Source organism: Pteropus medius, unplaced genomic scaffold, assembly GCF_902729225.1.
Source record: "Pteropus medius unplaced genomic scaffold, Ma_sr-lr_union100, whole genome shotgun sequence".
NCBI lineage: Eukaryota > Metazoa > Chordata > Mammalia > Chiroptera > Pteropodidae > Pteropus > Pteropus medius.
Genome location: NW_024342645.1, coordinates 42,154 through 114,242, shown reverse-complemented (window position 1 = coordinate 114,242; position 72,089 = coordinate 42,154). Strand labels below are relative to the sequence as shown.

General features: G+C 38.1%; 1 long non-coding RNA gene, 1 other non-coding gene and 4 pseudogenes across 2 annotated transcripts; 2 read left to right on the top strand and 4 right to left on the bottom strand.

Moving 5' to 3' along the window:
• The first annotated feature begins 9,382 nt into the window (after positions 1 to 9,382).
• Positions 9,383 to 9,501, top strand: LOC120605729 (uncharacterized; annotated as a pseudogene).
• Positions 9,502 to 26,740: 17,239 nt separating this feature from the next.
• On the bottom strand, positions 26,741 to 30,499 carry LOC120605678 (uncharacterized). The gene is made up of 3 exons (XR_005653681.1): positions 29,220 to 30,499; positions 28,413 to 28,583; positions 26,741 to 28,254 (listed from the first exon to the last, which is right to left on the bottom strand). It is a non-coding gene; the product is annotated as an uncharacterized LOC120605678 (long non-coding RNA).
• Positions 30,500 to 30,550: 51 nt separating this feature from the next.
• Positions 30,551 to 60,877, bottom strand: LOC120605677 (olfactory receptor 149-like; annotated as a pseudogene).
• On the top strand, positions 40,080 to 40,195 carry LOC120605732 (uncharacterized; annotated as a pseudogene).
• LOC120605733 (small nucleolar RNA SNORD127) lies at positions 44,054 to 44,139 on the bottom strand. Its single transcript, XR_005653693.1, has one exon. It is a non-coding gene; the product is annotated as a small nucleolar RNA SNORD127 (small nucleolar RNA).
• A 7,289-nt stretch (positions 60,878 to 68,166) lies between the features above and the next one.
• Positions 68,167 to 68,285, bottom strand: LOC120605735 (uncharacterized; annotated as a pseudogene).
• Between the last annotated feature and the right edge of the window lie 3,804 nt (positions 68,286 to 72,089).

Genomic DNA, 72,089 nt, shown 5'->3' with positions numbered 1-72,089 from the left:
AATGAACATCGCCTCTCAGTATGTTTCATGGCATTTTGAATGGTCATGATGTGTCACTGCTGCCACATCCTTCATTCACAACGTCTTTCCATTAAAGGACTCTGAATGACTCCCCCCCACACACACACCCTTTAGCTGAGTGCTGGGCAGGGCTCCCATCTTTTGCAGGTGGACCGGTGCAGCACCATGCCATACCATGTTCTGGAGGAATCTGAGCCAGGAGCAGCCTCCAAGAATATTTGGGAGCAATTCACTGTGACTTTCTGCAAAGAGGTTTAATATTTATCTTCAGACACTCTTGCTAAGAATACACAGTGTCATTCTCATGTGGAAAATCTGCCTTCATCTCTCGTCCAAGCTATGGACTTTATGTGCTGAGCAAGGAACACGGCGTCCAATGAGAAGAGAACTGAGATTTCTTTTTCAGGACTGAGTGTCAGGGCGGCACTGGGCACCCCTTCTAGCAGGACACAGGGGACATCGTGCATTGCAAGGAGGGACAGAGCAGCTCTGCAGTGAATTAAAATAAAACATCCAATTCGTCGGTCATCTAGGCCCATTTCGAGTATACCTATAACACTTGAAATGTCAGATTGATATTTTAGAGGCAGGAGTGATCATGGAAAAGGAGAAATGAGAAGTTGAAAGGTGATTCCTTCAGCATCTCTCTCATTTGAAGGTTCTCATCTGTGACCAACATCTAGTTTAAGAGTTCTGACCCCAGAGAGCCCAGGGAACCCTGCGAATTAGAGGAAAGTTCAGAGTAATACATTATGACTCACCATAGCCTCCAGGAAACTAGGAGGAAAGGGTGAGCTCCTCTTTCTAATAACTTTATTGCTAATGTCTGTTTCTAAAGATTAGGTGTCGGATAGCTTCTCCGACATCAGCAGCGGGGATGAAAGCTCTTCTTGTAGGTAGCAACACTGAGGTCGAAGCCCAGAGCAGAGGGACCTGGAAATAGTTGCGTGGCCCGTGCTGCTTGGAAGACTGAGGAAGGGGACATGAAATCGGATGGGAAAAAGGAGATGTGCATAGAAGTCAGATTCGTTTGTTTCCCTTTTTAATGATGTCATAGGAAGAGGAATTGTTTCCATAGGCTCTGAGAGTCATCCTCTTTTCTTGCTTTGCTGTTTAAAAATGATCTTTTCCACGAGTCTGCTCTTTCCTCCTACTGCCCCAGTGAAATCTCAGAGCTTGGCATCGATCGGTTAGCACTCCCTGGTATTGTATGTAGGAGATCATAGTTTTGCTTTCATTATTGGCCTGTGATGGACATACTCTAGTGGGACACAAGTACTGCCTCAGAGGCAGTTAAACTGAGAACAAAGCTCTGCTACTGCATGCCAGGTGGTGCATGAGAAGGAAACTCTCTCCTTTTAATGTCAAAGATGTGTAGCAGCACCTCTGTGCTTCTGTGCTCACGGTTCCTCCTCATTTAAAGGGCACTCCCAGAGATGCATGAGGGAAAGAACAATTCCTCTGGCATGACAGCTATTGCTTCAGTATCATTGTGCTCATCTCAGCCTCCACACGTCACCCACGTTTGAGGTGCTGAATGTGCTTCCATGTGAGAGAGGCCTGTGTCCAGTTGCCTCTCCAGACCCTCCATGCCCAGCAGGATTCTAGAGGACACTTTCTCTCCCACAGCATTGCTGACCTGGACACCTGATATTGACCAGACCCAGGACAGAGTTCCAGGCAGCAGGGCCAGGGAGTCACTGGAGGAGGAGTGTAGAGATAAGGACAATAATGGGTCCTGGAATGGGGCCACATTTTCCCAGGAGCAGCAGGACGCGGTGTTCTCACCTCGACTCTAACTCTCCCTTTTCTTTTCCCATGGCCACCCGACATCGTTGCTGCCCCTGTCCACTCGAAGACCACCCTGGGGGTGATGAAGCCTCTAACAGAGTAAGCAAGAGAGCGCTGGAAATTGACTTTCTCTTTCATCTCTTTTCTGTGTTCTCTCTTTCCTATCCATAAGCTCCTCATTGTGTCTCTTCCCCAACCTCTCTTTATATGGTTCTCATCCCAAAGAACCTGATCTTATGCTTGCACTTGAGGTTCTGGTATCATCACTCTGTAATATCTCTCTCCATCCCTTCCCTTCTTCTCTTAGTATCGTGCTGGCTGTAACACTGAATTGTGTCGAGCCCGGGCAGTTAGAAGTGCTGGGCCCACCCTGCTGCAGAGCCCCTGAAGTCTGTTTCTGCCCTCTGCACCCCTCACACAATGATTTTCCTGCAGTGGGTGGCTCTTGACACGCACGTTTCTTCTCTTCCCTGCAGCGCTCACAAAATTCCCTAGGAAGTGTTTTAGGAGAATGAGTTGATGAAAGAATTCAGATAAAAGAAGAATCTGAAGAAGAATTGTGAACTTGGAATGCTTGGGATGAAAAGAGTAAGACAATAAATATGCATGTTTTTCATTGCTTCTTAACTTTTTGGAGGATTTTATTAAACGCAATCAAACTCAGGATTCTTCTGGGATGGCCGCTATTGCATGTGACCACACAAGGGAAACAAGGGGATAGTAAAAATCAGTGAAGGCAAGTGAAGGGTGTCCTGAGAACATCTTTCCTGGAGATGCTTCTTAGGCCATATAAGTTTCTAAGATTGCCAACCAATCCCTCCGCTCCCTCCTTAATCTGGAGGAGAGGGATTGTTGGCCACCACATGCTTAACGTCCTGGTGCACATAGTATTCTTTGTGAAGCCTCCCTTGGATTTATGTACTGTCTTGCCCTGAAGGATCCAGCTGTGCCCTACTAACACCCTGAAGATCATCAGGGAGCATCTCCTAGCTGGAGGTCCAGTGTTGGATCCCTTATCCCTAGGTATGATGAGATGGTGGGGGTCGCCTGACCTCTCCAACTTCAGGCCTCCTGGGAAAAGGGGGAGGAGTATGGAAATGCCCTCAGACTCCTCATGAAAGCAGGGCAGCTCACCTGCCTCAGCTCTTCATCCCTGTGGGCCTTTGGTAGTCCAGCATCAAGTAAGGGACACTGCAAGGTCCAAACCCAGCTTGGAGGTGTCCAACCCTTGGATACCCTCAGCCTCTGTGAAGCCCTCCGGTTGATGTGAGTGACATCATGGCACCATTTTTCAGGCTGAGGTTCTATTGTCTGTTCAAGTATATGTAAAAATCAAACAAACCACACACAGACAAAAATGAAGAAACTCAATGCAATGTCTATTTGGGATACAATAATAAAGGGTAATGTTACAAATTGCTAATGTTTCTTTTCTTTTCCTAATGTGTAAATAAAAGAAATATAATTGGTTTCATTACATTTTAAACAGGAGTGTTTCTTGTAACCTTTCACATTGAAATACATTAAAGCCATAAAACTTTTTAAATTTATTACCACAACATCATGATTTTTCAATTGCAAAGCACAGGCAAAGCATTGGGATGTTAGGAAAAATAAAGATTATTAGGGTTAGAAGGAAGCTTTCCAAGTCTCTGTCCATTTTTACTGTGCTGGTCTCATGATAGGTAGGTCATATTGAGTGCGGGGTAGAGAGGCAGGGTCACCTCTCTTGCCTGTATCATCAGACCTCTTGCACTTCACTAGACTCCAGGGGGCAGGGCTCAGCTTTTTCATCTTGGAGTCCTAGAGCCCCCTTCTCCTCTGTATTGGTTTCACTATCTGGAGGACCAGTTTCCTGAAGCCTACCCTAGCCTAACGCCCGGGTTCAATGGCTCCAGTAGGACATTTATTGATACTCTTAGCTAACAGATAACACACTCAGCCTAGAGCAGAAAAAAGCTCCAGTTTCCTGCGGATCTGACCCCTGGGGGTGTCGGGGTCCAAGGTCACAAGGAACCTCCCTGGCACCTCCTCCATCTGTCTCTGTCTCTGTGCCTCCCCAGTGATTCGAGCACCTGTGTTTGTGTTGTAGGTTCTTGTGACACCTGTGTTGGCCACAACCTGGAGGTCTCAGCCAAGGCCTCCAAGGGGGTGGAGCTTCCTCAGCGTCAGGGACTTTCAGTGAAGACCGAGGACTGAGGACATGAGCCCTTTGTAGGAGTTTAATTTTTTATCGTATAAATCTAGTGCTAGTTCTAGGTACATGTACATTTAATATAGAAGATTTTTATATTAAATAACATTTCTAGTTAATTTTAACATACTTTTTAATTAAAAAAAAACACATAAAAAAGCACCCTTTACAAACGTAGCAGTCAACAAATTATCATGGGCACTACACTCAGTGTAGCAGTGTTTTTCACTCCGTGAAAGCCCAAATGCTTCTGAAAAGCTTTTCTCGGCTTGCTTGCCCTGGCCCCACACTTTCATAAGTCCTCATTGGGTTCCCCCCAGCTCCCTGCCTAGATGTACTACCTTTCAAGGGTGCTGCCACACTAACAATGAGCTAATTAGCTGCAATCATTGTGCTTGGAACATACATGTAGTAACTGATTTCATTTTTGTTACCTAATAAGTCAGGTATTCTTATCTCCTACAGGCGAATACCAGGGTGCTGGAGACATTCTGTATGTTGAATTGGGTGTTGGCAACAGAAGTCTTTATATTTTTAAGAAAACAAAGCTGTACACTTAAGATCTGGGTACTTTACAATATGTGAAGTAAACATCAAATAAAAAACAAGAAATGCAAAAAAATTTTTCCACAAAGCAACCTTCAGTCCCAGGTAGCTTCCTCTGATTTCTACCAAATAGTTCAGAAATAATGCCAGTCTCTTTCACAGTCTTCCAGAGATCACACGCAGAGGAAACCTACCCACACTGCTTTCACCAGAACAGGAGAATCCTGATCCCACCTCAGCAACAGATGCGACAGGCAAGGGGAATTACAGGTCAACCCTCCGGGATGTAGATGTCAAAATCCAAAACCAAACATTTGCGGTCTAAATCCAGTGATTTCAAAAAGGAGAGAAACTGGGATTTCATGGGGCATGTCCATGGGTTGATATGGACAGATCACTGTCCATATCAGTTTCAGTGCCGCCTGGGAGAGCTGTGAGATGGGACAGAGCCTTCAAGTAGGTGGAATGAACACTGGGTGACATAGATTAGGAGGGCTTGGTGGTTTTCTGCGAGAGTTCTGGTATGAGGTCACAGGCTGTCGCTAAGGTGGGGTCCCTTTAAGAGGACATGGGACTCTGTCCCTTGTCACTGCCGGGTCTACGTTGGAAGAAGGCAGTTGTAGAGACTGAATTTTGTTGAAGAAGGACTTGGAAAGGGAAGGTGAACACTCAGAACCGGAGCAGCAGAGTCCGGCCTTAGCTCAGGCTGCTCACAATAGTCGGTAGACAGTGGGCTTGCCAGCTTCATCCACTAAACCGCCAAAGCACTGGCCCAGCAGCTTACTGTCCTCACATATCAGCACTAACTGTTATCGGGGCTGGTCACTGACGGCCAAGCTAACTCGTCAGAGCTGCCATGTGGACTATAGGTTGGGAAAGGCCTGGGCACTCAGCCTCTTGGGAACCACACAGACCTTCCTGGTCAGATCCTTAGGAGGCTCACTTTGAGGTGCTGATACGTGAAGGTGCTGAGGGAGGAGGCACACAATTGGACCCCTTGGTCCTTCAAAGGACTTCCTTTCGAGGAAACGTCATAGCTTTTGGGTCAGGGATTGAAACGTAAGGATAAAGGCTGGGTCCAGCATGTGCCCTTTTCTTGGCTCAGACACCAGTGGTCTGTCCCCCTGCAGCAGGAGGGTGCAGGAGGATTTGGGGAGTGGAAGGAGGGTGGCCCTTCGTCAGGAGGCCAGGGTTTGATCTAGAGGACTTGGGAGTTCAGGGATCTCAGTCTCCAGTGAACTGATGGCATTCCTGTCCCAGGGTCACCTGTCAGCAGTTGCATCTATGGGGAAGTCACTTAAAATCATGAAATTTCAGAGCCCTGAACCATAAAATATGAGTCACAGATCCTTCTTTGCCTACATCCCAGGGCTGACATGGGGATCATAGGAGATGATAACCGATACTCTCCATAAGCTGTAAAACATCACCCCCATGGTAAAGATGAAAGCAACCTGCCATCCTCCCCTGCTTCATAGCCACCCGAGTGACCTCTCTGGAGGCAGCCACTACCACATTTCTTGCTTCTTCTTCCAGACATTTAGTATTTGTCTGGTTATGCAGCACTTATGAAGGACCAGTCGTTTTTCTTCAGGCTCTCTCTGAATTTTTTAATATTTAGCCTCATAATACTAAAAAGTAGGCTCCATATCACAGAACAGAAAACTGAGGACAAAAGAGTTAAGTGACTTTTTCAGGTTCGTGTGGCTTCTAGTGTGATGTGATACAGGTCATCAGACACCAGCTCCCATGCTCAGTCACTGTGCTGTGCTGACGTTCTGTATCGTCTCATTGAAACAAAGTCATGTCCCTACGCAATGGTGTGCTGGGTATTTTAAGAGCACACCACACTACAACACCCCTTCTTTTCTTAAATTATTTTTAAATTTTTATTATTAGTTTCAAGTATACAGTATATTTGTTAGACGTTTATATAGTTTGTAAAATGATCCCCCTGATTGCTCTTTCTCTCCTCTGGCTCTACATCAAGCCATTGCATTACTGCTGACTGCATTCACTAACACCCCCTCCTCTAGGCACAAGTTAGATTCAGCTGGCTCCCCTAGGCAGCTGATGAACAAGGAGAACGGAGGTGGGACCTGAGAATGAATTCCTACTTCCCACTGTTCTCCTGCCAGCAATGTATTGACTCTTCTACTATTTTTAGTGTATTTTACAGGATCATGTCTCAGTTACAAAAAGAAAAGATCATAAAGGATTCAAAGAATTTGCATGAAAATCGTCTACAGTCAAGAGAATCTGCTGCCATCCCCAGCAGTAATTCAGCAGCATGAAAATGGGTGCCCAGCCAAAGGACAGGTAGAAGTACAAATGCCCCCTGCTCTCCACCCGCTCTTGTTGAAGGTGCTGCCGAAATAACACCAGTCAGTAGAGTCCAGTCACTAAACTGTTGTTTGTGCAGCAGAGTCTGGGGTATGGTGAAGAAAGACTTGGGCGGGGAAGAGGCACAACTCAGAGCCAGTACAACCACCACCTGCTCTCAGCCAGACCTGAGTCCAGGCTGCTCAGGTCAATGGCCAGTGAGATCCTGGGTGCTGTGGATTTCAGTCATTAAGCCACCAAATCCCAGCCTAGCAGACTGCTTTCCCAGGTAACTAATTTTAACTGCTCATCCCAGTTTGGTCAGTTCAAGGCGAAGCTAGTTCTTTGAGCAACTGTCAGGTAGGCAGTTGGTTAGAATGTCTTGGGTTCCGAGGCAGTTGGGAGCCAAGCAGACTACTGGTCTCTCAGGATGGTCACCTGACCACCAGGAAGTCTCACTGCAAAGCAGCTGGTAGAATCATGTGCTGGGGCGGGGGGCAAGTGAGGGAGAGGTGGACGCATGTTTGGATCCCCCAGTCCATCCAGTGTGTCTTCATTTGGAGGAAAGGCATTGTATTTTGGGTCAAGTTTTGAAACTTAGAGCCAGGAACAAACATCACCTATGTACTCATTAAATTTGAAATGATCATGAAAAAAAAAAGAAAAAGAAAAAACATAGAGCCAGAAAAAGAAAAAATACAGAGCCATTCTCTTGGGCCAGGCATCTCCTCGGGGCACCAGGTATCTCCCCAGAGCAACCTTGGGACAGCAGGATGTAGAAAGGGAGTGAGGAGAACTCTTGGTTTGGGCATTCAGGACATGATCTCATGTTCAGGTGTTCAGAGATCTTTGTCCCCAGGGAACCATCTATATCCCCTGCCTCAGATCCATCACTCATTGTTGTGACTGCTACTGAGCAAGGACTTAGTGCCCAACACACATAGAAGCCAATGCTATAGCACAAGATTCTGAGAGAAAAAAAAAAAAAGCTTTTATTGTTAAGTTGAACCACAAGGAGACAGGAGGTAAGGCTAAATCTACCACTCCACAGAGGGTTTTCGTGCTACATTTGAAGGAAGAAGCAGGGGAAATTGTGTATATTCTACTAGAATTACATTGTTTCAACATAATAAGAGCCTAGTGTCTAGGTACTTGGGAATCACAACCTTTTATGCATCACATGTTTGAATTGGGGGTGGGGTGTGGTTAGTATGTAGTCCTAGGTGGATTTTGAACTGGCGACATTGAAAGGTTATTCTAGGGTGAATTTCTTCTCTAGTGTGCATGTCTGACTGTCCATCTGCATGATTTGAGGGCTTGTTCTGCTATTTCTGAAAAACAACTTAGGATCAGGACAAGACCATTTTAGATTGGTTCTGTGGTTACAACTCTGGATAAATCATTTAATCTAAGTGTCCTGAACCACAAAATATGAGTCACGACCCCCTACTCTGCCCACCCCACAGGGCTGATGTCAGCATCATAAGAAATAACAGATTCTCTCCACTATTAAAAGTTGAGAAATGAAGCCTCCAACTATTATTGTTGAAGGGTCTGTTTCTTTTTTCAATTCTGTCAGTTTGCTTTGTGTATTTTGGAGATCTCTTGTTAACTGGAAAATGTTTATAATTATCTCCTTGAAGAATGGACCTTTTGTCACCGTGAAATGACGTATATGTCTCTATAATAAAATTGTCATAAAGTTTGTCTTAAGTTAACAATGCCAGACTAGTTCTCTTTTGGCATTTATTTTTCCATCCTTTTACTTTCGACTTTTCTGTGTCTTGAATTTAAAGCGTGGCTCGTAGAAAGCATATAGATCATAGTTTTTATTCACTCTGCCAATATCTGCCTCTTAATTGGTGTGTATAATCCATGTGCATTTAATGACTAATCAAGTAGCACTGAAATCTGTCATTTCATCATTTTTTCTATAAGTTTTACATTTTTATTCTAAAATTTGTCCGTTACTGTATTTTATTATTTTCTTGTGTACAACTTAACTCCCATGTTGTTTCTTTTATTATATATTCTGTAGTATGTTCTTACTAGTTTCTCTGGAGGTTACAATTAACATTTTAATTCATAACATGCTAATTTGGATTACTACCAGATTAATTTCAATAGCATTTTTGCCATTATTGTCACACAGGTTACATCTTCATATACTGTTTTCATGAACATAGACTTATTATATTTATATCATGTAGTGTTCTTTTGAATCAGAGAGAAATATGTTTATATATTTATATATTTTATGAACTTATTTATATTTATCTTTACCTATGTAACTTTATTTCTTCATTTTGATTTTAAGTTACTCAGCCGTCTTCTCATTTCAGCCCGAAGGACTCCACTTAACATTTCTTCTCGGGCTGGAGATAGCAATGGATTCAACTAGATTTTCTTTATCTTTAATTATGTGATAACTTTAGTATTTCTATGATAACTTTAATATTATTTACTAATTACCAGTTTTCTAATCTCCACTCAAGATTTAGATATTGTGTCTATGGCCATGCCACCCTGAACAAGCCCGATCCCATCTGATCTCAGAAGCTAAGCAGTATTGGGCCTGGTTAGTACTTGTATGGGAGACCACTTAGGAAGACCAGATGCCTTAGGTGTAAAAAAAATAATAATAATGGATTGTAAACTGACAAGGTTCTTGCAATCTTTGAGGTCAACCAAGGGTTGCCTCACCTAAAAAAAAAAAAAAGACTTAGGTATTGTGCAATTTAACATAACTAGTTTGCTAGCTTGTTTGTATTTTACATATTCAGCATCGTTAAATCCTTGACTCAATATCAACATGCTTGATTTTCACTTAACAAGTTCTATTTATGTAAAATAGTGAATCTTGGTTGAGTTTTATTTTTGCTTTTGTTTTACTTATGGTCTGTTTTGATAAAATTGTTTGTCTCATTGAGAAAAAGTGGAAGCCAATACATAAAAAATATCTGTGCTATTTAGGAACCTTTGTGGACATTGAAAGGTGCACCCACTTTGTTACATATTTTATCACTATCTGAGGTGGCCAATAGTGTGTTAAACCTGGTCACTAATGTTTTATTTGGGAAGCTTCAAAATACAAATAAAATCATTTTCAATTTCAGAAAAAAATCTTTTAGAAATGATAAAATTTCATTGCAAAAATAAACTTTCTAATTAGGTTCTTTTTTTCAGATTATTTGGTAAAAAGTTAATAAAATGTTATAAAAATTATAAAGAGCGATTTTGTTAAGGATGGTAAAGCTATAGAAGCAATTTAGTGGACAACTTTTTAGTTAGTAACTTAAACAGTACATATGCATTGAAATTTCTTTCAAAAAAAGGGGAACCAAGTCAGGTGTGTTACATGCACAAAGCAGAGTCATCCTTTGTAGTTTTCCTTTTTCGTGTGTTATATGGAGGGCAATAAAAGAAGTTATGAGAGAAAGTATAATTCTACTGAAGTTGTCACATCGAGAAGACAAACAGTGAGCCATGGGATGCGTCTGTGCCTGTGTCCTTGGAAGCAGATGTTTCAAAGTAAGTGTGAAAGCTTGCATTTTCCAGGCTCTATCAGAAAATGGTCCTCTTAGTTAGGGATCTAAAGGAAGCCCCTGATTATATCCTGAATTTGTATAATGTAAACTTTCCTTTTGCTATTGTTGCTTGGGATTAGGTTTAGTATGAACATGGTCAGGGTGTACTACAGTTAAGGGTTGATGAAAGTCAAAAGTAAATAGTATTTTGTTTCCATAGCCTTTTATTTCATCAATTTCTAATCTTTACTGAACCTCATTTACAATGCCTTCCTGGGCTTATATGTGCATGTGGGCGCATGCATACACACACACACACACACACACACACACACACACACAGTGGCTCCTTTTTGTATTTTATGAGATAACTGTATAACCACATTGTAAGCACACACAAACTTCATTTCTTTAATATAAACCCAAGCCCCCAACTCCCTGAGTTTCCATGATGACTAATTTTTCCCTATATAAGCTGTCCTCCCCCAACACCCTGGGGGCCAGGCTATTGAGAGCATTAGCTTGTCTGTGTCTCTAGGACTTGCAACTCACAGAAATACATCCTTACTTTCTTTGCTGCAAACCTGTACATATCTTTCCTTTGACTTTCACAAATGCAGATGGACATCGTTTGTTCCAGTAACAAATGTTGAAAGCCAACTGCATGGAATAAAATCTACTTTTAAACTTTGCAAGCACATTCAGGTAGATGGTCCCTGGTTTCAGCCTAAGAGTGTCAGGACTGAGAAGGAAGTACTTGCTGAATCCATCAAAAGGAAATGATATTGTTTCAATTGCTTCTTTATGTAAACACACGAACACATACATATACATGCACATGTGCATGTGAGACTGGTGGGCTTCCTGGGGGCAAAGATGATCTGTGCTCCGAGCTTGATTAATAAGTCTCTACCCAAAAGGAGAATGGGACACTCTGGTAGGTACAGGAACTCATGTGTCACTAGGTGGCCCCCTAACCAACATGAGCAGGCTTTACAGACCCAGCGGGCAGCTATTTTGGGATGAGTCTCTGTAAATGTCAATTATGACCAGATGGTCTAATGTGTCATTTTAACATGTTATTTCCTTATTGATTTTCTGTTTGGATGATCTGTCCATATCCGACAGTGGGGTATTTAGGCTCCCTATTACGATAGTGTTTTGGTCTGTTTCTCCCTTTAGTTCTGTTACTAATTGCTTCACATATTTCGGGGCTCCCTGATTGGGAGCATAGATATTAACAAGTGTTATGTCTTCTTGGTGCATGATTCCCTTTATCTTTATGAAGTGTCCCTCAGTATCTTTCTTTTTTATTTTGAAGTCTATTTTATCTGATATTAGTACCGCTATTCCCGCTTTTCTCTGAATGCCATTTGCTTGAAATATCATTTTCCACCCTTTCGCTTTAATTCTATATTTGTCTTGGGAGCTGAGGTGTGTTTCCTGGGGGCAGCGTATAGTTTTTTTTTTTACATCCATTCTGCAACTCTATGCCTTTTTATTGGTTCAGTTCAGTCCATTTACATTTAGGGTGATTATTGAAATATGAGGTCTTCTTATAGCCATTTTATCTTAGAAAAACCTTTTTTTAATTAAGGACTCTGTATATAAATTTGTTGTTATCTGCTTTGGTTGCCTGAGATTTGTTTTTAAATTTTGAGAGCTTTTTGTTTAGTTTTTCATCTATCTTATTTTTTTTCTCTTTTTACCTTTTGACCTCCTTTGCCCATTTCTCCCACCTCTCTATTCCCCACCTCCTGCCTCTGGCAACCACCGATCTGTTCTCTGTATCTATGAGTTTGGTTTATTGATTGATCAATTGATTACTTTCACATATAAGAGAGGTCATGTGGTATTTTGTCTTTATCTAATTTACTTCACTTAGCATAATGCCCTCTAGGTTTATTCATATTGTTACAAATGGCAAGGTCTCATTTTTTTTTTATGGCTGAGTAATATTCCATTGTAAATACATACCATATCTTCTTTATCCATTCATCTATCAATTTAAGTTGCTTCTATATATTATAAATTATGATGAAATGAATATAGGGCTGCATATATCTTTTCAAACTAGTATTTTGGATTTCTTTGGATAAATACCCAGAAGTGGAATTGCTGGGTCATATGGTAGTTCTATTTTTAATTTTTGAGGAACCATCATACTGTTTTTCATAATGGCTGCATCAAATTTACAATCTCACCAACAGTGCACAAGTTTTTATTTTTCTCCACATTCTTGCCGACGCTTATTGTTTGTTGACTTATTGATAATAGCCATTCTGACAGGTGTGATGTGATATCTCATTGTGGTTTTGATTTGCATTTCTCTGATGATTAGTGATGTTGAACATATATCATGTGTTTGTCGGCCATCTGTATGTCCTCTTTGGAGAAATATCTATTTAAGTCTTCTGCCTATATTTTAATTGGATTGTTTGTTTTGTTTCATTTTTGGTGTTGAGCTGTATGAGTTCTTCATATATTTTGCATATTAACCCCTTATTGGATATTTCATTTGAAAATATATTCTCCCATTCAGTAGTTTCTCTTTTTGTTTTGTTGATGGTTTCCTTTGCAGTGCAAGAGCGTTTCAGTTTGATGTAGTCCCATTTGTCTACTGCTTCTGTGTCAATGCAGAGTTCTATGTGCTGACAACGATGGCATATGATTGCTCTGTACCCATTTGCAGGCCCCTGCTGTACATGGTCACCATGTCCCTTCAGGTCTATTCTCTGCTGGCTGTGACTGTATATGTGTGGGCATTTCTTGGTGCCTGAGCCCACACAGGATGTATGCTGAGGTTGATGTTCTGTGATGCCAACACTAGAAACCATTGCATGTGTGAGCTCTTCCAACTCCTGGAGCTTTTCTGCGCCAGCATCACATCAATGAACTGATAGTTCTCATTGCTATGAGCTCTGGTGTTGGTGTCTCCAGCCTCATCATCATTGTCTCTTACACTTTCATTCTCTCCAGCATCCCACACATTCATTCCACTGACGGAAGATCCAAAGCTTTCAGCACTTATAGCTCACATATAATGGTTGTTTCTGTTCTCTTTGGGCCAGAGACAGTCATATACCTTTATCCTTTTCCTGTTTTGTCCATGGTCAAGAGTCAAGTGTCTATTGTGTTCTCTACCATTATTGTGCTTATGCTCAATTCACTAATCTATCGCCTCAGGAACAAGGAGGTTAAGGTTGCTCTGGAGAAAAGAAAAAGCATTACATTACTTAATAGGGTTACATTACATTACTTAGGGGAAGAAGTTAATGCAAATGTTGGTTTGTCACATAATATTGGGGGGTCTCATGGTTGTGAAATTTCCTCTCCTCGCTTCCTTCCTCCTTCTTGTGCTTCCTCCCTCTCTTTCTTCCCTCCCAGTGTTTTCCTCATACAATTTAGAAGAAATATTCACACCTTTTAAAAGTAGTTTATAGCAGATAAAACTGTTCTGGTTGTGGAAAAAATTCCTTCATAGAAACTTTAGATACTAGAGTTCACATTTCAACTTCAGACCTATATTTAAATATCTAATATCTTTGTTTGAATACTCCATAGGCACCTACACTTAACATGTGAAAATTAACCTATCAGAGCAATATCTTCAAGCCTACCAAACTCTTTTCTCTTCCTGTGACCTCTGTTATCATGAATGGCACCATCCTCTAACTGCTAAAACCTCAAACTTCTGTTTTTCTTGATTTCTCTCTCTTTACTTGTCCTCCACACACAATTTGTCATGTGCTGAAAATTCTTATTTTCCTCCTGGCACCATCATTTCTCATCTGGACACCAGCCTCCTAACTGGCCTCTCCCTATCTTACCTTTCCCCCCTGAAAATCTATTCTCCACACTGCAAGCAAAGTGCTCTGTCCATGCTTCCAGTAAAACCATGTTTACCTTGGTTTACTCTGTTCACAGCAATAGCCTTCAAGATAAAACCAAAGCTCCACAATATGCTGAACAAGAATCTTAATATTTTGACCCTGTTCACTTTTCTACCCTGATCTTCGGTCACTATCACCCCCTCCTCTATGCCTTCTTCCCAGCACTGTGCTAACGTTATACAAAATTTCTCAAATTTAGTAAGTTTCTATTCCTTTGCAGGATTTCCCACAAGCTCTTCTTCCAGCCTGGAAAACTCTAATGTACCCTCTTCCTTTGCTTTGCTCCGTCTATCTCTCCTTCAGGAGTAGCTTGTCCAGAACCTCTGGAAGTCTTTCCAGAAAAGAAAGACAAGGGAAGATGACCTTCAGATATATGCTCACAGCATTCTGTGCCTACCCTATTGTGATACAGATCCCATTGTACTGAAATTTCTTTACCCCTTAAATGTATACTCTGATTCTATTTATTTAATTATTAAAAAAAAAAACTTTAAGAAACTCATATGCAGGAAAAATTTTTAGTTCAATGCAAGGGATTATGTTGTATAAGAAAGAAATATATTTAACCAACTTGGATTTTCAAAAATGATAAGAGAATAACTTGAGAATTTATAGAGTATATAAGGGGGTTCTCTTGCTTTCTTTTGCCTATCTTTCCTTGAAAATACATTTGCTTATTGAACAATGAGGCTTTCTCCATGTTTACATTCTATTTCCTTTTCTTTTTCTAGCATACTTTTATTACCTGTTTCTAACCCTATTTGTTTTCTGTTAATGCTTCAGATGTCAGCTGAAGGAAAATTTCCATTCAACCCATCGTGCAAAGTTTAGATATTCTTTTTTTTAATGTATTTGTCAGAGTGTAGCAGCCAGGGTTCTGACACAAGAGATGAGAGTAATTTTCACCACCTGCTTTTGTAATTACCTGATTATTTGTTTTCCCTGTGAGGAAAGGCACCATGTGTATCATTCTCTATTATACTTTCAGCAGAGTATCAGACACTCAGCAAAGGCTCACTAAGTATTGGTGGAATATTTGCTTGTCGTAGGAATTTACATTTTAAGTCATAAACAGGAAGTATTTTAGAAGAAAAAGAGCCACTCAGAGAATTACCACTTCTCTCTCCTGGATGATCTTTGTGATTTTCTTTCACAGCGCTTTCTTTTCCATCCTCCCTTGAAGCCCAGTGACGGGAATCAAAGGTTTATTTATTTTTGTCTAGATTGTTGTGTGTGTTCAGGAGGCCTGGGAGGAAAGTAGGAGTTGGGCAGACTCCCAGAAGCAAAGTAGGAATTTCAGCTCCGTCATTTGCTAATTACATCACTCTGAAAAAGTTACTTACATCTCAAGACATCAGTTCCTCATCTCTAAAATAAGAAAAATAATAGTATCTACTTAAAAAGATTTTTGTGAAGATTGTTAATCTTCACAAATAAAAAGAAACCCATTTGTTTGGGATTCAAGGATTGCCACTCCAAGCAGTGTTATTTTATTTTCATCTCAGATTAACAATTTGCAAAATAAGAGGTTTGGCTGGATAATGTCTAGTGTTCCATTCATTTAAAAATTTTTGTGACAACTGTGTGTCAGTTTATTGATTTATACACTAATAGGGTTGAACTGATTAATGATTCACAACTTGAATATGTGTCAAAATCATTCAAGTAACATTTAAAATTATCTTCTGGTTTTATCTCAGACCTACTCAATCAGAATACATGCATGAGCAGGGCTCAGGAATATGCACTTTTAAAATTCTTTTCAAGTGATTACAATACTGTTGTTTGTTTAACTGGTGATTTGAAACTCTTCACTCCTAACATTTTGTGATTCAGAAGCCATCTCTGGACAGGGGAATATGTAAGCCCTTGTTAATTTTACTCAGAGGGAGATTTTATGATGTCAGAAAAGTTGATTAGACACATCAGGAAGGAAAGAGAGGTCAGTAATGTTCAGCACTGTAGAGAGGTCAGGTGAGGCAGGCACCGGATTATGTGCTTTGTACTGGGAATCTGCAAATTTAGCAAGAGAAGTTTATGAACGTGGTAGAAGCAGAAACCTAATTACAATTGATAAAGGAGTGAAAGAGAAAGAGGAAGTAGAAAATTATGCATAGTTTACTCATCTCAAATGTATTAGAATAATAGTCATATCAGTGGAAAAACATAGAAAGCCTAGAAATAATCTCATGTACCTGTGAGTATTTAAAACACAATAAAGGTAGTATTTCAGCCAGTAAAGAAGTGGTCAATTTTTACTAAATACTAGTAAAGCAATGTATTCGTTATTTATAAAAACTAAAATAAAGCTAGATTTTTACGTTAACCACATACCAAAATAAATTCCATGTATATTAAAGAATTAAACATGAATTTTTTAATTATAAAAGAACCAAAGAATATATATGTGAACATTTATCTAATATCAGGGTGAAGGCAGAAGAAACCATACAAAAAAATCTTTTCTTTAACCAGTCATGGAAACTTCTGTAAATATAACAATAACAAATAAAAGGTATTAACTTTTGCCTCCTGCTGTATAGTGAACTAGATATTGTGGTAGGGCCCATTACTACAAAATAACTAGTTTCTGCATAAAATATAATATGTATTGCTTGGTTATGCAAACAGGATATATGGAGAATCCCCAAGGATAACAAAAAGAAAGGAGGGAAGGAAGAAAAGAAAGGAGGAAGGAAGACAAACTTTAAAAAATAAGTTACTGAGATGGGAGGAATAATCTGTGCATATATACACAGGGGATTACATGAGGGTATGGAATGGTATTATTCAATCAGGCCAGCAACTAAGTCAGGGACATAAATCTGGTTCTCCTAAATGAAACCTGGGGAACTAGAAGGAGAGAGGAGCAGTTCTAGAGTGCTAATACTCCTGATTTTTTTTAAACTAACTAACTAAAACTAACTAATTAACTAACTAACTAACTAACTAACTAACTAACTAACTAACGAATGTAAATATTCATTGAAGGGAAACATCATTAGCATCCTCAATTTCAGCTCCTAGGTTTTCCAAAGCCTAATATAAACCAAATATAATTTTATAATTAAAAATCATTAAATTCACAATGGGGAGGAAAAAAGAGAACAACCTCTAGAGAGTCATCAGAAACAATGAATAAAAGACATAAACTCTCACAGATTTTAGATATTTGAACTTTAGATATGTAATTACGAATAATGATATGTGAGATAAATAAAGAACTAGCAGAGTCATAGAAATAAGCAAGCAAAAAGAGATTATGCAAAAATTTAAAAGAGAGCTTTTAGAAATATAATTACTAAAATAACAATAAGCTCAGTTCAGCTTAGACACAGATTTGAAGAAGGATCTGAGGAGATTACTTAAAATGCAGCACAGAAATGTTAGAAGATGAAAAAGGCTAAAGATTATAGAACACGAAACGAGCGTCATAAATGTCTAATTGGAGTCCTAGAAGGAAAAGTAGAGACCAAAATAGAAATAATTTGAAGGGATGAATGCTGAGTACTTTCTAAGACCGATGAAGACATGAATCTGCAGACACAGGATAGCTAGGTTGGGCAAAGTTAATAAGAGGAAGGTAACAAACGAGAAGTCCAAAATCAAAGGAGAGAGGGACAAACCACGCAGGGATACAGGAAGCACTACATGTAAGAATTATGACAAATAAAAAGAAACCCATTCCCAGACACAATATGATACTGCGAAAAAAAAAAAGAAAATAATCTGACTGGATAAAGAGACAAGACGAATCACATTGAAAGGAAGGACAAACCGACAAAGACCCCTAACAACAGTAAACCAGAAGACAGTGAAAGCAGTGAATCCATCTATTCACCCGTATGACAAATATTTATTACTATTCCTTACAGTGTTCCAGGCACTAAAAATATACCAAGAAGTAATATAAACTAAAATCTCTACCTGCATGAAGTTTACCATGAAGAAAATAAGTCAATTATATTGTATAATAGAAGATGGTTAAAATGAAAAAAATAAATCAGAGAAGAGTATAGGGAATTCTGGGAATGGATCTTTAAATTACATGGTTGGGGAAGTTTCACTAAGTGTTATTTGAGTGAAAATTTGTAGATGGTGAGGATTTAAGCCAAGTAGCTATCTGGAGAAGAATATTTTACAAAGAGGAGTAGGCTTGTGCAAATGTCCTGAGGTGGGAAGGTACTTCAGCAATTGAGGAATAACAGCAAAAAGAATGCATCTTTCCTAATAGCAAAAATCTGTAAATATAACAGATGCTCACCAGCAGGAGATAGTCCTACACATTGTGGCATATTTATACACTAGAATATTATTCGGCAGTAAAAATTAATGAGCTACAGAAACATGCAACAAGATGAGTGAATTTTCAAAACAATATTGATTGAAAAAGTAAGTGCAGAAGATATTACAAAATAAAATAGTGATGATGATGAGTATGGCAACAAATGCTTATATAGCCCTTACTATATGTCAGGCATCACATTAACTTATTTACTTCTCACAACTTATGTATGTCGTAGGTACCATTATTATCTTCCTTTAACAAAAAGGGTGGAACAGAGAGCTGCACTAACATGCATGATTAGACAACTAAGAAGGTATGCCCTCAGATTTGAACCCAGGCTATCTGGCCACAAAGCCCCTGATCTATACTACTTTGCTACCTTGACAATTTTTTAAAGCATGAAAGAAAATATACTTCCATGGCTTAAACACATGAAACATAAAACTATTAAAAATGTAAGGATATTTTAAACACAAAATTTTGTGTAGTCCTGACCATCTCTGGACAGAGCAGAGGGATAAGAGAGGGTAAAAGAATGCAACATTTATTAGTATTTGTTAAGATTTTAGTTCTTTATATTGATTTTAGTCTCAAGAGTTTTATTTCATTACTATATAACCTACATGTATCTTATGTATAGGCATTTAAAATGTCTAATATTAAAAAATAATAATAAAACAGGTTTAAACTTAGAATAATATTGCTAAACATGAGCCAACGGTAAACATTCTTTAAAAGTCTTACAAATCAGTAAGAAAGAGATCAATGTTCTCAGTATATAAATAGGCAATTCATAAGAATAGGCAATTGTTTAAGACGAAAATACAAATGACTAGCAAATATACGAAAAACATTCAATCCTAGTACTAACAAAAAAAAGTGAGCTAAAACAACACTGAGAAACCATTTTCTTCTATTAAATTGGCAAAGATCTGAAAAATAATTGCATCCAGTGTCAGCTGAGATCATAAGAAAAGTCATTCTTATACACTGGTGGTAGGAATAAACCATAATTTATTTGGATGACAGTTGCATTTTTAAAAATCTAAGCACGTTATTTCCTTTGACACAGCAGTTGAATATCAGGACTCTCCATCAAGGAGATAACCAGAGATGCACACAGAGAGTCACTTACCAGACGTAGGGGGACTCTGCAGAATGTCACCCTAAAAGCACTGTAAGTGTGTTGCCCAGACTGGGGTCCTGCACTTCATTTGTGTAGGACTTCCAATGACCAGAAGCACAACTATGTGCTCATGAAATTCACTTCAAGTCAACTGATGGTTTTTGTTTATTGATAGACATTTTAATATCTACCTACATAGAACTCATATTTTAACCAGCCTTCTTTTCCTATTGTAGAAGTTTTTTTTAATTTTTCATGGGTCTTAGGATATAGTAACCATTTCATTTTTGGGAAATATGTTATCAAGGGGAAAAATTAAAGGAAGGCATTTTTAATTTAATATTATTTGATAGCTGAAAATTTTATCTCTTTTCCTCCCAATATTTCCTAGGGTTTTTAAGGGTGCAGTTGCAAAATAAATGAAATATAATTAACTTGCAAGCAATTACATTGATTATTTTTTCTTTTATTTCTTAATTATAACAGTTAAGTCTAAAATGTATGAAAGAGATGGTGATGTTAGTTGAGTTATGTTCTGGAACATTAAAACATTTTTAAATTAAACAATTACAAGTTAAGCAGGATTGGGTATGGTTAGTACTTAGATGGAAGACCACTTAGGAAAACCAGGTGCTATAGGCGTAAAAAAAATTACAACACATGTGGGTGTTCATCTCAGTGCTGTTTTAATTGTTAAAAATGAGAAACATTATAAGTGCTCAATAGGCAATTGATTGAACATTGTGGTAGAAGCATTCAGTTAGATACTGTGTAGACCTCATGATTTATGTTGTAGAAAATATTATAATGAAAAATGTTTTTTTATGTATATAGTACATTTGTTAACATGCACAAATATAATTTTTTCAAAATGTATATTATATATGTATGTGAAAGTATGTATATGCACATATTAATGTACACACATACATACACACATATACATATGTGCATTTTTTAAATCTACAGCTTTACACGAGTCTAAAAATACTGAGAATAATTTTTACAGTTTATAGTATTTTTATATTTTCTACAATGGTCATATATTAGTTTTAAAAATAGGAAAAATTTTAAAAAGGAATGCAAATTAAATCTACTATAAGATAATAAAGGAGAAAATTTACATGACCTTGGGTTTGTAGATGATATTTTTATATAAAACATAAAAGGCACAATCTTTAAAAGAAAAGAATTGATATATTAGACCTCATTAATATTAAAAACTTCTCTCTGTGAAAGGGACTGTTAAGAGAATGAGAAGATGAGCCACAGACTGAAAGAAAATATTTGCAAAAGATATATGTGATTAAGGACTGTTATCCAAAATATACAAAAAAATTTTAAAACTTAACAATAAGAAAAAGAACAACTTGATTTAAAAAAAAGAAAAAAGAGGTGGAGATGATCCAAACCGACACCTCACCAGTTGGCAAATAAGCATATGAAAATATACTAAACATATATCAGGGAATTGAGAATTAAAACAAGAAGACACACATCTATTAGAACAGCTAAAATCCAAAACACTGACAACACCAAATGCTGACAAGGGTGCAGAGCAACAAGAACTCTCATTCACAGTTGGTGTGAATACAAAATGGTATATTCACGTTAGAAGACAATTTGGTGGTTTCATACAAAACTGAATGACTCTTACCATATGATTGTTCCCTGGCATTTACCCAAAGAAATTAAACACTTATATCCACACAAGAATCTGTACATAGATGTTTGTAGCAACTTTATTTATAATTGCCAAAACTTGGAAGAAACCCAGATGTCCTTCAATGAGTGAATGGATAAACTGTGATACATCCAAACAATGGAATATTATTCAGCATTACAAATAAATAAGCTATCGTATCATTAAAAGACGCGGAAGAACCTTAAATACTACCGAGTGAAAGCAGCTAATCTGAAAAGGCTGTATACTGTATGATTTCAAATATATGGCAATCTAGAATGGGCAAACTATAGAGACAGGAAAAACATCAGTAGTTGCCAGGGTTTGGGAAGAGGTGGAGATAAATAGGTGGAACACAGATGATTTTTAGGACAATGAAGCTACTTTGTATGATACTGCAATGGTAGATTCACATCATTATAAACTTGTCAAAAACCATAGAATTATAACACATAATTACTCTAATGCAATTATAAATTTGGGGTGATAATGATGTGTCGATCCTGATTCATCAACTGTAACAAATACACCACACTAGTGTGGCACGTTGATGGTGGAGGAGGCTCTGCATTTGTATAGGAGGAGGTGTCGGTTCGCAGTTGAGCTCTACTTTCTACTCAACTTTGCCATGAACCTAAAACTGCTCTTAAAAAAAAGTCTATTTTAAAAAATACAACAACAAAATAAAATAATGCTAAAGGAGAAAGAAAGACACTGGGCAGATCTTTCTTTTTTTGTTTCTTTTGGGCAGATCTTAAAAGATGAACAAGAAGTAGAGCTGTATGAAGGTTCTTTTGAGTGACTATAATTGAGCATATTTATGAGCCAAGAGGAAGTAGCCTGCAGAGAAGGCCAAGCTGAGCCTAGAGAGTGAGGGGAGAATTGACTAACATACCCCGGAGGCAAGGGAAGTCAGAGCCTGGGGGCTGGGTTACCTTTGGACAGGAGGAGGACATCCTTCTTACCACTTTCAGTACCTCCAGATTCTTTTTCTCCATCAAATTAAGATAAAATTGTCATCTGCTAGTAATGGTAATACAGGTGGAAACTCAGGGGGAAGGGGAAGGTTTAAAATAATTCATAGTAGATACTGAAGCTGAGCGAGGGTTAGAAGGAACACTTAGCTGGGGTCAGAGGCTTCCTGAGCACAGAGTTGTAATGCTCAGCAGTTGGGATGAATGACTAGAAAAGTTAGAGGTGCAGTCAGCTTCACTTTTGTTGCATGAAAATAGCAAAATGAAAAGGAACAAGGGGCTTTTAGAGGAATTAGGAGAGGAAAGGAAGGCAGAAGCAAGAAGCCTGTACGTAGGACTGTAACTGCCTAAATTGGGTCTCGTTCACATACTAATAATATGTATAACTCAGTGACAGTTCATTTTGGACATTTTTCCTGAAATGATACTTAGTTTTTCTAAATCATTATACTTATATAATTCTACGTTTGTGCAATTTTGCTTGTCAGTATATGTGTCCTAATTCATTGATATATTTAATAAATGTTGTTTACATTAAATCAATTTTGTACAATTTAAGACTTACTTTATTTAATCATGAGTTTGAATTGCCTGTGACTCTCTGTCTCTCTGTCTCTCTCTGTCTCTGTCTTTCTCTCTCTCTCTCTCTCACACACACACACACACACACACACACACACACGCACGCATGCGCTGTCCTGACATTTTTCTAACAGTGCATGCTTGGAAATTAAGTTTTCAAGGGGATCCTCTATTTTGTTAAATAAATTATTATTGAAGATTTGTTTTTGCTAAAAATAAAAATCCAAGAGTAGATAAGCAGCATGCCATAAAATAAAATGCACATTTCCTCAAACATTTCAGGTATAAATATTATAGTGTTTAACCTAGACTGAGCTCAATGCCCAGTAGACATCAGTGCACTAAGCAGTACTGCAGCACTAATGTATAGCTCTCATTGTATTGTAAGTAGTATTTTTGTGTAACAGTACTTTAGTACTGTGTTTCAGAGGAATACTTACCCTTGATGTATATTCATTCTAAAACTTAACATTATAATCTTATTTTTAAAAGAGAAGCTTTACAAATTAATGAGAATAGAGAAATGGAAAAAGGGGTCCAAGAGACAGGAAGGGTAGGAAAAGGGTATTTTATATCATGAAAGGAGTTCTGAATGATTGAAACTCAAAGTCTGGATGGACTACTTATTAGCCATGTGAACCTGGCAAGTCATTTGATTTATCTGAGTCATGTTATTAGTATCAAATTTAGCCTAAAGTCCTATAGCATGGCAACTATATTTCTCTATAAAAAAATAAGTTGATATTCACTTTACTTCACTAGTCTCTCATGATCCAGAACTGAGAGTCTTCATATGTCTGGTGTACTGAAAAAAAATATATATTGGGCCTTCAGATTGAGAGATCTTGAAATAATGCTAATCGTGAGAGTACTCCAGACTTAAGCCGCCTGAACACAGGAAGTGTCTAGTATTCACCTCCTTAGTATTCACCCCATCTCAGTTGGTATCCATTTTAAGGGAGCAAAAGGGTTGCAAATGAAGGAGGAATTCAGGACAGAAAATAATTTCAAAAGAGATTCTCATTAGGAAGCAGAAAACGAAAGTAGTTCTCACAATCATTTCATTTAAACATTAAAATTCTATTTTTTCTTTACAATCTGAATTTAATTCCTTTAAGATAAAATCCCTTTGGAAGTCGAAATGGAAAAAAATTACCTCTGTAATCCTGCATCTTTTAAAGATAAGCTCTCAAATATTTCCAGTGTAAACAAAAACTTTTAATAAATCCAAAAAGATATCTCCTTCCGGACACAAAGGAGACTTATCTTGTGGAATTTGTTTTGTTTTTTTTTTGCTGAGAAATTATAGATCTTCTTTTGTATGCACGGAGATTGGGAATAGCATAGGAACTCATTAGATTAAATGCACTTAGGGAGGGAATTCTAAACAAAAATTATACAGCTGAGGATTGAGTATCAGAGAGCACACTACTCTTTCTTGCTCTTTTCTTCATCATGTTTTTAAATATTCTTATTGTCTAATGTTTATTCCATAGTTATAACTCATCGTATCTTTCCCCTTAGTGAGCCTGAACTGTGGCAAAATGTAACCAGGATGCATATTAGTTATTCCTGGAATTTTATGACTATGAATCCTTACCCTATATTAGATAAAAAATGAGTTCTTCGGCCAAATAGGTAGGCATAGGGATAAATAAAAACGATTATTACATTTTGAGAATAAGATTAAGAGCAATGAAAAAACTAAATTAGCATATAGAATATTCTTTTATTCAGTCAAAAATAACTATTCAGCTCTTCTCACCATGTATAACTATGTGACGTTACCTTGGTATTTTAGATTCTGAGATAAAAAGGTAAATAAAGAAAATATAGGGCCCTGGCCTTCTGAGTTTACCATCTTGTCAGTGTTTTACAACCTTTTCAAAGCTGTGTTCCCTTAAAATACTTTTAATTCTTCTGTTTGTACCAAGAAGAAAGAAAATTACAGAGAATTTAGAGTTTTGTAATCTTTGATATAAAAACAATGTCTATTAAATAAGTATTTTCAAACTGCACATAATTTATACATAACTTCCACCAATCCTACTATCTATTTAGGAACAACATTTAGTGAGTACATAATTTACTTATTGGGTTTAATTTGTAATAGTTGTTACCGGTTCCTGTATTAAGGGTCTTTTTCCATCTCTCAAATATAATATCGAATATAGGGCATCTAAAATAGATCTGACAACCATCCAACTGATAGGTTGTACATGAAGGAGAGAAATTGCACTTGTAAGATTGACAGGCAAAGGAAGATGAAGGGACAGATTCTGCATTGGGCTGTAGTGATAGTCCCATACAACGTAAGTGTGATCCGAACCTCCTCTTGTCATTTGTCTTTCTCTCTCTACCCTTTGTAATGATCTCATTCATGTCACATAACTTCAACAATCACTTCTACTAAGGTGATTTTCCCCTTTATTTTGCTGAATCTGTCCTCTCCAACTACCATGCTGTCACTACAACTACTGGTATCATAATAATTTAATGTTTTTATGGTGTGATAAATACTTTGAAATGTTCTTTGAACAAAACACTTCCTTCCTTTAAGAAACATACGGTCTGGAAGGAGAAACAGTAAAGTAAACGCAGAGGCAAATTCAATATAATTAGTTAAATTCTACAATGAGGTAAAACCACCTGGAAGTACAGGGAGAAGTATCAATTTAGCCATAGGAGAGCAGTGAATGCTTTTTGGAGAAAATGATGGTAAGTAGAGGTCTGATAAAAGTAAGAACTTATCAACTTATGAAGAGAAAAGTCTGCACAGTGGTGGTGATGGTGGAGTAATCTAGGCTTGCATTTTCATGTGCCTGTTGGTACAAATGAGAGTTGGTACCAGAATTAGTTGAGTGATGTCCTGATTTTTCACATTAAATGTAGTGAATTCATCAAAATTCCCCCAATCTGTTTCTGTTATTATCCTCCCTGCTTTTTAATGATAATGACAGTCTCTTAGTTCCTGAGATCCAAAATGTGATCCAAAATGTGATAATTTTGAACTACTTCCTTATACTCTATATCTCATATTATCTATGTTATATGAAGTCTTCTTGTGTCTCCCAACTCACATTTACCTCTGATTCAATTTGTATCACTTCTGGGTTCATTTTTCTTTCTTTCTTTTTCTTTCGTTCTTTCTTTCTTTCTTTTTTTTTTTTTTTTTTTTTTTTTTTTTTTTTTTTTTTTTTTTTTTTTTTTTTTTTTTTTTTTTTTTTTTACAAATTGGCTTAATAATGTCATTTTGCTATTCAACATCCTTTAATAACTTCTTATAACTTTAAAACTCAGTTCTAAAAAAAGAGCAACTAAATCTTTGAAAAGATTTACTCTGACAGTTTTATGAATTCATTCTTAGCTTACCCTACATGCATTCTTGGCCTCGATTAAAATGGAGTGGTCATTCTACTTCCAATACACTGTCTGTGTAGTTCTGCCTTCATACCTTTCCTCATATCTCTTTAGTTCTAATAATGCTTTTCTTCTGACAACTCTACTGCTCAAATCACCAGCTTAAAGATTTCTCTCTTCAGATTTTTCAGTTCATTCATAAAGTTTACTTCCAAGGCAAAGATATGCTTTTCTGTATTCTGCTCAGTGCACAGCATTGCAATGCCTACATAAGGGTGTGCACATTAGAGACCTGTTTTAGATATTTCTTGAGTAAATGACTGTAACAGTGAATACATGGCAAACAGTATGGAGGTTTCTCAAAAAATTAAAAATGACTTTTAATCACCTTATGATCCAGCAATCCCAGTTCAGGATTAAAGAGATATCTGCACTCCCATATTCTCTGCAACACTATTCACAATAGCCAAGATATGGAAACAATCCGAATGTCTATAGAAAGATGAATGAATAAAGAAAATATGGTGTATACATACAGTGGAATAGTATTCAGCTTTGAAAATAGAAGTAGGCCACTTAATAAGAGGTTTATATTAATTAAGTGCATAGTTCAATCTGTTGAGCAAGCATATGTTAGCTGGGGCTTGGTTTATGGATTTACATAATTGAGAGAAGCAATAGGTACAACACTTAAAGATTATAACAATAAAAAAATGGCGAAGTAGAATTATTAAGCCAACTTGCCATATTTTTTCCAAATAACTAGCCTATTCATGCTGGCAACCAACTAAAAAGGACACTGAACAGATTAAATCCTGGTTCTTCTGTAGGGACTTGTTGAAGCCAAGTACCTTCTTTTCTAATACTTTCTAAATGGGTTTCTACTTCATGAAATGTGTTTATGTATATACAACAAGATATAGTAATTGCCGTGCCTATCCCTCCTCGTTCTGCTAATATATAGTCTAGAGAAATTCTATTATCTAATATAACTTTGGCTGAAAAATTAATAGCCTTAGTCGTGCTTAACGGAGGCTGTAACATCACTAGGAATATTACCTAAAATAATGGAGAGATTCCTAATTATGTGTTTCAGAAATGTAACACCATGGAAGAAAAGAGCATTTGGCATCCTCTTGGTTTCCAGGTGATAGCTGGAGGATTTTGGCAAAAAGAGTCTCCATCTAAATGGATCAGTTGATTCTGGAAAAAAAGTTTAAGGTAACTATCCCTATGTCGGGCATCTTCAGAACTATGTCCAGATAAAGGAGTGACTAGATTTCTCAAGAACATAGTCCCTACATGACCCATTTCCTTAAGCACTGAAGGGCCCATGATGATCTTCTCCTCTACAGACAAAGATAAACTTATTGATATTTTGGTTAATCTGTCATTGGATATTATTGAGCTGTGGGGCAGTATAAAAATTAGAACAACCTTGTATAAAAATTAAGTAAACTTTGGCCTGTGTTAAGTTATTGGAGCCAGAAAACTATTTTTGTTCATCAACAGTGCCCCTGACACAATCGAGAGTCACATTTATCTAAACAGTGGCACGGGGGCAAAGTAGAATTATGGTAAGTGCTGGTTAGAGTGGTAAGATAAACACAATAGCTAATGATGTGGATGTTTGGAGTCATACTGAAAGTACAATTAGGAATGAAACTAAAGTAAGAAATAGGGTGTATGTGTAGGTCAATATGACCATGGGTGGTACAAGACTTAGGATGGCATAGCCAACATTTTGTTAACAAATCAGCAGGGTGCCAGGGACAGCAAGGAAGATGTCTAAACAGAATAGACATCTACTGTGAACACTCCTTTGAAAACTTCTGTCCACAATCACCCAATGCCGTGTGAGCAGGCATCATCTCAGCTCCACTTTCAATGTCCATATCACAGGTTTCCACTGTAGATGTCCACACCATAGTTTCTCTCTCTGGAAGCTGTAGGCAAAACAAAATACAAAGGTGGAATTCAGAACAGGCATTGGTTATGTAAAAATTTAGGGAGGAGCAAAGAGAAAGAGTGATTAAAGCTACAAAGGTATGTTGCACAAAATGTTGAAGTGAACAGAGGAGCCTTTCAGGAAACTAGGATCTACCTGAGGTCAGGTGCTGGATGCCACACCTAGACCATGCTTGAATCCAGTGTCTCAGGAAATGCTGCTGCTGTAGCCCAGTCTGCTCAAAACATACTTTGAACTTCTGCTTCACTATTCTTGCTCTCTGGCTTCCCTGCATGGGGGACTTGAGTCTCTGTCTATGGTACACCCCTGTGGATTAAACATTCTGCTAGATAGATGATCTACATGGTTTGGGATTTCTTCCATTTACTTTTTTTTTCCTTTCAAATCCTTCTTACATTATCCAATTCTAGAACACAAACAAGTCTCATTTCACCATAAAACCCAACCTAGACCTCCACACCTCAGCCCAGGCCTGACCTTCTGGGCTGCTGCATAGGTGGAAAGAGAGCTCAGGCACTATCTGGAGACAGGAGAGTGCCCACATCTCTCAGAAACCTGGACACAAGCAGAAAGGTCAGTTTGCTTAAGAAGATATAGAGCTGTGCAAGGCATAGCTCCAATTCAAGAATAAATTGCTGAGCTGCAAGAACAACACTGAAAACAGGTCAAATGAATTTTATTTTTCCTACAAGTACATTCACTCATAGATGGCAAATAGTTGAGATACCCACTCAAAAAATTATCTCACATCCTTACCACCCCCAAAAAACAAAAGATTGAGAAATATGTTGCTTCTCCTTATAAAACATTTCTCGGCTAATTTTTATTGGGGTGGGGAGGGGAAGAGAGAAACAAAAACATTCAGCCTTCAACAGCTCCTCTGTGAGATCCCTCCAGAGCTCCAGAAAAAATGTACTCCACATTTTCTGCTGTATTTCATACCTTTATTTATCATGGGATGTTATAGTTAGTTGCATATCTGTTTATTTACTCCACTATGACTCATTCCAGTAGGATAATGTCTTCTTCATCTTTGTATTTCCCACCCCTAGCACAAAATTATTCATCAAATGACATCTGTATGAGTAAAACTGAAAGGAAATTGGATCATATGTTTTATTCTTATAAACTGTTCTTTTTTGACCATGTGCCTACAACCAAGAAATTGAGGAATGGGGAGAGGTCTTCAAATACACTCAGAGAGACTTAAGAAGGGATATACCAAATTTGAAATAATTTGAGATGTATTTTCAGCTTCTCCTTTAAGCTCTTGTTTAATGAGAACAAGGGAATCTGTACTGAGAGTGTTTGGGGGCACTTAAGGCAAGTGACTAGACAAGAGTTTGTTTCCACAGCACGAGCATGTGCTGGCTCACCACGGTGTCTGGAAGCAAAGATAAAGTAGAGCTGATTTGGTCTTGCAGGTTCCTTGGCTGCTCTCTGATTCTGAGAAATATAGACAGGAGAGAGAAAAAAGGTTTATGCCTCCGTCCTCTCCTTTTCCATCATCCTCTTCCCAGTGTCCTTCCCTCTCTACTTTACTGTTAGAATAAACTTCATAGCAACTATATACTTCAAGCGTGATAAGATTCTCAATGAATTCAGTCATGAAAACAATAGCTCACTGTATTAAAATAGCACATATTTTCATTCTTAGCATACTTCAGCCATAAAAAAAAAGAAAAAAGAAAAAAAAATATAAAAGAAGCAAGAAAAAAATGAATGTAGGAAAAAATCAAACACTTTTGGTTAAATGGAGAAGCCAAAGACACAAAACAATGGCAGCTTGGACCCAGAATTGTCCCCTGGTTGTACAGAGCAATATAAAGCCAAGTCCAGATTTTCCAATTGGTATTGGAGCACAGTCACCCCTCCATGGATTCCCCGATCTGCCTTTTCCACATTCTCATTTACATGTCACATGTCACATGTCTACAGTCAGGGTTTACTTCCAAGTCAAAGCCCGACACACAGGGTTTTTAGGAGATTCAGTACACCAATACCTCTGCTCCACTCATAAAAGACCTGCCTCAGGTCTCAGCCAGAAGTCCTTCTCTTTACACAACTTCTTTATGTTCTTTAAGGGTACTACTTAAAGCCATATGGGTGAACCTTTCCCATTTTTTCCAACAACATCTATACCTATAAAATTAAGGTTTATCCAATTCAGGTATTTGAGGAGACAATCAATTTGGCCACGTGTCAGGGTGAGGGGGGAAGAGAAGAAGATATAAGAGGTTGAAGAAAATAGAGATTATATAGCAGAACCTGGGCAAACACAACATCAGCAGTATGATATCTTTAAGAAAGCACAGTTTCCAGAGTCAGAAAACCAGCCCCAGATTCTTCATTCTGTCATCACTCCCAAGTATTCTTCAACAAGTCACTTTAACTTTATGAATCTTAGCCCTCGCACTGTAAAATGAAGATAATCATAGTATACATGTACTCTCAAATTAAAAAAAAAATTCTGAAAATCATATCAAAATATCTTTCAAGCTATGAAGTGCAGTTGAAGTGTTAGTTGCTTTTCTCTCTCTACACCTCTTCAGGAAAGAAGCCCAGGTGATATAAGACTTTCTTCAGAGATAATTTTACCACCTTATTCCTGAGACTGTAGATAAAGGGGTTCAGCATGGCAGTGATCAGATCATTCAGGACCTTAACAGTGGCATCCAGTCAGGGACTTGAGGCGGGCCTTTGGTAGATGAGGACCACTGGCATGTAGAAAAGTAGAATCGCAGTGAGGTGGGCACTGCAGGTGGAGAAGGCACGATGTCGGCCTTCTGCAGAGAGAATCTGCAGGATGGAATAGACAATGCAACTGTAGGAGGTGAGGATGAGAAGGAAGCAGCTGAGGGGCATGAGGCCCACACCGATGAACCCCACCGTCTCCAGGGTGGACGTATCTGCACAAGCCAGCTTCAGCATCTCTGGAAGAAATAGTCCACTTCCTTGGGGCCACAGTAGGGAAACTGGAAGGTGAGAGTGGTTAGAAAGGTGGCCTGAATACAGCCAAAAAGTGAGGTTCCCAGGGCTAGAATGGCACACACTTTGTGCCTCATGATTATTGTGTAGCATAGAGGGTAACATATGGCAACAAAGCGGCCGTAGGCCATCACTGTGTACAGGAAACACTCAGTACAGCTCAGGAAATGGTAGAAAAAGAGCTGGGATGCACAGCCTGCATAGGAAATGGCTCAGCTATTCCCTGAGAGGTAGAAGAGCATCTTGGGGGAACTCACAGAAGGAAAAATATATCACACATAGACAGTTTACACAGGAAGAAGTACATGGGAGTATGAAGTCGAGTGGAGGAGACACTTGACAGTAGGATGAGCAGGTTTCCCATAAAGATGAAGATGGAGAAGGACAAAAACAAGACAAAGAGCATGGTCTCCAGATCCTCTGTGTGTGGGATGCCCAGGAGGATAACCTCGGCCACCACTGAGACATTTCTCATAGCTGTGAGAAAGTGAGACCTTGAAAAGGGACCGAAGACACAAAAATCTGAACACCAATATTAAATTATCAAGCTTTTTGCTGATGAGTGCTTTGACTGTTTTTAACAAGTAACAACCAGCCTTCTTATGAGAGGCGCAATCTATATAAAAATATCAGGTGATAAGAAATGCTTATTTCAGAACCGCAGTCTATTCAACTCTTGGAAAAAATGTTTTGTGGAGGCAGATGGTTGTCCTCTATGACAAGATCAGAAGTTTAAAAATATATTCAAAACATTCTCATGTTAAGAGACGTTTTACAGTTGTTTAATTTATGGATTTATTTTCTTTAGGCATATTTATATTTTGACCTCTCACAATATCATTGAGTAGCAAATTCCCACTTTTTACTACCCTCTGAAAAATGTCAGGAAAAGAAATTGCATTAGAAATCAGAACACAAGTTAAATCCTGGTTTTGCCATTTATTAGTTATACTAGTTAAAATAATTTATACGTTTTTCATAGATATACTCTCATTACCTACAAAGTGAAAATTATAATTATTATAACAACATCAAAAACAAAAATACCCTGGTATCATAGTAAAGTTTATGAAATGTCTGTAAAAATATTGAGCAAAAACATAAATCCTAATGAAAAATGTTTCTTTTATGTATCTTAAACTCACTTCTTTAAGTGCCTTCCTTTAATGCTGGTACTATTTGCAAATATGTTGTGTTAAATAATATTATTGAATAGACTTAGATTATGTTCTCTTCAGATTACATTTTTTTTTCCAGATTTGGGAGGTCCGATATCCCCAACTCCATCAAGAGATGACGCTCTGGTTATTCTGGTCCTTTTAACATTTTCTAAGTGGACTTGAGGCAACTCTGAAATGTTAAGCAAAAGAAATATTAGCAGCAAGGAAAGCATCAAATTCATGTTACTGTGATGAAGAAAGAAATACAGTGACCCATTGAGCAGAAAGACAAAAATCTTTCATAACTCACATAATGATAATTAACAATAATAAAAATAGGTTCATGAATATAAACATGCCATTTAATGAATCTTAACTATCTTCCAAGGACTGGGCTTAACGCTTTAAAAATATGATTCATTTTAAAAAAATAACCCTATAGGAAGAAACTATCACTGTGATTTCCATCTACAGAGCAGGAAACTGAAGCTTAGAAGTATTAAGCAAGTTGCCCAGATTTACAGAGCTAGTATGTGACAGAGCTAAGACTAAAACCTATTTCATGCCATTGTCCATGCCCTCAATCATTAGGAAACTGCTCTCTGTTTGCCTCTGCTTTTTAAGACAGCCTGTTCCACTGCTAGGCAATGACACCATTCTGGATGGGTTCACATCATCATCTTCTACTAAGGTAGGAAAAGTGTTTTTGTCTTACTTCTTCCTGGTCATTTCCAGTCTTGACTTCAGAGCACACTTGTGAGTATCTAATTTAGTTTTAGAAATCAAACAACAGGCTGATCCCACACCTTTGACACTATACCTTAACATTGACTCCAATATAGGAGCTTTTAAGTTATAGAGCCACATTCATTGTGGAGATTCCAATCATAAACTGGGGCAAGTGCCACTTAAAAACGTATTTAAAAAGAATAACCAAGCCAAAATGAGTAACTCATGTGCCACCCTAGACCTGAGCAAAAGTAAAGATGGCAAAGAAACAGTGATATTCTAGGGGAGAAATGCTGCTGACATCCTGCTGCTTGTTACTAACTCTAGCCACACCTGAATACTATCTTTGAGCCATGCAAATTTCTGAGCTCTGGATCATCTCTTTCTGGTCAGCAAAGGTTCTCAGAGGTCTTTGGTCCTTGCCTATGATCAGATATCATGATAATGTATGATTATATAATTCTATTTGATTTTTTAAAGTCCATTTCAGGGAAAAAAAATGTCTGCAAGAACCGGGAAGGTCCCTGTGTGTGGACTTGTTAGTGTATGAGGAACAGAGGCTAACAACGAGACACAGCAGCAGTTTAAACACTCACAGTCCATCTGAGAATACAGTCAGGTTTTCCAAAGTATTTTAGTAAGACCAAATTTGCAGAGCTAGTACTGTTTCTCAGTAGAACAGAGTGTTCGAGCCAAAGGAGCTTCGGTTCTCCTACTTATAAAGAATTGAGTCTCAGAGGATTTGTATAATCAAGACCTGTACACACTCACTTTCCCTGGATTGCTCCCTTGGAAGCTCCCTTAAGCCCTTGGGACTGATTGATGGCTATGAGGGAGCAATTAGTTTGTCAACCTAATTCATTATGCAGCCGTGAAACAGTAGTAATGAGATCATCAGGAAGGAATGCTGTAAAGTAGGAAATATATATGGTCCTCCAAAACTGTTTGCATGGTAGAACGAGCTCCGATTCTAACTTCACATCACCTGCAACACTACTCTTTTTTTTTTTACATCTTTCAAGCCTTTGCTTGTGAGAGATTTTTCATTGCTTTTGAAAATATCTATATATCCATATGACTATGTAGTTATCTCTAATAAACATCAGTATTCAAACAGATATTTAATCAGCTAATAATTATTCATTATGCGTCGATTACTATTATGTGCCTTTCAAATCATTATCCTTAAAGAAAATTAGTCTCATACTAGGCACATTCATAGAATAGGGGGGCCTGTAATCCATCTCAAAAGAAAAAAATATTGGCTAAATAGCCAATATTCAGTTAATAATTCAGTGTAAGTACTTATCATGTGCTAAATATTTAAATTGATTATTACAATAATTATTTAATCTCTGAAGGAAACTTTATAAAGTAGGTGGCATTATTTGACAAAGAAACTGAAAAACAGATTAAATAACTTGAAGATTACACAACTAAAAAGTGACTGAGCTGAGACTCTTTAATTTCTAAGTCAATGCTTTTAAGCACTATCTTACGAATTCTAGAGATTTGGGTTTTGCACTCTTTAAGCTGAGATAAAATACGGTCTTCAGTTTTTGCAGCGCTGGTAGTGAGATGTGATAAGTGCTGTTCCATATGGTGGCTCAGGAATCATGGGCAGTTGTGGTAGACAGATTTATTTTCAATGTAGATAGGAAGTGCTTAATTATTAGATGTACCTCTAAATGTACATCAATGAAATAAGTAACCTCATGAGGTCGTTACCTCCTTGTAACTAGAAATGTCTAAGAGAATCATTTTTCAGGTATGACACTGAGGCTGTTCTCAGTTTGAATGAATAACTTGATTTAAAGTTCTTACTAATTCTGAAATTATTTGATTTTATTTGTACTGTAAAACTTTTCAGTGACACTGACTTAACACAATAAAAGTGAAACTCTAATAATGATGATTCAACTAAATCCTATGCAAAAGAAATCATGAATATGACTATAGTGATTACAGAAGTAATGATTATAATCTCATTGTTGTAAAAACAGTTTTAAAAGAGGAGAAACACATGTCACAGAGAAAGTCAAGATGTTACTCAAGCAGGGTTCCACAAGACGGGAGTGGCCTGCTGGGATGTCTTAGTGAATAGACCACAGCTTTAATGATAGCTAACATTACTGTGCATCTGCTATATACCAGAACTGTGCTGAGTGCTCTATGTGTGTTGTCTCTTTTGATTCTCTCTAGAAATCTATCAGGTAGGTAGTATTATCTTCCTCATTTTTAGCAGTGTATTTCGTCTTAATGATTTAAACAACTTAACTGAATAGAGTTGGTTAAAGGTAGAGCTGTATCTCAGATCTGAGATAATATGACTCCTTTCGAGTCACAAAGAAAAATAAGATTATAACTAATTTTGATTTTTAAATACTCTTTCATAACTAAGATTACCTTACATTTGTGGTTGCTCGAGTTGTCCAATGTACTTTTTACATTAGTATAATTAATTCAAGAACTATGTAAGGTAGTTCTTATTAACCCTGTTTTGCAAGTAAGAAAATTGGAACTCAGAGCAATTGTGACTTTCCTAAAGTTAAACAGTAGAAGAGCCCAGGTATTCTCAAGCTTAGCTCTCTTTCGACGACATCATCATTGCTTCCCAAAATGACGCCATATGGAAAACAGGTTCCCTGAATGAGAGGAAAATTATTAATAGATTCATTTCAGAGATTTGAAGGAGTATTTTATATACCCTTAGGTCACCACTGTATTTATTTTGTATTCCCTGACAAGATTATGGCCTTAAACTATAATTGTTGTGGAAAAATCCCAAACCAGTCCAATGAAACACCAAGCAGTAACTCAGAGAGAAAGGAGAACTCAGGTTTATTATGCACAATACCAGAGGAGCTAGTGCTCTGAAGATCTGGGCAGCGGGCTCAGTTGAAATATTGCTTATATACCAGAATTTTTACACAAGCTAATCGGTCAGTTTGAACTCAAACTTTTACAAATGACAGGGGTTGCTATGGAGACTACAAGTCTTAACATTGGTAAGGCCAGAGTTGAGATGTCAAGGGTTGCCGACAGATACAAATTGTTACAGAAAGCGTGAGCTGCTAGGGGTACAAATGGTTCAGTTTCATTTGTTGAGCAAAAGGCAAGTAGGACAAGGTGCAAAAGAGCTCCGCAGTGAGTGCTTGCATGCAGCAAGCACATTTACAGAAACAGAACAAAACAGATGATTAGCTTTTAATGAAAATCCTGAAATTTCCTCTTCATAATGAGAGAGAGAGAGAGAGAGGAGAGGAGAAGAAAAGAGAGAGAGAGAGAGAGAGAGAGAGAGAGAGAGAGAGAGAGAGAGAGAGAGAGAGAGAGAGAACTTGTTCCTTGTTCAGCTCAGTCCTGTTTCATAGAAAATGAGTTTCAGGAAGTTCAGAGCTGTTTTGCTATAGCATACTTGTAGAGAAATTTGCCTTATACTTGTTTATTTAATTAATTAATTTTTTATTATGGTGACATTGCTTAATTAAATGCATAAATGTACACCTAAAACTTACTGCCCAGCTCTTTTGCACAAATATATATTGCATTGTGTGTCCACCACCATAGTTAGATTTCTTTGGGTCACCACATATTTGACCTCCTTTACCCCATCTTCCTCCCCCTCCACCACTACCCTCTGGTAACCACTAGTCTATTGTCCATGTCCATAAGTTTCTGTTCGTTTGTCTTGTTTGCTTGTTGCTTTTAGGTTTATATCCCAATTTAGGTTTCACATAATTGATATCATGCGGTTTTCAACTTTTTCTGTCTGGCTTATTTCGCTTCACATGATTATCTCAAGGTCCATCCATGTTGTTGCGAATGGCAGTATTTCATTTCTCCTTAAGGCTGAATAATATTCCACTGCATACATGTACCACAGCTTCTTTATCTAATCATCTATCATAGGACACTTCAGTTGCTTCCATGTCCCGGCATCATGAATAATGTTGCTATGAACATCGGTGTGCAAATATCTTTTTAGATATGTGTTTTCAAGTCTTTGGGGTAAATACCCAGTAGAGGGATTGCTGGATCATAAGGTTGATCAATTCTTAGTTTTCTGAGGAACCTCCATACTGTTTTCCATAGTAACTGTACCAATTTGCAGTCCCACCAGGAGCATATGAGGTTTCCTTTTCCTTCGCATCCTCCCCAACACTTGTTATTACTTGTCCTGTTGATAATTGCCATGGTACCTTATTGTGGTTTTGATTTGCATTTCCCTAATAGCTAGCGATGTTGAGCATCCTTTCATACGTTTGTTGGCCATTTGTCTGTCTTCTTGGGAGAAGTTTCTGTGCAGGTCCTCTGCCCATTTTTTAAGTGGATTGTATTTTTTTTGTTGTTATTGATGAGTTCTTCACATATTTTGAATTTTAGGCCCTCATCAAAGGCGTCGCTTGCAAATATATTTTCTCGTTTGGATGGTTGTCTCTTTATCTTGATGGTGGCTTATTTTGCTGAGCAGAAAAAGCTTTTTTGTTTGATGTAGTCCCATTCCCTTATTTTTGCTTTTACTTCCTTTGCCTTTGAGGTCAAATTCATGAAGTCCTCTTTAAGTCCAAGGGTCTTGAGTTTAGTTCCTATGTTTTCTTCTATGCATTTTATTGTTTCTGGCCTTATATTCAGGTCCTTAATCCATTTAGAATTAATTTTGGTGTGTGATAATAAACAACAGTCTAGTTTCATTCTTTTGCAGGCAGCCTTCCAATTTTTCCAGCACCATTTATTGAAGAGGCTCTCCTTTATCCACTGTATGGAAAATGGTATTTTTATTCCTAATTTTGTTCATAGACATTTCAAGTCATTGTTCAAGATTTTTTGAGATCCTGATTTTCTTATCTAATACTTTATCTCCCAGTTTTGTTTTATACAATAAGAAAGCACTGGTCTACAACTTCATTTAAATATTCACTGAGACGATGGACTTCCAGAGAATTCAGTCTGGTGAGTCCAGAAACCTGTTTTGAGTTTGAATAAATTCATTATTCAGTGCTGTGGGTTTTCAGCTCGTTTGTACTCTGTCCATATACTCGTCATTAAGAAAAATTCAAATTCCTTACTAAAATTCAGACACACCAGGGCTGTTGATTTTCTTGATTTATTGGCCCAGTTACCATGTCAAAGAAGGAAATGTTAGTCTGACATATCTTATTCTCAGTAAAATCAAGTTAGAATTTCATGATCTTTAGATTTTAATTGTTTATAATTAATTATATTTATTAAGTTAATAAATTATTTATTAAACCTTATTAATTATCTGTTCTAGAACAGCATTTTTTCAACAGGAATACAGTGCTATATACACATATGATTTTAAATGTCCTACTAGCCACATGCGAAAATGTAAAAATAAAGAAGTTCAATTATTTTACTAACCTAATATATTTTATTTAATCTAATATATTCAAAGTATCATTTTAACATGAAATCAATTTAAAATTATTGGTAAAATATTTTACATTCTTTTTATATTAAAGTATTTGAAATCAGTATGTATTTCATAATCATAGCACACCTCAATTTAATGAAAAATTTAGTTCCTCATTTTTATTAGCCATATTTCAAGATCTCAATAGCCATAATGTGACTAGTAAATACTGTATCAGATGATGTAGTTATTATAGGATATCTTCAGTTTATTGAATCACTTTTCACATTTTGTAAATTCAGAATGACACTTGACTTTCAGGTTTCTGGCACTTGTCTTTATTAAACAATATCTCAATTAGAAGATTAGTAAGCTTCATTTAAATTCTGGAAGTTAATTTGTCCTCATCAGCAGGCTTGAACATATTTGAAGTAACTAGGTCTTCTTTATTAATACTTCACCTATCCTAACTTCAGTAAAATTTTGCTAATTTCTGGACCACTTCCTTTGGTAAAAAGAGGAGCAATAATGTGGGTTTTGAAGACTGATAGTTCTAGAACTGAATCCAACTCTGCACTGGCTGGTTAGGTCAACTCAGTCACATCATTATACTTCTCTGGGCTTCAGTTTCTTCATTTGTAAACAACAACATGAATAAGATTTATCTCATTTAATCATTGTGATGAATAAATAAGATCATGAATGTTAAGTGCTTAGCGCAGTGCCTGACACAGAATAATTGCTCAATAAACGTTAGTTATTATAATTAAGATGATTGGCAGAGAATGTAATCCAAGTGCAAGAGGATTTTTGCTTTCCTTTCGTCACCCATCAACTCAAAACCATCAACTCCTACTAACCGGACCATTAGTTCCTTGTTCATTCTGCTCTATCCTACCCATAAAAACCTTCAAACTCTATTTATTAGAAATTAATTCAATCTATAGCCTCTCATATTCTCTTTCCTCAGATGAGTCATGATTCACCTCAATTCTCTTTACTGACCCCAACCTCTCAAAAACATACATCCTCCTTTTTCTTCTCTGAATCTCACCTTGGTAGGGAGTGCAGTCCATATCTCTTCCAAATTCACACCTAGGACCATGGCCAGACCTTCGTTCAGATCCCAGGAACCATCTGCTTTTTGGAGGAAAGTCAGCTGTACAAGATGATTATTTCCAAAGACGTTGAGTGAGAAAAAAAAAGAGAATGAGAAAGCAAGGCGCTCTCGGCCCCCAAGCAACCCTGATGAGAGAGGTCTGAATCCAGAGACAGGCTGCAGCTAGAGTGCAGAGCTAAGCAGATCCTACCAAGATCCCCAATTTGGTCTTTCCCCCGGGAGACATGCATATTATCTGTGATGGCATAAGCCACCTGGGAGCTGCACTTAAAAGTTCAACAATAAGAGAAAGATATGATACTAAAGAACTCACATGATAGTGCTGTTTAAAGTCTTATCCAGTCCTGTTTAAATGACCCTTAAAACTTTAAGTATGTTAAAAATTTTTGGACAAACAGCTTGAATTTTAATTATCAAAATTTCAAAGGAAAGTCTATGGCCATGCCAGCCTGAACAAGCCTGATCCCGTCTGATCTTGGAAGCTAAGCAGGGTCGGGCCTGGTTAGCACTTGGATGGGAGATCTAGGAAGACCAGGTGCTGTAGGTGTAAAAAATAAAAAACAAGGGATTGTAAGCTGACAAGGTCCTTGCAATCTGTGAGGTCGACCAAGGGTTACCTCGCCTAAAAATTAAAAAATTTCAAAAGAAAGCAGATATAAAATAAAGGAAGCAGTCAGCAGTCTATCTTAAAGAGTAGTCTTGTGTCTAATCCTAATGGTATAAAAATAGCTTAAAGACCACATAATTTTCATAGAAAGTATCTCACATCTGGATATCTCACATATGGGATGACATACTTAGAGCAACTTAGAAATTAGTAGGCAAGAAACACTGTAACTAGAACGACAGTTCTACTCAATGGGGAAAAAAATCTAAGGCTCTGTATCGCAAGAGTCTGAGTTTGAAACTCAGCTCTATTAACATGTAAAATGTACCTGTTATTTAACCAATGGAGATCTTGGCTTTCTCTATAAATTGGAAACGATTATGCCTGATGCATGAGAAAGAATGTAAAGTACCTAGAAGGGCCATAATTTGCTCCCTATGAATAGTAGTCGACAATGAATTTATAAAAAGTGGCAACACAAGTTTGCTGGGTAATTTTTCTACTTTAGTAAGAGGTTCTATAAGAGAGAGAACTAGAGTGGGGATATTCCAAGTTCCTGGGTATTAGGACACTGCTGGAAACCAACACAAACTGAGAACCTACTCTGTGGATTACATTAAGAAGGTTCCCATGACAACTCTAGAAAGTGAATAGTTGTGTAGCTGAGGGAACTAAGGATCTGAGAAGTGAATTGATTTACTTAAAACCCCACAACGATTGGGAGTACAGAGATCTAAATTCACCTTAGACCTCAAAGCCCTCTCTTTAATTAGCAGCCTAAGGAGAATGAATAAGCAGACAGTAAGTGGCAAAGAAAAATGTTTAAACAATTAAACAATTGTACACTATAAACTTTTGCTACAAAAATTGAAGAGAATAGAAAGAGTTGCCTTTAAGCCTATTTTAGTAGAAAAGGCACCCCTTAGTGGTAAATGTACTTTGACTCAATTTGTCATGTACATGAGAAGACCACCTGCTTGGAACCCAAGGCAATGACCAAAGAACACTGTTTGGCGACAAAGAGAAAGTCATCAGACAGCACGAGGAAGGTCTATCTTCAAACACAACTTGTAAAAGAATGACCAATGCAGCAGGAGCCCAAACAGGGTGGCAGCTGAATTCTGCAGGAGGAGGGCCCCAACCTGCAGGCAAGTTGTGTGAGCTGAGATGGCAAAGGGATTAGTTTAACTAGGGCTCACCTCAGACTCCACTGAGGTAGGTTTCAGGATTCTACCTGTAAACTACGAGAGCTGGGCCAACCCTGACAAATATGGGAACTGGACAAATTTCACCCTCTGCCTGACACTTTTCAAACAGATTACCTCTAGGTAGAGAAAGCTACAAGAGGGCAGAGCATTGAAGATTAGTTCTTCAGTCAGAGAAGAGAACTGAGGTCCATCTTACTTTTATGATAAGTTTCCAAGTTTGTCTTGGTGGTGGAAGAATGAGCCCTTTCCATCTCTGGAGAGGTCTCTTTCAGAGACGTGCATTTCTTCTTTGTTCTATCACCAAAAGCTTGGTGTTTGTCTAGTCCTACATGCGTGACAGACAAATACTGGTGAGAAAAAGTCTCAGGAAAGATGCTCATCTAGAGAGTACAGGTTCTTGCTAATTGTAGACCTATGGGAATCATAACCATTCTGCTGGTATGATATGCTTGGGTAGTACATGTTCCTCAAGGGCCAAGGTGCAGGAGGACAGTAGGAGGAAGAGGCTTTTGTATTAACTGAAAAACATCAGTATACACATTGACACTGAGGCATCTCTGCTCTCTGCCATAGGCAAATGGCTCTGATAATTTGAGACACACATACTCCTTTGCATGTCAGCCTCAGTCACCATCTTTATTGTGCATTTCTCTTCTCCTGTGTGTCCAGCTCCTGCACACAACTTCACCCTCTGAGCCCTTTCCACTGTGTCCTCTTGATACATGATAATGACCTTTCCTGCATCTTTAGTTTCATTATAGGAGGCTTTTTCCAACTATCTGTGTTAACTTAAAACTAATTTTTCCTTCTGAAAAACTTTTTTCCCTCCACTCTCAAATGGTGGTTTCTCAAGATACCACACCCCAAGTACCCAGGTTTGAAAGATAGGTTTGGCAACTGCTTCAGTCCTAATTGCCACTTTTCTGTCATTACTCCTCTACCCTCATTGGGATTACCTTCTCATATCCTACTGCTGTCAATCTCCAATCTCTTTGTCACTTTCCATCATTCATGGAAGTATCAAAAAACTAGATCAAAACTTGTACTTCATTAAAAAAACAAACAATACAAAACAAAAAAAAACTTGCACTTCATTGCAAGGCCTGCCATCATCTCGATATATTAAGTACCCAGGTAGATAACCTATTCAACACCCTAATGCAAAGCTTCTTGTCTCCCTCAAGTTAAATGGCTCTGGCCTCCATTCTACTTCAGCCACTCCCTCCAAGCCTGGATGTTGATATCAAGCAGAATTGTTCTACCTGTAAAACAAATAAATTGAAAAAATCTACTTAAAAATTACAGTATCCACTTTTTCCAGCTTTCTAACTCAGAGATTATTATTTTACCTGATCTTTGATCTCATCTGGACTTCTAAATTGTTGTCTCCTCTGTGTTTTTCCTATACAAAAACTTCCTCCTATCTTTACTCTCTTTCCATTTAGCCTAAGTCTCTGGTCCATCACTTTACTACTCTCTTATCGATATCTTCGATTCCACGTCCCTAATTTCCTTTTTCATCACACCTATCTGGTAAAACCCCAACCTTGAAATTAAGACAATACTCCACTCTTCATTCTTACACCAAAGCTGTTGAGTACTGCTCAAATGAATCACGTAAACTGATTCCCTTTAGTAGTTTAGTGCCATTAAAGAAGTCAAGGTATCAAACTAAACTGGACCCTCAACACTCCTTGACAAATGCTCTATTTCTCCCTGAGTGTTTCACTCTCCAGTTTTCCACAGAATTATTTCAAATCTTTTCCTCAAATTCTCTTTTCTACCAGTCTAGTCTCATACATGCTAGCTAATCTTGCTAACTCTTTAGCTAATCTCTTTCACTAAAACTATAGAAAAACTATCATACAGAAACTTCAAAAAGATGCCTCTCAGCCCGTGAACTAAAATCTAATCCCATCACCTTCTCTTCACTTCCTGGCAATAGGGGAAGAATGTCCTAATATTTGTCCTATTAAAGCCTAACCCCACCACTGTAGTTTTAGATCTCATCCTCTCTAACTCCCTCGAACTCCCTTCTCAATTAGCTAACCTTAGTACCCCGCTCCCGGCATTGTCAACCCTCTCTATGAGCACTTTCCTATTAGTATTACAACACCCTTAAATCTCTCTCATTCTGAAAATTTAAAGAGATATAAGACACAGAAAACCACCCAAACTCTACAATTTCTTCTACAGATAGCACTCTACCCCTTCCCATTTTCAACATTTATAAAAAGTGTCTATACAAGCCGCCCTTTATTTCCCACCTCTCATTTGCTCTTTAACAATGTATAATACAAATTCTTTCCTAATCTAAGCCAATGAAATTGTTCTTGATTAGATTAGCAAGTACTATTTTTTTTGTATTAACCCAATAGACCCTATTCAGTTTTACTTTGATTTCTCTGCAATATTTGATACTTTGATAATTCCCTTTGTTATATCATAGTTCCTTTTCTTTTTGAATATGCACTTGCATCTCTTTTTCCTATTTCATTAATTTTATTATGGTTTGGGGAATCCATCTTGAGATACTGGATATTCTTCAATGTTTTAATCTCATTGTCCTTTATTTTTATTTTTTAAAGAATGGCAACATAGATTTAGAGGGACTATTGTCTTCATTTAGTAATTAAATATATTACATACTAATGAAACCTTTAATCATAGCTGTCATAGCCTTTTTCACCTCACTTTTTACTCTCCTTCTGTATAATTTCATCCATTCTCATGACTTCAGTTATTGCCAAATGTATATCTTCATCCCTGACCTCTCTTCTGAACCTCAGACCCATCTAACTCTCTTTTTCTACTGGACATCTTCATGTGGATGTTCCATAGGAATCTCAAGTTCAAAATTCTCAAAAATAATTCAACATTTTATACTCTAAACTTGCCTTTGTTCTTTATTTATTCTATTAAATAAATGGTATCATCATCTACCCAGTTGCCCAACCAAAAATCTGGGCCCACCTTGAAGCCTGCCTCTAGAACTAACATACATTCCCCTCCGGCCACAGAAACCTGCCCAGGGAATTTCTCCACCCGATCCTAATCCTCAAACCCCTTATATTTAAAATCAGGCTTGCTTGGCTAATGCCTGAGACAGTCCCACCAATCAGCACCCATGTCCTAACACTACCGGATTATTCACCAGCCACTGGTATAATCATTAACCATCTAATTATCAATAAAATAAATCAGTTTCAAATTTACACAATGTTTATGTGCATTTTCTGTTTTAATTTTCCTTGTGTGCCCCTCCTCGCCACCGATATTGCTTTTAAATCTCCTTGCAATGGGATATATTCTAGTTCTCTAGGACAGAAAAGGTTGACACCAGCCAGAAATCCTAGATATAGAGGGACAAAGGAAAAAAGGAACTTTCATAAATGTTTCCTTTAAATGATGTGTTCAAACATCCAAGTCTCCTAATTTTATGAATTTGAATGAGGTAAAACTCACCACCTCCATGGTATCATGGTATCACAACAGTAGCACTCAACAGAATGGCCTTGGGATGTCCCTATGAACCAGGGAGCCCCGAACTAGGTCATTGAGATCCTTGCTGATGGCAATGAAAGCTGTGTGGGAGCTTATAACTCCGCAATCAGTGCTGACTTTCAACACATCTTTTTTATCTTTTGCTGGAGTCTCCCTGAAGCCCATGTCCTTTGTCTGGAGAAAGGACTTGGCAGCAAGATGGTGAATGATGAGGCTAAAAGAAAAAAAAATCCTGTGACTTAGAGCAAAACACTCACATGCCAGTTTCTTAGGGCCCTCAAAAGTTAGGGATGGCAGAGAGAGGAATAAGACAGATAAGGGAAGAGATAAAACTTTGGTGGCTTAAAAAGGAGAAGCAATTTCAGGGAAATAATTCAGCACAAAATTAAGAGCAGGAAGCCAACCCCCAAGGATGGCCAAGACAGACAGAGAGTAAAGGAAGGAAGGAGGAAGGAAGGAAATAGCAAAGGAAAACTAAATGCTCACTTGGCATCAAACAGGCTGTAGAGAAAATGTCACTTTATTCTCAAAACTCTTGCTCTGGAGGGTGTACTTGAGGCAAACTTCTCCTGTTGCCTCTGCTGGCTACAAATCAAAGAAGAATAGAAATGATGGAAAGGCAAGATCACCAAGAAAAATGTCAGAATTGGGGCAGCCCCCACCCCAAAACATGAACATTTCTGACTAGAAACTAGGTAGTCCAGGAGCCCCAGAAACCTGGCATGAAGGAGAAGGGGGTAGGTTGGCTCATTCTGGCAAGTTCGATTGCTTGATGAGATCCTACCAGTTTTAATGAAATTGTCCAGAGCACAGTTCAGGGCAGGAACTACTCTGACTAAAGAAACAAATAAGAATGGAAACTCACTGGCATTATTCCAGTTAGCTGGGCATGTATAATTAACCTGTGACTCCTAAAGATTACAGTCTGTTCCGGGGAAAGCATTTTAGCAGATAGAACGGAAAGCAAATCCCAGCTCCGAGAAATGTCCTCTACTACAGGCTGCAGAGACCATTTCAGGGCCCTAAGAGCCTGGTGAAAGAGAGGGAACAGAATAAGCACTAAAAATAATAATGGTGACAATAACTACTACTAACTGAATATTTATTATGCACCAGGTACTATGCAGCACAATATATGTTACATCTAGTTGGTAACACTATACTAGGAGATGGGGGTTATTACTTTTGCTTTACAAACATAAGGAAGCTAAAGCAGAGAGATTTAATAACGTAAATGTGAATGAAGGAAATGTCTGGGAAAGGAGAGCCTGGAAAAGTAGCGATCGGTAGAAATGGTACCAACCAGAAAAGAGGAACTGATAAGTATAACCAGAGGTGGAAGATGTCTTCCCTTATACATACTAATCAAATGGAATATCAATCTGCCATCTATTCCAATCTACCAGACATATTACAATTGTTCTTTCTTGTTTTCTCTATATCATATGCATGGAAGATAGGATATAGTAACGAAAGAGGCCCCAAAGCACACACCTAGAATGTCAATTATGACAGCCAGAATTCTTAAGGTTTCTCTCTTCCTGGTTGTAAACACAAAGAAAGCCCTAACCTCTTCCAGCATCTTGTCTCTGGGTTTCCAATTACTAAGACTGGATGCCATTTCTCCAGAAACTATAGTGGGCCCCTTTTACGTAAGGCCAAAGAGAGCCCCATTAAATATATAGCCCAAGGCCTTGGGGATATAAAAAAATGAATCCTGGAGGCAAGTTGCTGCCTCTGCCCTTGCAGCAGTGTGCCCCTTGCTTCACACTTGCTCTGGATCACCACTTTTGGACACAGGGTCCATCCTTCGCCTTGCCCATAATATATTCAGACTTGTAATTATGGTGCCCTAACTATGATCATGCTTGCCAGAGACCACAACCTGTCAGCATCTTGATATTATCACCTTTAAATTTCCAACTTGATTTTGGAGCTGCAGCTTATGTTCTTTATTCCTTATAAAGGGCTGTGACGTATATGTTTAAGGGTTTTTTGTATGTAAAACTAAAGCTAAACAATGTTGATTGATGGCTAACTATATGTCTAGAACTTAAGTGCTTCTTTGGGTAATAATAATAATAATAATAAGGATAATAATTACAATAATGGCAAAAATTTTATATAGCGCTTATTTTGTGTCAAGCACAGTTCCTACTGCTTTCTTTAGGCATACTCTTTCAAACTTCATGGTAAATCTATAAGGTAAATACTATTACAATCTCCATTTCCAAGTGAGGATACTGAGACTTAGGGAGTTTAGTTGATTTGTCCAAAGAACTGACAAAGCAGGAAAATTAGAACTTAAATATATGACTTCTGCCTTAAAGCATAAATACTCTAGGAGAGTTCTGCTCACAGCAATGACAGACTAATTTGTTCCAAGCCAGTAGAAAACCAGAAAAGAGAACATTTTCAATAATCTTCGAAATCATAAGGCTACCAAGATAATAACAATTTCTGGGCCAAGAGCTGGGAGAAGAAGGAGGCTCAAGAGAGATGAGCCTGGCATCTGCTATCCCTTCACCTCTTGAAGCAAATGTCAAGTACAAAACGGATGACTGAAAGGTTAAAGAGCTAAGCAGTTTCAGATTTGAACTTTCCAAAGAGAAGGTATCCTGGTAGACACTCGGGTTTTTTAATACAAGCCTGTAGATAGATCTACATCCTAGAAGTAAGGTGAATCTGAAATAAATCAGCCATCAAATGACTGAAGCTCATTAGATTCTAACTGGACTAACATCTGCTTCTAGTCGGGCAACCCATCAGAAGCAAAGAGTAAATCCTTTCAGAGGCAAGATATCATCTAGAGGCTCAAAGAATTTCCATAACTTTTCACATAAAATATCTGACAACTAACAAAGAACTAGAAAACACCCAAATATTGGGAAACTATACACTATACCTCCGAATAACACAGGCTTTAAAAAAATCATAATGATAATTAGAAAATATTCTCAAGTGGATGCCAATGGAAAATGACATATGAATTTAGAATTCAGCTACAGATATACTTAAATTTATAGCTCTAAATATATATTAGAAAAGAAAAAGTCTAAGAATCAGCTATCTGAGCCTCCATCTCCAGATGTTAGAAAAAAAAAAAAAACAGCCAATAAACCCAAAAATTTAAAGTAAAGAAAATAACAAAGATAGGAGCAAACATTATTACTACAGAAAAGAATGATACGATAGAAAGGATCCATAAACTCAAGTGCTGGTGTTTTAAAAGGATTATTTAAACTGACAAACATTTGGGGCAAGGGAAAAAAAATAGAGAAGGCACAAATAACCAACATCAGGAATGAAAAGGGAATACTATGACTGATTTTACAAAACTTACTAACATCATATGGCAACATCAGAGATAATGTCATGCCAAAAAAATTTGAAAATGTAGATAAAATATACAAACTTCAATAATAATCAAGAATATATAAAAATATAAATAGTTCTATTTGAATCAAAGAGATTTCAAAACCTTCCCACAGAAAAGTCTCCTGGCAACTTAGAGCAAACACATTTTCTTCTAAAAGAAAATCTTTCAGATGATAGAAAAACAGGCAACTCTTCTCAGTTTATTTTATGATGTTAGTAGAAAACTGATATCAAAACCTGACAAAAATGTTTTAAGGAAAAAAATGCATGTCAATATTTCCCATGAAAATAGATTTAAAAATCCTAAACAATTATGAGCCAATTGAATTATGAATAAAAAAAATGTGAATAAATGGTTGCAGGTTAAGAGATCACAACTAATTTGGGTTTATTTCAGAAATGCAAGGTTGGCCTAACATTTAAAAACAGTTATGATAATTCATACATTAAAAGAATGAAGGATAAAATCACACACTCATCTCAACAGATATATAAAATGCATTTGATAACATTTAACAACCATTCTTCTTTTTTTTACAGTAGAAAAGAAAAGTTTTATTAGAAGGGAAAGTCCACTTCCAGACATGGAAGCAGGCCTGAGCAAGAGAAGCGTGGCTCAAAAGGCCTCATTCTTTCTTTAAGAAAAAGAACTCTCAAAACAGAACTACAAGGAAAATTCCTTAATCTGACACAGGATATCTACAAAAAGACCTATAGTAAACAATCACACTATTGATATAATGTTAAACATGTTCCCTCTGAAGTCTAAAATAAGATAAAGATGTCAGCTGTGACCCTTTCTGTACTATAGGTCCTTTCTGGGGCAATACAGAATGGGTGAAAAATTAAAATATAAGGTTTGGAAAGGAAAAACTGGCATTATTTGCAGACTTGATTATCCACAGAAAATCTAAAAGAATCCACTAATATAACTATTAGAATTAATATCTACATCAGGCAAGGTCACTGAATACAAGGTCAACATAATTTTTAAAAGCTATCATACTCAATTTCCATATAGAAATAAATATCCAGTGAATAAAATGTTTAAAATTATTATTTAAAATAGCATCAAACACCTAAGGAAAAACCTAATAAAAAATTCTTGAAGACCTCTACACAGAGAATTATAAAACGTTGCAGAGAAATTTTATGTGTATTGTTTGATTAAGAAAATAAATACATTTACTAATTTTGTGGGAAACTAGGTTTCTTACCATGGAGGAAAAAAGACATAAATAGAGACAGGAGAAAAAAGAGAAATACTGTTATGTTGTTACCTTGGAAGTATGGGTATTAGTAAAAACATTGTGTTTTTCTTAATCATTCACCTGTTCTGTCTACTGAACATGCCTAGAATAAATAACAGGCCAGTAGCAAAGTTATACCTAACACTCGAATACTTACTTCTTCTACTCATTTTCACTAAAAGAAACAAGGCTTCTTATAAAAGTGGCTGGTTACAGGTACAGAAAAGTACAGGTGAGTCTGAAACATTTTTTTGCAAAAGAAGGGAAATATTCATAAACCAAAGAGACATGTGAAAAAGACATAAGAGCATGTTAAAAGGGGCTCCCACTGGCTAAATCTAGAACTTTACTATGGAATATTACTCAGCTATAAGAAAAGATGAAATACTGCCGTTTGCGACAACATGGATGGATCTTGAGATAATCATGCTAAGTGAAATAAATCAGAAAAGCTGAAAACCATGTGATGTCACCCATAATTGGGATATAAATCTGAAAGCAACAAACAAACATGACAAAGAAGCTCTTGAACATAGACAGTGGATTAGTAGTTACCAGAAGGGAGGGAGAGGTAGATAGGAGTAAAAGGAGTCAAATATTTGGTGACGGAAGGAATTCTAACTATGGGTGGTGAACACACAATGCAATATCTATATGACATACTATTTAATTGTACACTTGAAACTTATTGGATTTAGTTGATCAATGTCACCCCAATAATTTTTAATTTAAAAAAAGGAATGAGAGTAATGAATCTAAAAACAAATTGAAAAGTAGCGAAAGAATTTAAAAGTACTTATTGACACAACAAAAGGATGGGGGAGATGAAAGGAGGAGGGAGGAGGGCAAAGTTCTTCTTTACAGGATGATGACAACTAATATATATATAGAAAAGTTGACAGAATTTAAAAATCACTATTTTGTAACCACTGATAGTAATAGCACTTGGGTGATCACCAGTGAAGGTTAAAGCTACTGAGCAAATGTTTATTGAGAACAGGATATTTATAAAATTTTAATGTTATCTGTCAGACACCACCTTTAACTAAATGGTCAAACTTATCACCAGGCCCAGTTACTTTTAATATTTTTTCCTAATGTTTAATATTAATCTAAACATGAATTCCGACAGTCAAATATAAATTGAGATTCCACAGAAATAACTAGCTAGTACTCTTCAAAATGTCAGTGTCATGAAAGGTAATGAAATGCTGAGAAATTATCTTAGAGAAGAAAAGACTAAAGATACATAATAATGAAATAAAATACTTGTTCTTAGATTTGCTCCTGGAACAAAACCAAACAAACAAAAATATACAAATGATATTATTAGAAAAACTGGCAATTATGGCCTGTATTTAGATAATGCTGTTATTCTCAACATTAAATAAATATTGTGGTTATTTATCAGGATGTTCTGTTCTTAGAAGATGAGGGAATAATTATTTGCATATGAAGAGTTATGATATCTGCGGCTGACTCTCAAATAATTCAGACAAAAAATAACAGGTGAAGCAAGTGTGGTCAAATGTTAATAACTGGTGGACCTGGGTGAAAGGTATGTGTGTCTATTACTCTAGTCTTACAAGTTCTATATAGGTTTAAATTTTTGAAATAAAATTTCGGAAACACATTTAGAAGAATCAAGAAAAACCTAAGTAAATGGAAGGAAATACCATTCAAATAGACTGAAATACTCAATAGAGTAAATACTAAATTCTCTGAAAACTGATCGATAAAAGCAATGCAATTCTAATCACTATCTCAATAGTTTTCCTTTTTGATAAAAATTGATAAGCTAATTCTAAAATACAAACACAAAGTGTCAGGAATAGATAAGACAATCTTGAAAAAGAACAAAGTTCAGGACTTATTCCACTCTATTGGAAAGTAAGATTTATCAGAAAGCTCATTAATTTATATGGCGTAGTACTGGCACATGCCTAGATACATAGACTAATGGGAGGGAAGAGAGGAACCAGAAACAATCCACACGTGTAAATGCTTATTTGTGGCAAAAATGACACTGCTCATCAGTGAGGAAAGGAAAAGCTTTTCAATAAATGGTACAGGGTCAATTTTCTATCCACACACACACACACACACAAACCCCTACCTCACACAATGCACAAAAATGAATTCCAGGTGAACTATAGATTTAACTGTAAAAGAAAAAATAATACAACTTCTAGAAAATAAAGAAGGGAAATAGTTTCATGATGTTGGGTAGGGAAAAACTTTTTAACAGGACACACACAAAAAACACTAACTGTAAAGAAAAAGACTAAAAACTTAAATTATATTAAAATTAAGAACTATTAATCAAAAAATACCATTTTGAGAGTGAAAAGGAAAACTACAGAATAGAAAAAGACATTTCTAGGACAAATTAACAAAATGCTTATATCTAGATCATGAAATGAACTATAGATCAGTTTAAAAAAAAAACTAATAGAAAAAAAATAGAAGAGACTTGAATGTATATCACAAAAGAAGACATCCAAGTGGTCAAAAATTTAAAAAGGTGCACAACTACATTAGTCACTGAGAAAATACAAATTAAAACCTTAAGAGATAACACTACACACACACGAAACTAGTTAAAATTTAGGAAAAGAATGCCAAATTTTAGATAGGGAATGGGGTAGTTGAAACCTTCATTCAATGCTGGTATGAATAAATTAGTACAATAACTTGGGAAACTGGTATTCCCATAAATTCCACAATGTCAACTCAAAGAAATGTGCGTGTATGTATGTGAAAATAAACCTGTCTACATGCATATATATGTGCATACACATGAGTGAGTGTGCAATAGTACATGTTCAAGAATGCAAGGATGTTCATAAAAGCATTATTTTTAACAGCTCAACAAAGTCCATCAGCAGTAGAATCAATCAATAAATTATGGTTAATCATCCTAAGGAAAGGAATACTATATACCAATGAAAACTAACTATGGTTCCATGCAAAATGTGCATGAATCTCAACATACTGCTGAGAGAAAGAAGCGATATACACAGAAATTAAAACATACTGTATAACATTTATTTTTATTCAAAAACAAGCAAATATAATCCATGGTGTTGTAACTCGGGAGCTATTTCCTTTGGAGAGGAAAAAATGGGTAATTAAATTTGGACATGATGGAAAAGGATAGGCAGAGAGCTACTGGTAATATTCTAGTTCTTTACATGTGTGGTGATTACAATGTATGATCACTCTGATAATTCATTCAGTTATAGACTTATGATTTGTGTAGCTTTCTATATGTTTTACTTTGACAAAAACGTTTACACTAAAAAAAAAAGTCTTACTATTCAATACTTGTTTCCATTATGTTTTAGAGAGAATAAGGGGCAATGATATCCCTTGTTATTTTATTGACATTATTTAGAAAAATCACTCTTATCTTTTAGTAGAGAGGGGAAAATGATGTAGAAAAAATTATTAGGGGATAAACTAAGATTCTCGAATCATTCAGTCCTCTGAAAAGAATGTCAACACTGGAATCATGTGACACTAGATCACATGTGGTACTGCTTGGGTCAGTCACCCAGAAACCACATTTTCATCATACCTGTGCCTCAGACTGTAGATCTGAACTTCTTTAATTACACTAAATGTGTCAGTAACTTCTCCATCTATGAAGACAAAAAGTTAAAGAAAGAAGACATTTATCAAGTCTCTATGAAGTTCATTTTTAAAATACCAGAATTTGCCCTTGAAAACCCAACTATTTCATTCCAGAGACTCTGCTGCCTCTTCAGACAGGCATGAGGTCCCGAATGGTCCACTGTCACTTACACCATGTTCTCACATGGTTTGCTCAGAACCCTGGCACTCCACAAAAGGACTTCCATCATCCATGAACCACAGCATGAAGCTAAGGAGAAGAATTCTATCAAACACCTCTTGTCCTTACCTCTTTACTACGTGATAGACAACTCATATTTCATCAACCCTACAGTGAAGCCCAGGACTATGGATTCTTGAACAGAGATTTCATTTTCTCTTTCCCTCTCTGTTAGCTCAGTTTCAGTTTTTATCTGTAGAGGGTGGCCCAGGATGGAAGGCCCGGGATGGCAAATGTTCCTGAGTGGTGTCGAGATTTCCATGCCCTCTAGGTCAGCCTGCACAAGCTTAACTCTCCTCTGTGCCTTGTCCATGGTACATTGAGTGTACTTCACACTACGACTGAGAAAAATGAACACATCCAGTGACACAGCTACTCAACATTGCCCAGTACTGGGTCCACTGTAAACAATCTCACATGAAATCCCCAATGCCAAAGTCAATGCTACAGTAACCTCTTTAACCAGCTAGCCCTTTTTTTAGAGTATCTTTTTGGACTCTGTATGGCTGTTCTAGAAACTTACTGAAAGAATGGCTCATAGCAAGATCCAAATCCATATATGTTGAAATAACTGCCTATAGGCAAACTCTTCTGCAGCAAAATCAGTGCTTCCTGGAGGAAGAGAATATGAGGAGACAGTGAGAGGGTCCTCTCAGACACACGGACCCTGCCAATCTGACTCTTGAGGGCATGGGCCTTTACCCTTTTCGTGCTTCGAGGCCTTTATTTCCACTGCAGGCCTTGGAGTGGTCATGTCAGCTTTAGCTCAGATAGAAACAGACCCACATTTCCAGAAGGACCTATTTTAAACCCTGAGATTCATCCCTACTCAAAGATGTGACAGAAAAAAAGAAAAGAACTAGTTTTACCTTGGCCGCCTCTATGCGCAGTTGAGATTTATCCTGTTTACTCATGGGGCCTTGCATAGTTCATAAGGAAGACAAATTATCCACAGGTAATTGGTGGCTGAGCTTCTGGGATGTTCAGGTAGAAACTCATCATTGAAGATGGATCTCCCATCAAACAATGTACTCGGAAAGGATAAGGACAATGTATGATGTAAATGTAAGGGAACTCAAGAAAGCATACTAAAGACGCCAAGAATCAATTGTCCTGAGTTACATAGGAAGCTGAGAAAACCCAAAGCTAAAATAAAATCCTGTTTGATCGTTATATCATATCTGCTGGCAAAGGGTTTGAGGTGAATTATAAACATATAAAAGATACAGCAGCAGAACAGATAAGAAAAAAATAGAGTAGAGGTTATTAGGTATATGAGCAATAATTAAAATACTAAAATTGGATGCTAGTTTTCTAGCAGCTATACGTTAAGTTAAAATGTTCCAGCAATTGTCTGAAGAATCAAGCTAATTTATTTGCAAACACATTCTCTTCAAATCAAATCAGTGAGAAATTTATCACATGGGTCCTTGTTTAAATCTTTAATTACAGCTTTTAAAAAATGATGCTCATATGGACAATTCTCATGTTGACAATTCACAAGAGCTGAAAGTGTGTCATACACACTAAGGAAAGTCATCTGCTTTTGCTATGAAGCACCTACCAATACTCTCTAGAACAAAGAAAGAGAAGCACTGGGATGTGTGTTGAAACTCTAATAGCATCACCCAAACGGCAGCATTCAGGAGACAATGAGAGCCGGCCTATGTCACCAAGTTGTCAAAGGCATAGCTGTGATTTTGTTTTGAGGAACAATGAAAACTGATGCAGGAATTGAAATGTGAGTATTAAGATAGAGATGTAATGAGAATGGCTGGTTCATATTAACTCTAGATACACAGTTCAGAGACTATAAGAAGACATAGAATCTAATTCTAATATCCTATTTTTATAGTGATCCCAGGATTACAGGTTTAAATTCGCAGTAGCCCTGAGATTCAGTGGGACTACAGGACCTGGCTCAGCTTATTCTCTCACACATGGGATACCCCAACAATGAAATTGTTTTCAAATAAAATGGGTGAGGCTCAAGAAATAATATATCTAAAAATAACTTTTACATAACCCAGATCTCTGGATAGATGGTAGAGGAGCAGCTTTTCTTAATGGGTAAGGTAGACTCCTTTCCATCCTGAGAGACAGCTGGGTATAGTGGGACTGTCACTGTACTGATATGTCAGAAAGGTCACCATGAGCATGAAATGAGCTGACATATCTGAACTGCTTAGAACAATGCCAGACATACAATAAACACTACAAATGTGTTATTTACTGTAATTCTTTTGGCTTGGCTCCAATTTTTTTCACTTCCACAAGTTTCTCCTCCCTCATTTTCAAATGAGGGATTTCGAGCCCTGGCTCTTCTGCTTGCTAGCTTCAGGTTCCTCATCTAAAAAATCAAGGTAATTAATATCCATTTCAAGATTATTGTAAGGATAGTGACATAATACACTTAAGAAACTCAACCTAGGGCTCAACTCAAATTAAGTTCTTAATAATTTTGTAAACTTATAAATTGTTTTTATACAATTATTTATGTTAAATTACAAATAAATATATATTTTAAAATCATGTTCTTAATACTGTAAGTACAGTCTAACTTTTATTAAATTTTTTATTAAATTTTTTGGGGTGACACTGGCTGATAAAATTACATAGGTTTCAAGTATACACTTCAATAATACGTCATATACATATTGTATTATGTGTTCGCCACCTAAAGTTCTAACATTCTAAGTTTTAAAAAAATCGATTTTGCATTTTTCAGCATGTAGTGGTATATTTCATCTGGCAGAACTCTAAATGGTTTTAGTGAGTCAAGCTGCCAGTTGTCATTTACTTCTTTGTATAAATGAGAACAGCAAGTCACCTTCACCAAATATATGATCTGGAAAGCAAGATGTGAGCAGCCCTGCTGGGGGGTATTCACGAAACTCATAAAGGCTGCTCCCGCTGTCCCACGACGGCCTGCAGAGCTGCTCACAGTGAACAGATGAGGAAATCTGCACAGGGGCCAGCAGAACGTCCTTGAAGGAAAGGGACTAAGACCTCAATCCTTATCTTTTAAAAGCCAACATTTTAAAACTTCCTCTGGTGGATTAAAATAATCCTGATGAAAAACCAGGTCACTGTTGTGGGAGTATTTCATGGGCATCCAAGGAGAAACTCACCAAAAGGGAAGGATGGAACCAGGTCACTAAGGTACAAAGACAGAGCACAGAGCTTCACGGAAGAGGGGCTGAAGCAAACCTGGCTGAAGTTAGGAGCCTCTCTCACAGATTTAGCATGGGCAGTTTGCCCTGAGGGGGGAAAAACAGTTGAACAAGTAAGGGCAAACTAAAAAGTTCCCATTCGTGACCTGGAGTATGACACTATCCTGGCCAAACATTAACGATGAAAGAGAAAGATGGGCTACTGAAGACCAGCTACAGGGAACTCTTTTTATAGTAGTTGCAGTTAGAGAAATAAGAGCCTAACCCAGGATATGGCATTTGACTATGATGGCTGTGACAGTTATACAACGAGGTGAAAATACTTAGGGCAATAGAACTATATAATTAGTTATAAAAAAGACAAAAAAAAAAAAGAACTCCAAGTGAGATTACATGCTGATGTGAAAAATCAACCAAAAAAAGTTATTAATTAGATTAAAAAATAAATTAGTAAAGTTAGTCTTAATCTAATCACAATTACTACTTGTATATTTCCTGTGGTTTTAAATGTTTTTTTTTCTTAATGTATAGGTTATTTTCTTATAATAATCTATCTTTATAACCTACTTTTCTTTTACTTAACATTCTCTGGAAGACCTTTTTTCCATATTATTTTAATCTGTCAATATACATCATTCAGTAGATATAACTAATCAAGCATACCCAGCATAGTTAATTTAGCTACTGTAAGACATTTTGATTGCTTATTAATCTTTGATATTGCTAAAATGGCAGAGGATATCAGTGCATAATTTTACCTATATTCAGATTTACTTCCATGGTAAGATTGTCAAAATTGGAATTACCAAAATGAATATATGACACATATGGCCACAATTTCTTCTCAAAAGTTTGATACAATAAATTATTTTGCTTCGAGAAATCTATGAGAGTGCCAAATTCACTTTTTAAAGCATGAGGCATTATCAGATTTAGAAAACTGATAATTTGAAAAGTGAAAATGTCACATCGTTATTTTTATTTTATTTTTATTTGCTCTCGTAGAGACTGATTTGTCACATATGTTATTAAATTAGCTGTGTTTCATCTTATGAATTATTTGTTCATATCCATTGTCCAGTTATCTACTGATTCACTTAAATTCGCCTGTAATACATATAGTCACATGATATTCCTTGACCTGAACTATTTTTGCATGCCATAGTGTAAGCTATTTCCGTTTTTTTACCCACTACCGGATATAAGGAAAGAAAAGTGAGAGTAATTTGAGCATAACTCCAAGATAGGAGTTACCCCTTAGGAGATAATTACAAAGGGAGAAAGAAAATACCAGTGTCTTTTGTAGGTTTTCCCATCTCCACAGCTGCATTGGGGGTATGCAGCTCACTGTAGTAAATCAGGAGTTCCATATCGTGATCAAATCTGTGTCCAGCAGCCAAGGAAATCTGAGTTAGAAACAAGCAAAGAAGCCATGCTAGTACTATCGCTGCTTGCTGCTTGGGGCTGAGGTCAGAGCTGAGGGCTATGGCTTCTTCCACGAGTAGGCATAATAATCAGGGGCAGGGGTGAAATGGAGAGGAAGCTCTGGAGATTGCAAGGAGATAAAAAAGGAGCAGAGTGGGACTCCCTCTAGGTTCATAGGTAAAAGTATGGAACATTTAGGGAAGACTGAGTGAAGAACAAGATCAGGATCCAAGAATAGGGGTGCTGGCAATAAAAGGGTTCTCTTATTGATTACCAGAACAGCCCTCTTATCATCTCCAAGGTACTCAGTGGGACTCAAGGGACAACTGCTATGCTGGGAACTGATGGTGGCAACCATGCTGAGTGTGTAGGGCAGGTCCTCCAAAGGGATGATAGGAGTCAACTGTCCTTGGGCCATCCTACAAAATGTTGCCTGAGTTATATTTTCTCTTCCCATACTTTTTAGCACCCCTAATACCTTGAGTAGATTTCCCCAATTATGTTCCCCACCACCAGTACTCAAAGAGAGCAGATACTCACCAGAGAGTTGATACCAAGGATTTAGGATGGCTGGGAGCACATAGTTCAAAGCCTCATCTGCTTCCAGGGGCAGCTCCTGCACACACTTCAGGGTGAGTGCTGCCTTTGAGCCAGGATAGAGGTTCTCCACATTACAGCAGATGTCCCTGGAGCACTTATCCTCCTTGAATGCCTGACTGATTTTTCCCTCCAAATACTTTTAGGAAAATATGGCTAGATGGGAGTGGGGAAAAAGCATTCGACATCAGCCTATTTTTGTAAAGTTGCATTTTTCTAGAGATCCTAATGGGGAGATAAAAAGGAGACAAAGTACTCATCCCTGGTACCTTCATCTTGTCCTGTATTCTGCCATTTTTTCCCATCTACCATGGCCTCAAAGTCATAGACAGCTGAGTCTTCATCCACAGGAAATACAAAGAAGACCTCCAAAGGAACTGTCTCTTTATTTTCATAGTTTAAGGTAACAGACACGCCAGCCACACACTCACAAATGGACAAGTTCACAGAGCTGCTCTTCAGTGGCACTGTGGACAGACCAGAGTTTGAGATTAACTAGTAGAATGCTTCCTGCAGGCTAGGCATTGCGCTAGGTGCCAAAGATACAATGGTGAGTGAGAGTCACAAATCAGGCTTACCTGGCTCCTCTTGGTGGGTTAGTAGACCATAAGGCACACTATGGCGACACAGAGCTACTGTGGAAAAGACGTGTAAACAGAGTGACATGTTTGGCATGTATTTGTTATTCAAATACCAATATATATATAATGCCAGAGAGATGCACATAAATATATTCAGAGGGTTAATGATGGAGCTAGGAAAGAGAAAGAAGCTGAAAAGAATGAGACAAAGGTGCCAATAGTTAGGTTCCTTCTAAATCCCTGACCTAAATCACTAAGTAGCTACTGAACAGGAAATCTCTGAACACCCTAAGGCTGGTTCAAACACGAGCTCCACTTCTTCAAAAGTGAATTTAATATACCATTTCTTAGGTATAGTCAATAAGTATAATTAACTTAACTCCTCTGAACCTCAGTATTCTTTCTAAAATGAAAACCATACCTATATATCATATATGTATACATGAATTAATAAATATATTTTTCAATTCCCTGGAATGGTGCCTGGTCTATGGAAAGCATTTATTCAATGATGACAGACACTAGTGTTGTTCTTGATATTGTTGTTAACTGTTGTTAAAGAGAGCTTGGCTGATATTTTGGATCATGCTCTTCAGAGACCTGCACATAAGAAGCTGCTTGATCCAAAAGAGACCCCTGCAACTTAGATCATTTACCTTGTGACTTTTGCTTTGAAACCACTGTTTGTTTTCTCTGTCCAAGATATTCATATGTCATATATGTAACATGTATTCTATTTTAAATCAGGCCATCCTAAACATATCTTCCAAATTTTATCTTAGACAACCATTTCATGTGGTATAGCAACAAAGGGATATGCTTATGTACCTAGATTATGATTTACATTACGATTCATTGGCTCTAATACCACTGGAAGCTGCCCTCTAACCATTCTGAACTGAGTCATCTGTGAGCTTGCCTCTCCTTGTTCTGTCAAAGAGTGGCCTGAGCTGCAATCTCCAGCACCAATAAGGGAGATTTTCACTGAAAATACACTTTAAGGAGCTAAAATGGAATTTTTTGGTACACAAAGAAAGCTGAAGTAAAATTAAGCTAATGTGCTTATCCGGACTCCCAGAGGCAAAAGAGTTACTGGGAACCCCAACCACCACTCAGGAACCTGCAGGAAAAACATGTAGGTCCTTGAGAAAGGCAATTTTCCTTCTGAGAACAGCTCCCCTCTCAAGGATTCTGAGGCTTTGTCAGGACTATTTATAGGCCCTCCGTGCTCATCCCAATCACCATGTAAAACATCACAGGCCACCCCGACCCAGAGCAATGGCCATGTTTGCTCATCTATCTGATAGCCTGGTGTTTCTTATACACCATGCCCCTCCCCCACAAATCAGCACCAATAAATCAGGCTTTTTGTTCCGTGTCTGTTTTCCTTTTGAGGAAATGGATAAAAACCGACTGTGGCAAAATGGCTCACATCAAGTAAAAACACAGAGGGCAATCGTGGCTGTGGGGAGAGGAGTGGCTGCTCAGGAAAAGGGTTTCCACGCAGACACTTGATGGCCTAAGTTCTCTAGTAAAAAAGGTTGGAGCTGGGGAAGGGGTGCAGGGAGCTTAAAGCAGGGGAAGGACAAGGGACAAAGAGGTACAATAGCTGAAGAAACTGTCAGGGAACCGAATCTGTAAGCTTCGCAGTACTCACCAAGGCTGGCTTTTAGGTGAAGAGACAGAAGCAGAGGGTGAGTGTCTCCTGGAAAGAAACAGGCTTCTTTCTCGATTCTAACCCCAAAACAAATCCCTCATTGAGGGAAATTTGCTCTTCTGCACCCTCTTCCCCATCCTCCCCAGTACAAATTATGCTGGGTCAGAATAAGTTCTTTCTTCTTCAGGATGGCATTTCAGAAATGCACCTAGCGACAAGTAGGCAGACTGGCCTCAGTGGCTGACCAAGATCAAGGCCTTTAATCTGAGGCAGCTGGAGAACAGAGGGCGGCTCATGGAGCCAGGGTCTGCACGTTTCTGGACCCACAGGTCTCAGGTGTCTGGGCTTGTGCGGTTCCCTCCCGCGCAGGGAAAGAGAGGAGCCGGCCAGCGCGGGATGGCGCAGCAGCCACACTCCGAAGCCTTTTGCAGCGGAGGCGAGGTGGGTACTGAGTGGGCCTTGAATAGAAACGGAGCGTGATTTAATCTTTAATTTTTCAGTCCTAGATTTTCAGCGTCCAAGTATTAACAAAAGGGATCGGAGTCAGTCCGTTGAAGTTCTGCATAGGATTTAGGGGGTGCAATCCGATTTGGGTTGGGGGTGGGGAGGGAGGTTTTAAGTTCCATTTCCACAGCACAAAATTACATAAAATTGAGGAAATACCAATTGCCCATATGCAAGAGGAAGGGAAGGAGGAGGGGAGAGGGGGAGGGAGAGAGAGAGAGAGAGAAAAGGTCTGAGGAGAGAAGGAAAGTAAAAGAGAAGGGAAGTAGGAAGAGGAGCTGTGAGATTATTAGGAGATGGCTAACCCCCCCTTCCAGCCCCCACAAAATTCCCCTAAACTGCCAAACCTGCAGAAATCCCGAGGATCATGCGCCATGACAAAATTCGTCACCTTTTTGTCTTGCAGTGGGAGGGGGAAAAAAAAAAAGCCCCAACAGATTTAGAGCCGAAGAAAGGGAATTAGAATGGGCGGGTCTTAGTCCTCAGGGATAAAGGGTGAGATTCAGCCCAACATGCGGGCAGCGTGGTCACCTACCTCCTCCTGCAGTCCGGAGCCTCTGAGTCACTGCCAGGAGAAAGCAACTGCAGTCAAAATTCCCAGGAAGACCCGCCCCCTTCTAGGGACTGGTTATAAGGTAGCAATAACATGAGTAAGGGATCGGCGGGAAATTCCTAAATAAATATTCTAATATTCGCTTTTCTCTGAATTGAAGAGTTTTTTTTTTTAAGTGAAAATGCTGTAATAGCAACATCAACAATGATATCAAAAACTACGTATTTCTGTAATAGACTTAATTACCAAGGGCTTTCTGTGTGTTAGGCCCTGCTAATAATACTGTGGGCTAGGCCCTGAACTTTAATGGGCTTTATATTAGTGACTTCTCAAGTCTAAGTTGAGTCATTTGTCCCAAGATTGTATCCTCCCTACATTATGGGAGAGGGAGAGGGGGCGATTAGGAGCCAGGGCAATGCGCATAGGGCCTAAGTCTTCCCGTCATGGGTCATTTATGGGTTTTTCATCAGAATCTTAAGTCAAGTTTCGGAGGGTAACATGGCAGTAACAGAATATCTGTGTTCATTTTCCTGGCTAAGGGACACTAGAAGTGATGAAGTTCCCTACATCTTTTCTATTTAAAAATGACCTATCAAATCTGAGGCTTAAAGAAACAGTCGTATTGCTGTTGAGAATCTGCATAGGGGAAAGAATATATGTATTGAAGACTTGGCTTGATTTTGGTCTCTATAATGTGTTTATTGTGGCACATTTACTCTCTTTGAGCCTGTTTTCTTATCTCTAAAATAGATATAATGACTACCTCCCTGGATTGTTTTTAAAAATCCAGTGGCTATTAATAGATGTGGCTATATATATACATATATACATATATATACACATATATATATGTATATATATGTATATATATGTATATGTATAAATTCAGTGGCTATTAATAGATGTGGCTATATATATACATATATGTATATATATATGTATATGTATATATATATAATCATCACACCCACACACAGATACACATGTATTCATACATAATAAAGCACAATTTAAAAACAAATTCTATTTTATCAGTATTAGGCCATAAGATCATGTCTTTTACATATATCAAACTAATTGTGAGATGGAATAATCTTTTATCTTGGTAGAAATCATGTCTGGTATTGTTTCTTGTGGTTGCAACTTTTTTCTGTTAGCTGAAGTATCTGGGCAACAGAGAGAAGTTGGAAAAGTGGACAGACTTCATCATTTGACCCACCTGGACTAAAGAGGTTAGAACTAGAAGTCTGTCACAGACCAGACATGGCAGCTTGGTTGGGAAGAATTGAATCAGGAAATGCGTGATGCTGGTTATTGGAAGGGCAATTATATGAAAAGTCTCTGAACCTGGCACTATATATACAATTAAACAAACCTTTATAACTATTAAAAATATGAATGCATTTTATTTATCTGTTTCTTCATATTTTGTTTATATACAATGAATAATTTCACATTTTTCATATAAACTAATTAAGCCAATCATCAAACTTTTGAAAGAGAAACACATAATTCATTCTTTTAGTCAGCATCTATTTATTTGGCTTTTGCTATATGCAAGACTAATATTATTCTAGACATTGCATTATGGCAATGATAAGACACCAAAAGATTTATTCACCTGGAACTTACTTTGCAAGTGGAAGAAATATTTAATAAACAAATAAGCAAATAAATAAACAAGAAAATATCCAGTAGTGAAAATGCTTAAAGAAAACAAAACACATAGTATAAAAGAGAATGAATAGAGGCCATTTTAGATTAGGTATCTCCACCTGAAAATCTATCCTCGAGACTTAATGTTGCTAAGTGTTCTCCACACAACCCATATCCTACCTAATTCTTGATTATGATCAATAAAAAAAGTAAATTTTTAAGGAAACTATCTTTTTTTGAATATGAAAAGTATATTTACATAAAATAGAAAAAGATCTGTACATTATGAGGACAGTACTCAACTCATTTCAGCACCTACCAATATCACACATATACCCTAAATTATGCCAGTGTATGTTAATTATAGAATGCTGCTTATTTACATCCTGTTCTTCCAAGAATCATTTCCCTTCCTGAAATAAGAGCTATTTGTGTTACCACATAGAATACTTAGCACTGGTTTGGAACAGGCTTTCAGTAAGTTGTTTTGCTTATCCTCTAGTATGATGCTGTTCTCTTCCTCCCTTTATCATCATGGAGTTTCATTTAAGTCTTATGTTGTGTTTATTGTTTCTCCCCTGAGATTTCTATAGCAATTTATCTAAGATTTCCTATTGTTCTTATCATACTTGAGCCCTTTATGTATTCTCAAACTTATAAACCTTTGAGTAAATATGTTAACTTAAAGTAACCTATATTTACTCAAGTGCATTAAATTATTTGATTAATGGATAAATGCATTTAATAATGATAGTTGTATATACTCTTATGCTTTGTGATTGCTAGGTACTGTAGATATTGTAGTAGAAATATCAAAAATAACAAATGTCAGAAATGTACACAAGTCTTATAAGCATTTTTTTTTACTTGACCTACTGGTAATAGACATTACAAATAATAGTAATCATTTTTACATGATCACTGGTAACTTTCAAATTTTATGTTTGGATCGATTACATGAAAACTGATCCCAACAGAAACTTACCATATAGTGGTTACCAGAGGGTAGGAGGTGAGGGGAGTGGGGAGGTAGAAGGGATAAAGGGGGTCAAATATGTGGTGACAGAAAGAAATGTAATTATGGAAGGTGAACACACAGTGTAAATATATATATGCCTTACTGTTAAAGTGTACAGCTGAAACTTACTGGATTTTGTTAACCAATGTCACCATAAAAAAATAAATAAGTGAATTAAAAATAATTAATAGTGATAATGATGATAATCATAATAAAGAAAAAGAAACTTACCATGAATGAATGGATAATAGATAAGATGGACTGAACAAAAGTATCTACCTACTATATACTGAGTTCTTATTAGAAATCAGTGTGAAGTATTTTTCATGGTAAGACAAACAGCTTTAATTTCAGACAGGAACAATGGCTGTCATCACCAAGGAAAGAGTGAGGATAGGAAATAAATAAAATGGAGTCACTTTAGCCAAGCTGCTAAAGTTATTAACATTATGAAGGTTGAGACATGAGGAAAGACTCCATTTTTGTTCTAACTATCCTGGGAACTTAATTAAAAAAAAAAAAAACAACATAGGAGCACATAATATGTTTTAGAAAATGAATAAGCATTATCTCACTTAATCCTCATGATCATTCTGTGAAATACTATTAAAACTCCATTTTATAAATGACAATATTTTTTAAAATTTTTTTCAGCTTTATTGAAATAGACAATGAGTTGCTTGTAGTTACATTGTACAATTCAATGAGGATTTTTTTTTCAATTATAGTTGATATACAATAATATCCTAGTTTCAGTTGTATAGCTTAGTAATCAGAGATCCACATAACTCACAGTGATCACTCCACTGAATCTAGTACCCCACTGTCCCCTTACATATTTATTACATTATTAACCATCTTCCCCTCTATATCTACATATACATCTCCATGTCTATTCTGCAACTATCCATTCATACTACTTAATCCCTTTGCCTTTTTTTTGGTGTCACCAACAAACCCCCTCCCGTCTGTTAGCCCTCAAAATATTCTCTATATCTATGAGTTTATTTCCACTTTTGTTGTTTTTGTTTATTTTGTTCTTTAGATTCCACATGTACGTGAAATCATGTGATATTTGTCTTTATCTGACCTATTGCATTCAGCTCAATACCTTCTAGGTCCATCAAGGCAATATCTTTTTTCATCTCCTTTTTAGTCTCTGTGTGTCTTTTAATCTGAAGTCAGTCTGTTGTAGGCAGCATATGTAGGGGTCTTGTTTTCTTATGTATTCAGCCATTCTGTCTTTTGGTTGGAGCTTTTCTATTTGAGGTATTTGTTGATAGGAATGTAGTTATTATTATTCTTTAATCCCATTTTCGATACATGTTTTTTCTTCTTAAGGAAGTCCCTCCAACATTTCCTGTAATACTGACTTGGTGTTGATAAATTCCCTTAGCTTCTTTTTGTCTGAGAAGCTCTTTAACTGTCCTTTGACTCTAAATGATAGCTTTGCTAGATAAAGAATTCTTCGTTGTCAATCTTGAGTTTTCATCGTGTCGAATATTTTATACCAAGCCCTTCTGTCCTGCATAGTTATTTTGAGAAATTAGCTGCCAGTCTTAGAGTTGCTCTCTTGTAGATAATTAACTGCATTTCTCTTTCTGCTTTTAAGTTTCTCTATTTGTATTTAACCTTCTGCATTTTAATTATGATGTGTCTTTGGGTTCCTCTTTCTTGGGACTCTCTGAGCTTCCTGGGGCTGTGTGTGTATTTCCTTCACCAGGTGAAGGGAGTTTTCCATCATTATTTCTTCAAAAGCTCTTCAACATCTTGTTTTCCTTCAAGTACCCCTATGACATGGATATTTTTACATTTAATAATGTCCCATAGGCTCTTTAAATTGTTATTATAGTCTTGGCTTCTTTTTTTTTTCCATTCTGATTGAGTGTCCTTGGCTTCTCATCCTCTATGTAGGTCATTCGATCCTCTTCTTTATTCACTGTTTATTCCATTTAATACACTCTCATCTCAGATAATGTGTCCTGGATTTCTGACTGGTTCTCTTTTATAATTTCCATATCCATTTTTATGTTTTTATCTCTTTGTTAAAGTTCTCACTGAATTCATCTACACTTCTCCAAAGTTCATCGAGCATCTTTATAACTAGTGTTTTGAACTCTGCATCTGTTAGATTGCTTGACTCCATTATTTCTGGATCTCTGTTCTGTTCTCTCATATGATTTCTGCTTCTTTGTCTTTCCATTTTGGCTGCCTTTCTGTGTCTGTTTCTATACACTAAGCAAAGCTTTTAAGTCTCCCGGTCTTATTAGTGCAGCTTTGTCAAGTAGGTGTCCAATGGCACAGTCCTGAGAGGGGTTCAGCTGCAGGCCAAGTTTAGTCCCAGCCTGTGCCCCTCCAGGGCCACCTGTTAAGATTCAGCAAGCAATCTACAGATGCTGTGCTTATAGTTGCCTCAAGAAGTCACACTAGAAACCAAGGTCAGCTGCCACCAATGTGGCTCTTGGAGCTGCTCAACAAAGAGCACCAGACTCTCTGAGGACAAAACAGGATGTGACTTAGGTTGGGCTGCGAGTTGAGGGAGATGAAGTTTCCGGGAATCCTCTGGGCAAAGTGAACTTCATTATCCAGTTTGATGATGTCTCAGCTAAGGCAGCGCTGGGTCCGCACACTGTGGGGATGGGAGAGGGCTCAACAGAGGAAAAATGGATATCGCCAACACTTCTATGCAGAGCGAGCCTCCACTCCAGCCCTCACTCCCACAACTCAGTGTCCCCCTGTAAGTCCTTGGTGCCCCATGAGCAGCTGACCTGGCACTGGTGCTCAGAACAAACAGGTCTGTCACTGTGAAAGTCCGCTCACTGACACGGCCCCTTTAAGAGGAGTCTGCAGCTGCCAGCTGTGGGTGCTGCAGCCTCTGTCCCACTCAACTGCTTGGGACTGGGCAGCCTCACATCCTTGCTCTGTCCTACTTCCTCCTGTTGTAGGGTGATTTCTTATTTCTCTCCCTAGTTGTAGGCCTTGTTCTTCTAGATACCAGGTGATTTTCCTTGCCGTTTGCTCCTTATTTCTGTCACAACTTTGATTTGGTCGCAAGAGGAAGGAACAAGCCTCTGTCATCTACGCTATTTTTTTTCTCCTCACGAATGACAATATTGAGGTTCAAAGGGAACCATTTTCCTACTCAAGAACCTATTGCTAATGGAAACCAGACTTATTCTTCACCAGAATCTTCCAGCTTTAAGCTATATGCTCTTTTCATTATGTTACAATTTCTTCCACAGCCTTAAGAGGTAAGGAAATAGGTAGAAACTGGAGGGGGGTGGTGGTGGTGGTGGAAATAACGACTAGAGAAGCAGGCCAAATCCTGGAGATCTGTAAATAATAAAAGAGTTCCATAGGATCTTGACCTAGAACTGAAAAATAGAGTGACCAGGGGAGGATCTGCAAGCTGGAGTCCCAATTCCTTTATTTGTTTGTTTGTTTGTTTATTATTTAGTTATTTTTTTAGGGGAGGCAACCCTTGGTTGACCTCTCAGATTGCAAGGGTTTTGCCAGCTTACAATCCCTTATTTTTTATTATTATTTTTTTATGCCTATAGCACCTGGTCTTCCTAGGTGGTCTCCCATCCAAGTACTAACCAGACCCAACCCTGCTTAGTTTCCAAGATCAGATGGGATCGGGCTTGTTCAGGGTGGCATGGCTGCAGACACAATTCCTTTAAAGATTATGTTGATTGCTGTGTACTATTTTCTCACCCCTAAACTTTCTCAACATACAGCATTTAATCGTTCTCTATGCCCAGAAGTCTCCTGAGTCTTGGGATATATTATAGATAAGGCTCCAGAGGGACTGTGAGATCATTTATAATCCGACAAAGGAAAGAGATCTTTTTACTTCTGCTAACTCTGAGGAAATCACTCTAGGTTAGGTGTCCGGAGCCTTAAGCCTGCACCCAAAGATAAGAACCACATCCTGTTATCGAGAACAAACTCTGCTAGCTGTGACCATTTGGACAGCCACGGCACTGTGAAGCGCCCGCCTTTTCCCGTGTCTTTGATCCCCATTCCGCCACCTGCAGAGCGGGAGCCTGCAACTGCTGGCACAGCCCATCTGTTTCTGACTAGCCAGGTAGAAATCACCTCATCTGGTGGACGCCAATAAGCTTGTAGCGAATACTCTCTGATCAGTCCTGCCCCTGCCCTCTCCACTTGAGTGTATAAATATAACCGCTCGACAATAAAATTTTGAGGCTTGATCAGAACACTGTCTTGCCTCCATTCTTTTCTCCCACCCATGTTTTTTTTTCAAGGTACGGTCCTCCTCGGGTTCTACGCAATAACTACGTCCTGCAGGTCGGGACAAGTGGCGCCCAACGTGGGGCTCGAGGCACGGACCTTCACCGGACAGCGTAATTCGTGAAAGGCGTGCACGCGGATAACTAGGAGTGCCTTCCCGGCGGCTGCGACCCCCAGACGTCGGAACCGCGGGTAAGTCATTGCTGTCCCATTTTTAACATGGGCCAATCTATCTCCAGAGAGGAGTCTTTTGTTAAGGAGATCAAACGGTCTCTAAAGGAGAGAGGAGTAAGGGTTAAAAAAAAAGGATTTGGTTAGTTTTTTCTGTTTTGTTGATGAAAAATGTCCGTGGTTTATTCTTAGCGGCCCAGATATTCATCCCTTGAGTTGGCAAAAAGTAGGAAAAGATTTAAATAGATTACTGGAAAAAGAGGGACCAAATGCTGTCCCCGTTAGTTGTTTCAGTTATTGGGGACTCATTCGAGACATCATTGAAGGGGCCGAAACTGATAGTAATAAGAGACAGCTGCTATCGGTAGCCACTGAAACGCTCAAACAGCTCTCTCGCCCCCCATCCGTTAAAGGTGGAGCTACCTCTTCCCCCTGTCCTTCTGTAGTCGTGGACGTAGAGCCCTCGCCTCCGTTCGGAGACTCTCTTCCCCAAATATACCCCATAATACCAAAACCCGGCCCTGAACCCCTTGATCCCGGAGATGCAACTGTTCTGGAGGACGAGGCCGCCAAATATCATGAGCCTGTTTGGCCTTCATCTCATACCTTTTTTGCTGCAGGGAGGCCTGCCACATGCCCCCCTCCTTACAACCCCCTCCATATCCCTCAGGCGGTTCTTGACCCCTTTTTGGAGACAAAGAAACAACTGCAACAACAAATTCAAAGCCTCAAAAGCGTCTTTACTTTACAGAGTGAATTGGCTAATTTACAATTAGAAGTCTCCGCTCTACAAAATTCTATTTTTTCGGGGCCTCAATCTAAGCCCCCTAAGGGACCCCGGGCCAAACCCTTTGTTTTCCCCATCATGACTCGATCCGGTACCAAACCCTCACAGAACCCGGATACAACTCAGGAGGCGTCTACTGACGCCCAAGAGGCCCCTAGAGCCAGCACACCTGATGACCCAGCTTGTGAGGATGTGGCACAATCTGAGGAAGAAGGGAAAAACCCACATAACGATTCTGAAAATGAGGGAGACTATCAGAACCTTTTGCCTACTGTAGAACGGATAAAATTTAAAACTGTCAAAGATTTACACAGTGCTATAAAGAGCTATGGCCTCACAGCTCCCTTTACCTTGTCCATACTTGAAAGTTTGCCTGGCGATGGCTTTCTGTTGCCGGGAGAATGGACAAGAGTGGCCCAATCTGTGCTGAGTAGGGGAGAATTTTTAACTTGGAAAGCAGAATTTTTTGATAGGGGGGAAACTCAGGCAGTGCGCAACCAGAAAAATCTCCGGTCTCCCATGGCCACCTGGACTGCTGATAAGATATGTGGGAGGGGAGACTTTGCCTCTGAGCGTAAACCATGCAGTTTGTCCGCTGGGATCCTTAGTCAAACAGCGGCCGCTGCTATCGGGGCCTGGAGAGCCATTCCTCCAAAAGGTTCGGTCACCACGCCCTTGAGCAAAATAGTTCAGGGGCCCCATGAACCTTTCTCCCAGTTCGTTGCACGTTTACAGGAAACTGCGGAGCGCGTCCTAGGGCCAGAAGACGGGGAAGGGAAACTTGTAAAACAGCTTGCTTATGAAAATGCTAATGCTGCCTGTAAAGCGGCTTTAAAGGGGCATATCCGAAATCTCGATATTCATGGGATGATTCGCTTGTGCAATGATGTCGATTCCACCGCCCATCAAATAAAGTTGGCCATCGGGGCTGTAATGCAACATGCTAATAGTAACACTCCTGTTCCCCAAAATACCCCCATTGCCGCTCGGTGTTGCTTCCGCTGCAGACAACCTGGACATGTTGCCCGACAATGCTCACTTCCCCGTGCCGGGCAGATCTTAGCTCCCCCTACCGTTCCTGTTCCCGTACTCCGCGCTCCGGGATTTTGCCCGCGCTGTAAGAGAGGGAAGCATTGGGCTAATGAGTGCCGCTCTAAAACTGATGTCGCGGGCAACCCACTTCTTCCCTTGTCGGGAAACGGGAAGAGGGCCCAGCCCCGGGGCCCAACGCCCATCCAATTCCTCCCGGCTACGGGGCCCCGACAGCCGAACAACCAGGCACCCTCCAACGAGCCACCCCAGGCAGCGCAGGATTGGACCTCTGTGCCACCTCCGGTACAATATTAATACCTGAGGATGGGCCCCAAGTCATTAATACTGGGGTCTTCGGTCCTCCCCCTTCTGGAACATACTTCCTAATTCTGGGATGGGCCTCAGCCACTTTATCTGGTATTACCATCTTTCCCTCGGTAGTAGATGCTGACTATGAGGGGGAAATAAAGGTCCTGGCGGCCGCCACGAAAGGGCCTTTAAATATTTCTCCTGGCCAAAGAATTGCTCAAGCACTCCCTGTGCCTTTTACAAAGGGGCTCCCTCATAAGGGGGGTCACCGCGGTGCTTCAAATCCCGGGTCCTCGGATGCATACTGGGTCCAACCCCTTACCAAGGAGCGACCCCTTCTCATGCTGTCTATAGATGGAAGGTCTTTTGAGGGCTTACTTGATTCGGGTGCAGATTCCACCGTTCTTTCCCAAGAACATTGGCCCTCCTCTTGGCCGTTACAGCCCTCCTCCACCCACCTTCAAGGTATTGGCCAATCTCATAATACCCTACAGAGTAGCAAGATTCTCACGTGGTCAGATGGAGAAGGAAACTCTGGTCAAATCCAACCCTTTGTGGTCCCAGGTCTACCTGTTAACTTGTGGGGGAGAGATATTTTGGCACAAATGGGGGCAATATTATGCAGCCCTAACGAGGTGGTCACCAAACAAATGTTACAATCTGGGTTCATACCTGGTAAAGGACTTGGAAAATCTAATCAGGGAATTAACTCACCCATTGAGACCACCCCAAAAACAAACCGTCATGGTCTAGGGTATAAGGAGCATTTTTCATAAGGGTTACTGATCCTCCTGCACCCCAGGCGGATCAGATCCATTGGAAATCAGGGGATCCTGTCTGGGTTGATCAGTGGCCCCTCCCCTCTTATAAGATTTCAGCCGCCCTCCGTTTAGTGCAGGAACAATTAGGGGCTGGCCG